A 72,089-nucleotide genomic window follows, 5' to 3' on the forward strand; every position below is an offset into this window, starting at 1 on the left:
GCGTCCATTCGGGGTCGTCCGGGAGTGAATCGGAGCTGAAACGAATGGAACTCGGTTTCCGAATAATCCTCGTAGGGGGTAGTACACGAGGTCTGGAGCAAAAATTGAGGCGGCCCAGTTTTTTCGATTTCTTTTCATAATTTGTCCCTATGGATTTATGAAATTGCATTCGCGTCCATTCGGGGTCGTCCGGGAGTGAATCGGAGCTGAAACGAATGGAACTCGGTTTCCGAATAATCCTCGTAGGGGGTAGTACACGAGGTCTGGAGCAAAAATTGAGGCGGCCCGTTTTTTCGATTTCTTTTCATAATTTGTCCCTATGGATTTATGAAATTGCATTCGCGTCCATTCGGGGTCGTCCGGGAGTGAATCGGAGCTGAAACGAATGGAACTCGGTTTCCGAATAATCCTCGTAGGGGGTAGTACACGAGGTCTGGAGCAAAAATTGAGGCGGCCCATTTTTTTCGATTTCTTTTCATAATTTGTCCCTATGGATTTATGAAATTGCATTCGCGTCCATTCGGGGTCGTCCGGGAGTGAATCGGAGCTGAAACGAATGGAACTCGGTTTCCGAATAATCCTCGTAGGGGGTAGTACACGAGGTCTGGAGCAAAAATTGAGGCGGCCCGTTTTTTCGATTTCTTTTCATAATTTGTCCCTATGGATTTATGAAATTGCATTCGCGTCCATTCGGGGTCGTCCGGGAGTGAATCGGAGCTGAAACGAATGGAACTCGGTTTCCGAATAATCCTCGTAGGGGGTAGTACACGAGGTCTGGAGCAAAAATTGAGGCGGCCCGTTTTTTCGATTTCTTTTCATAATTTGTCCCTATGGATTTATGAAATTGCATTCGCGTCCATTCGGGGTCGTCCGGGAGTGAATCGGAGCTGAAACGAATGGAACTCGGTTTCCGAATAATCCTCGTAGGGGGTAGTACACGAGGTCTGGAGCAAAAATTGAGGCGGCCCGTTTTTTCGATTTCTTTTCATAATTTGTCCCTATGGATTTATGAAATTGCATTCGCGTCCATTCGGGGTCGTCCGGGAGTGAATCGGAGCTGAAACGAATGGAACTCGGTTTCCGAATAATCCTCGTAGGGGGTAGTACACGAGGTCTGGAGCAAAAATTGAGGCGGCCCGTTTTTTCGATTTCTTTTCATAATTTGTCCCTATGGATTTATGAAATTGCATTCGCGTCCATTCGGGGTCGTCCGGGAGTGAATCGGAGCTGAAACGAATGGAACTCGGTTTCCGAATAATCCTCGTAGGGGGTAGTACACGAGGTCTGGAGCAAAAATTGAGGCGGCCCGTTTTTTCGATTTCTTTTCATAATTTGTCCCTATGGATTTATGAAATTGCATTCGCGTCCATTCGGGGTCGTCCGGGAGTGAATCGGAGCTGAAACGAATGGAACTCGGTTTCCGAATAATCCTCGTAGGGGGTAGTACACGAGGTCTGGAGCAAAAATTGAGGCGGCCCGTTTTTTCGATTTCTTTTCATAATTTGTCCCTATGGATTTATGAAATTGCATTCGCGTCCATTCGGGGTCGTCCGGGAGTGAATCGGAGCTGAAACGAATGGAACTCGGTTTCCGAATAATCCTCGTAGGGGGTAGTACACGAGGTCTGGAGCAAAAATTGAGGCGGCCCGTTTTTTCGATTTCTTTTCATAATTTGTCCCTATGGATTTATGAAATTGCATTCGCGTCCATTCGGGGTCGTCCGGGAGTGAATCGGAGCTGAAACGAATGGAACTCGGTTTCCGAATAATCCTCGTAGGGGGTAGTACACGAGGTCTGGAGCAAAAATTGAGGCGGCCCATTTTTTCGATTTCTTTTCATAATTTGTCCCTATGGATTTATGAAATTGCATTCGCGTCCATTCGGGGTCGTCCGGGAGTGAATCGGAGCTGAAACGAATGGAACTCGGTTTCCGAATAATCCTCGTAGGGGGTAGTACACGAGGTCTGGAGCAAAAATTGAGGCGGCCCGTTTTTTCGATTTCTTTTCATAATTTGTCCCTATGGATTTATGAAATTGCATTCGCGTCCATTCGGGTCGTCCGGGAGTGAATCGGAGCTGAAACGAATGGAACTCGGTTTCCGAATAATCCTCGTAGGGGGTAGTACACGAGGTCTGGAGCAAAAATTGAGGCGGCCCGTTTTTTCGATTTCTTTTCATAATTTGTCCCTATGGATTTATGAAATTGCATTCGCGTCCATTCGGGGTCGTCCGGGAGTGAATCGGAGCTGAAACGAATGGAACTCGGTTTCCGAATAATCCTCGTAGGGGGTAGTACACGAGGTCTGGAGCAAAAATTGAGGCGGCCCGTTTTTTCGATTTCTTTTCATAATTTGTCCCTATGGATTTATGAAATTGCATTCGCGTCCATTCGGGGTCGTCCGGGAGTGAATCGGAGCTGAAACGAATGGAACTCGGTTTCCGAATAATCCTCGTAGGGGGTAGTACACGAGGTCTGGAGCAAAAATTGAGGCGGCCCATTTTTTTCGATTTCTTTTCATAATTTGTCCCTATGGATTTATGAAATTGCATTCGCGTCCATTCGGGGTCGTCCGGGAGTGAATCGGAGCTGAAACGAATGGAACTCGGTTTCCGAATAATCCTCGTAGGGGGTAGTACACGAGGTCTGGAGCAAAAATTGAGGCGGCCCGTTTTTTCGATTTCTTTTCATAATTTGTCCCTATGGATTTATGAAATTGCATTCGCGTCCATTCGGGGTCGTCCGGGAGTGAATCGGAGCTGAAACGAATGGAACTCGGTTTCCGAATAATCCTCGTAGGGGGTAGTACACGAGGTCTGGAGCAAAAATTGAGGCGGCCCGTTTTTTCGATTTCTTTTCATAATTTGTCCCTATGGATTTATGAAATTGCATTCGCGTCCATTCGGGGTCGTCCGGGAGTGAATCGGAGCTGAAACGAATGGAACTCGGTTTCCGAATAATCCTCGTAGGGGGTAGTACACGAGGTCTGGAGCAAAAATTGAGGCGGCCCGTTTTTTCGATTTCTTTTCATAATTTGTCCCTATGGATTTATGAAATTGCATTCGCGTCCATTCGGGGTCGTCCGGGAGTGAATCGGAGCTGAAACGAATGGAACTCGGTTTCCGAATAATCCTCGTAGGGGGTAGTACACGAGGTCTGGAGCAAAAATTGAGGCGGCCCGTTTTTTCGATTTCTTTTCATAATTTGTCCCTATGGATTTATGAAATTGCATTCGCGTCCATTCGGGGTCGTCCGGGAGTGAATCGGAGCTGAAACGAATGGAACTCGGTTTCCGAATAATCCTCGTAGGGGGTAGTACACGAGGTCTGGAGCAAAAATTGAGGCGGCCCGTTTTTTCGATTTCTTTTCATAATTTGTCCCTATGGATTTATGAAATTGCATTCGCGTCCATTCGGGGTCGTCCGGGAGTGAATCGGAGCTGAAACGAATGGAACTCGGTTTCCGAATAATCCTCGTAGGGGGTAGTACACGAGGTCTGGAGCAAAAATTGAGGCGGCCCGTTTTTTCGATTTCTTTTCATAATTTGTCCCTATGGATTTATGAAATTGCATTCGCGTCCATTCGGGGTCGTCCGGGAGTGAATCGGAGCTGAAACGAATGGAACTCGGTTTCCGAATAATCCTCGTAGGGGGTAGTACACGAGGTCTGGAGCAAAAATTGAGGCGGCCCGTTTTTTCGATTTCTTTTCATAATTTGTCCCTATGGATTTATGAAATTGCATTCGCGTCCATTCGGGGTCGTCCGGGAGTGAATCGGAGCTGAAACGAATGGAACTCGGTTTCCGAATAATCCTCGTAGGGGGTAGTACACGAGGTCTGGAGCAAAAATTGAGGCGGCCCTTTTTTTCGATTTCTTTTCATAATTTGTCCCTATGGATTTATGAAATTGCATTCGCGTCCATTCGGGGTCGTCCGGGAGTGAATCGGAGCTGAAACGAATGGAACTCGGTTTCCGAATAATCCTCGTAGGGGGTAGTACACGAGGTCTGGAGCAAAAATTGAGGCGGCCCGTTTTTTCGATTTTTTTCATAATTTGTCCCTATGGATTTATGAAATTGCATTCGCGTCCATTCGGGGTCGTCCGGGAGTGAATCGGAGCTGAAACGAATGGAACTCGGTTTCCGAATAATCCTCGTAGGGGGTAGTACACGAGGTCTGGAGCAAAAATTGAGGCGGCCCGTTTTTTCGATTTCTTTTCATAATTTGTCCCTATGGATTTATGAAATTGCATTCGCGTCCATTCGGGGTCGTCCGGGAGTGAATCGGAGCTGAAACGAATGGAACTCGGTTTCCGAATAATCCTCGTAGGGGGTAGTACACGAGGTCTGGAGCAAAAATTGAGGCGGCCCGTTTTTTCGATTTCTTTTCATAATTTGTCCCTATGGATTTATGAAATTGCATTCGCGTCCATTCGGGGTCGTCCGGGAGTGAATCGGAGCTGAAACGAATGGAACTCGGTTTCCGAATAATCCTCGTAGGGGGTAGTACACGAGGTCTGGAGCAAAAATTGAGGCGGCCCGTTTTTTCGATTTCTTTTCATAATTTGTCCCTATGGATTTATGAAATTGCATTCGCGTCCATTCGGGGTCGTCCGGGAGTGAATCGGAGCTGAAACGAATGGAACTCGGTTTCCGAATAATCCTCGTAGGGGGTAGTACACGAGGTCTGGAGCAAAAATTGAGGCGGCCCGTTTTTTCGATTTCTTTTCATAATTTGTCCCTATGGATTTATGAAATTGCATTCGCGTCCATTCGGGGTCGTCCGGGAGTGAATCGGAGCTGAAACGAATGGAACTCGGTTTCCGAATAATCCTCGTAGGGGGTAGTACACGAGGTCTGGAGCAAAAATTGAGGCGGCCCGTTTTTTCGATTTCTTTTCATAATTTGTCCCTATGGATTTATGAAATTGCATTCGCGTCCATTCGGGGTCGTCCGGGAGTGAATCGGAGCTGAAACGAATGGAACTCGGTTTCCGAATAATCCTCGTAGGGGGTAGTACACGAGGTCTGGAGCAAAAATTGAGGCGGCCCGTTTTTTCGATTTCTTTTCATAATTTGTCCCTATGGATTTATGAAATTGCATTCGCGTCCATTCGGGGTCGTCCGGGAGTGAATCGGAGCTGAAACGAATGGAACTCGGTTTCCGAATAATCCTCGTAGGGGGTAGTACACGAGGTCTGGAGCAAAAATTGAGGCGGCCCATTTTTTCGATTTCTTTTCATAATTTGTCCCTATGGATTTATGAAATTGCATTCGCGTCCATTCGGGGTCGTCCGGGAGTGAATCGGAGCTGAAACGAATGGAACTCGGTTTCCGAATAATCCTCGTAGGGGGTAGTACACGAGGTCTGGAGCAAAAATTGAGGCGGCCCGTTTTTTCGATTTCTTTTCATAATTTGTCCCTATGGATTTATGAAATTGCATTCGCGTCCATTCGGGGTCGTCCGGGAGTGAATCGGAGCTGAAACGAATGGAACTCGGTTTCCGAATAATCCTCGTAGGGGGTAGTACACGAGGTCTGGAGCAAAAATTGAGGCGGCCCGTTTTTTCGATTTCTTTCATAATTTGTCCCTATGGATTTATGAAATTGCATTCGCGTCCATTCGGGGTCGTCCGGGAGTGAATCGGAGCTGAAACGAATGGAACTCGGTTTCCGAATAATCCTCGTAGGGGGTAGTACACGAGGTCTGGAGCAAAAATTGAGGCGGCCCAGTTTTTTCGATTTCTTTTCATAATTTGTCCCTATGGATTTATGAAATTGCATTCGCGTCCATTCGGGGTCGTCCGGGAGTGAATCGGAGCTGAAACGAATGGAACTCGGTTTCCGAATAATCCTCGTAGGGGGTAGTACACGAGGTCTGGAGCAAAAATTGAGGCGGCCCGTTTTTTCGATTTCTTTTCATAATTTGTCCCTATGGATTTATGAAATTGCATTCGCGTCCATTCGGGGTCGTCCGGGAGTGAATCGGAGCTGAAACGAATGGAACTCGGTTTCCGAATAATCCTCGTAGGGGGTAGTACACGAGGTCTGGAGCAAAAATTGAGGCGGCCCAGTTTTTTCGATTTCTTTTCATAATTTGTCCCTATGGATTTATGAAATTGCATTCGCGTCCATTCGGGGTCGTCCGGGAGTGAATCGGAGCTGAAACGAATGGAACTCGGTTTCCGAATAATCCTCGTAGGGGGTAGTACACGAGGTCTGGAGCAAAAATTGAGGCGGCCCGTTTTTTCGATTTCTTTTCATAATTTGTCCCTATGGATTTATGAAATTGCATTCGCGTCCATTCGGGGTCGTCCGGGAGTGAATCGGAGCTGAAACGAATGGAACTCGGTTTCCGAATAATCCTCGTAGGGGTAGTACACGAGGTCTGGAGCAAAAATTGAGGCGGCCCGTTTTTTCGATTTCTTTTCATAATTTGTCCCTATGGATTTATGAAATTGCATTCGCGTCCATTCGGGGTCGTCCGGGAGTGAATCGGAGCTGAAACGAATGGAACTCGGTTTCCGAATAATCCTCGTAGGGGGTAGTACACGAGGTCTGGAGCAAAAATTGAGGCGGCCCGTTTTTTCGATTTCTTTTCATAATTTGTCCCTATGGATTTATGAAATTGCATTCGCGTCCATTCGGGGTCGTCCGGGAGTGAATCGGAGCTGAAACGAATGGAACTCGGTTTCCGAATAATCCTCGTAGGGGTAGTACACGAGGTCTGGAGCAAAAATTGAGGCGGCCCAGTTTTTTCGATTTCTTTTCATAATTTGTCCCTATGGATTTATGAAATTGCATTCGCGTCCATTCGGGGTCGTCCGGGAGTGAATCGGAGCTGAAACGAATGGAACTCGGTTTCCGAATAATCCTCGTAGGGGGTAGTACACGAGGTCTGGAGCAAAAATTGAGGCGGCCCTGTTTTTTCGATTTCTTTTCATAATTTGTCCCTATGGATTTATGAAATTGCATTCGCGTCCATTCGGGTCGTCCGGGAGTGAATCGGAGCTGAAACGAATGGAACTCGGTTTCCGAATAATCCTCGTAGGGGGTAGTACACGAGGTCTGGAGCAAAAATTGAGGCGGCCCATTTTTTCGATTTCTTTTCATAATTTGTCCCTATGGATTTATGAAATTGCATTCGCGTCCATTCGGGGTCGTCCGGGAGTGAATCGGAGCTGAAACGAATGGAACTCGGTTTCCGAATAATCCTCGTAGGGGGTAGTACACGAGGTCTGGAGCAAAAATTGAGGCGGCCCGTTTTTTTCGATTTCTTTTCATAATTTGTCCCTATGGATTTATGAAATTGCATTCGCGTCCATTCGGGGTCGTCCGGGAGTGAATCGGAGCTGAAACGAATGGAACTCGGTTTCCGAATAATCCTCGTAGGGGGTAGTACACGAGGTCTGGAGCAAAAATTGAGGCGGCCCAGTTTTTTCGATTTCTTTTCATAATTTGTCCCTATGGATTTATGAAATTGCATTCGCGTCCATTCGGGGTCGTCCGGGAGTGAATCGGAGCTGAAACGAATGGAACTCGGTTTCCGAATAATCCTCGTAGGGGGTAGTACACGAGGTCTGGAGCAAAAATTGAGGCGGCCCATTTTTTCGATTTCTTTTCATAATTTGTCCCTATGGATTTATGAAATTGCATTCGCGTCCATTCGGGGTCGTCCGGGAGTGAATCGGAGCTGAAACGAATGGAACTCGGTTTCCGAATAATCCTCGTAGGGGGTAGTACACGAGGTCTGGAGCAAAAATTGAGGCGGCCCGTTTTTTCGATTTCTTTTCATAATTTGTCCCTATGGATTTATGAAATTGCATTCGCGTCCATTCGGGGTCGTCCGGGAGTGAATCGGAGCTGAAACGAATGGAACTCGGTTTCCGAATAATCCTCGTAGGGGTAGTACACGAGGTCTGGAGCAAAAATTGAGGCGGCCCATTTTTTTGATTTCTTTTCATAATTTGTCCCTATGGATTTATGAATTGCATTCGCGTCCATTCGTGGTCGTCCGGGAGTGAATCGGAGCTGAAACGAATGGAACTCGGTTTCCGAATAATCCTCGTAGGGGGTAGTACACGAGGTCTGGAGCAAAAATTGAGGCGGCCCAGTTTTTTCGATTTCTTTTCATAATTTGTCCCTATGGATTTATGAAATTGCATTCGCGTCCATTCGGGGTCGTCCGGGAGTGAATCGGAGCTGAAACGAATGGAACTCGGTTTCCGAATAATCCTCGTAGGGGGTAGTACACGAGGTCTGGAGCAAAAATTGAGGCGGCCCGTTTTTTCGATTTCTTTTCATAATTTGTCCCTATGGATTTATGCAATTGCATTCGCGTCCATTCGGGGTCGTCCGGGAGTGAATCGGAGCTGAAACGAATGGAACTCGGTTTCCGAATAATCCTCGTAGGGGGTAGTACACGAGGTCTGGAGCAAAAATTGAGGCGGCCCGTTTTTTCGATTTCTTTTCATAATTTGTCCCTATGGATTTATGAAATTGCATTCGCGTCCATTCGGGGTCGTCCGGGAGTGAATCGGAGCTGAAACGAATGGAACTCGGTTTCCGAATAATTGAGGCGGCCCGTTTTTTCGATTTCTTTTCATAATTTGTCCCTATGGATTTATGAAATTGCATTCGCGTCCATTCGGGTCATCCGGGAGTGAATCGGAGATGAAACGAATGGAACTCCATTTCCGAATAATCCTTGTAGGGGGTAGTACACGAGGTATGGAGCGAAAATTGAGGCGGCCCGTTTTTTTGATTTCTTTTCATAATTTGTCCCTATGGATTTATGAAATTGCATTCGCGTCCATTCGGGGTCATCCGGGAGTGAATCGGAGGTAAAAGGAATGAAACTCGGTTTCCGAATAATCCTCGTAGGGGGTAGTGCACGAGGTTTGGAGCAAAAATTGAGGCGGCCCATTTTTTGGATTTTTTTTCATAATTTGTCCCAATGGATTTATGAAATTGCATTCGCATCCATTCGGGGTCGTTCGGGAGTGAATCGGAGCTGAAACGAATGGAACTCAGTTTCCGAATAATCCTCGTAGGGGGTAGTACACGAGGTATGGAGCAAAAATTGAGGCGGCCCATTTTTTCGATTTCCTTTCATAATTTGTCCCTATGGATTTATGAAATTGCATTTGCGCCCATTCGGGTCGTCCGGGAGTGAATCGGAGCTGAAACGAATGGAACTCGGTTTCCGAATAATCCTCGTAGGGGGTAGTACACGAGGTATGGAGCAAAAATTGAGGCGGCCCGTTTTTTCGATTTCTTTTCATAATTTGTCCCTATGGATTTATGAAATTGCATTCGCGTCCATTTGGGGTCATCCAGGAGTGAATCGGAGCTGAAACGAATGGAACTCGGTTTTCGAATAAACCTCGTAGGGGTAGTACACGAGGTCTGGAGCAAAAATTGAGGCGGCCCATTTTTTTCAATTTCTTTTCATAATTTGTCCCTATGGATTTATGCATTTGCATTCGCGTCCATTCGGGGTCGTCCGGGAGTGAATCTGAGCTGAAACGAATGGAACTCCTTTTCCGAATAATCCTCGTAGGGGGTAGTACACGAGGTATGGAGCAAAAATTGAGGCGGCCCATTTTTTTGATTTCTTTTCATAATTTGTCCCCATGGATTTATGAAATTGAATTCGCGTCCATTTGGGGTCATCGAGGAGTGAATCGGAGCTGAAACGAATGGAACTTGATTTTCGAATAAACCTCGTAAGGGGTAGTACACGAGGTCTAGAGCAAAAATTGAGGCGGCCCATTTTTTTCAATTTCTTTTCATAATTTGTCCCTATGGATTTATGCATTTGCATTCGCGTCCATTCGGGGTCGTCTGGGAGTGAATCTGAGCTGAAACGAATGGAACTCCTTTTTCGAATAATCCTCGTAGGGGGTAGTACACGAGGTATGGAGCAAAAATTGAGACGACCTGTTTTTTGGATTTCTTTTCATAATTTGTCCCTATGGATTTATGAAATTGCATTCGTGTCCATTCGGAGTCGTCCGGGAGCCAATTGGAGCTGAAACGAATGGAACTCGATTTCCGAATAATCCTCGTAGGGTAGTACACGAGGTTTGGAGCAAAATTTAAGGCGGCCCATTTTTGGATATCTTTTCATAATTTGTCCCTATGGATTTATGAAATTGCATTCGCGTCCATTCCGGGTCATCCGGGAGTGAATCGGAGATGAAACGAATGGAACTCCATTTCCGAATAATCCTTGTAGGGGGTAGTACACGAGGTATGGAGCGAAAATTGAGGCGGCCCGTTTTTTCGATTTCTTTTCATAATTTGTCCCTATGGATTTATGAAATTGCATTCGCGTCCATTCGGGGTCAGTCCGGGAGTGAATCGGAGCTGAAAAGGAATGGAACTCGGTTTCCGAATAATCCTCGTAGGGGGTAGTACACGAGTTCTGGACCAAAAATTGAGGCGGCCCATTTTTTTGATTTCTTTTCATAATTCGTCCCTATGGATTTATGAAATTGCATTCGCGTCCATTTGGGGTCGTTCGGGAGTGAATCGGAGCTGAAACGAATGGAACTCGGTTTCCGAATAATCCTCGTAGGGGGTAGTACACGAGGTATGGAGCAAAAATTGAGGCGGCCCATTTTTTCGATTTCCTTTCATAATTTGTCCCTATGGATTTATGAAATTGCATTCGCGTCCATTCGGGTCGTCCGGGAGTGAATCGGAGCTGAAACGAATGGAACTCGGTTTCCGAATAATCCTCGTAGGGGGTAGTACACGAGGTCTGGAGCAAAAATTGAGGCGGCCCGTTTTTTCGATTTCTTTTCATAATTTGTCCCTATGGATTTATGAAATTGCATTCGCGTCCATTCGGGGTCGTCCGGAGTGAATCGGAGCTGAAACGAATGGAACTCGGTTTTCGAATAATCCTCGTAAGGGGTAGTACACGAGGTCTGGAGCAAAAATTGAGGCGGCCCATTTTTTTCGAATTTCTTTTCATAATTTGTCCCTATGGATTTATGAATTGCATTCGCGTCCATTCGGGGTCGTCCGGGAGTGAATCGGAGCTGAAACGAATGGAACTCGTTTTCCGAATAATCCTCGTAGGGGGTAGTACACGAGGTCTGGAGCAAAAATTGAGGCGGCCCATTTTTTCGATTTCTTTTCATAATTTGTCCCCATGGATTTATGAAATTGAATTCGCGTCCATTTGGGGTCATCGAGGAGTGAATCGGAGCTGAAACGAATGGAACTTGATTTTCGAATAAACCTCGTAAGGGGTAGTACACGAGGTCTAGAGCAAAAATTGAGGCGGCCCATTTTTTTCAATTTCTTTTCATAATTTGTCCCTATGGATTTATGCATTTGTATTCGCGTCCATTCGGGGTCGTCTGGGAGTGAATCTGAGCTGAAACGAATGGAACTCCTTTTCCGAATAATCCTCGTAGGGGGTAGTACACGAGGTATGGAGCAAAAATTGAGACGACCTGTTTTTTGGATTTCTTTTCATAATTTGTCCCTATGGATTTATGAAATTGCATTCGTGTCCATTCGGAGTCGTCCGGGAGCCAATTGGAGCTGAAACGAATGGAACTCGATTTCCGAATAATCCTCGTAGGGTAGTACACGAGGTTTGGAGCAAAATTTAAGGCGGCCCATTTTTGGATATCTTTTCATAATTTGTCCCTATGGATTTATGAAATTGCATTCGCGTCCATTCGGGGTCATCCGGGAGTGAATCGGAGCTGAAACGAATGGAACTCGGTTTCCGAATAATCCTCGTAGGGGGTAGTACACGAGGTATGGAGCAAAAATTGAGGCGGCCCGTTTTTTCGATTTCTTTTCATAATTTGTCCCTATGGATTTATGAAATTGCATTCGCGTCCATTCGGGGTCGTCCGGGAGTGAATCGGAGCTGAAACGAATGGAACTCGGTTTCCGAATAATCCTCGTAGGGGGTAGTACACGAGGTCTGGAGCAAAAATTGAGGCGGCCCATTTTTTCGATTTCTTTTCATAATTTGTCCCTATGGATTTATGAAATTGCATTCGCGTCCATTCGGGGTCGTCCGGGAGTGAATCGGAGCTGAAACGAATGGAACTCGGTTTCCGAATAATCCTCGTAGGGGGTAGTACACGAGGTCTGGAGCAAAAATTGAGGCGGCCCGTTTTTTCGATTTCCTTTCATAATTTGTCCCTATGGATTTATGAAATTGCATTTGCGCCCATTCGGGTCGTCCGGGAGTGAATCGGAGCTGAAACGAATGGAACTCGGTTTCCGAATAATCTTCGTAGGGGGTAGTGCACGAGGTATGGAGCAAAAATTGAGGCGGCCCGTTTTTTCGATTTCTTTTCATAATTTGTCCCTATGGATTTATGAAATTGCATTCGCGTCCATCTGGGGTCATCCAGGAGTGAATCGGAGCTGAAACGAATGGAACTCGGTTTTCGAATAAACCTCGTAAGGGGTAGTACACGAGGTCTGGAGCAAAAATTGAGGCGGCCCATTTTTTTCAATTTCTTTTCATAATTTGTCCCTATGGATTTATGCATTTGCATTCGCGTCCATTCGGGGTCGTCCGGGAGTGAATCTGAGCTGAAACGAATGGAACTCCTTTTCCGAATAATCCTAGTAGGGGGTAGTACACGAGGTATGGAGCAAAAATTAAGGCGGCCCATTTTTTTCGATTTCTTTTCATAATTTGTCCCTATGGATTTATGCATTTGCATTCGCGTCCATTCGGGGTCGTCCGGGAGTGAATCTGAGCTGAAACGAATGGAACTCCTTTTCCGAATAATCCTCGTAGGGGGTAGTACACGAGGTATGGAGCAAAAATTGAGGCGGCCCATTTTTTTTATTTCTTTTCATAATTTATCCCCATGGATTTATGAAATTGCATTCGCGTCCATTTGGGGTCATCCAGGAGTGAATCGGAGCTGAAACGAATGGAACTCGGTTTTCGAATAAACCTCGTAAGGGGTAGTACACGAGGTCTGGAGCAAAAATTGAGGCGGCCCATTTTTTTCAATTTCTTTTCATAATTTGTCCCTATGGATTTATGCATTTGCATTCGCGTACATTCGGGGTCGTCCGGGAGTGAATCTGAGCTGAAATGAATGGAACTCCTTTTCCGAATAATCCTAGTAGGGGGTAGTACACGAGGTATGGAGCAAAAATTAAGGCGGCCCGTTTTTTCAATTTCTTTTCATAATTTGTCCCCATGGATTTATGAAATTGCATTCGCGTCCATTTGGGGTCATCCAGGAGTGAATCGGAGCTGAAACGAATGGAACTCGGTTTTTGAATAAACCTCGTCAGGGGTAGTACACGAGGTCTGGAGCAAAAATTGAGGCGGCCCATTTTTTTCGATTGATGTTCATAATTTGTCCCTATGGATTTATGCATTTGCATTCGCGTCCATTCGGGGTCGTCCGGGAGTGAATCTGAGCTGAAACGAATGGAACTCCTTTTCCGAATAATCCTCGTAGGGGGTAGTACACGAGGTATGCAGCAAAAATTGAGGCGGCCCATTTTTTTGATTTCTATTCATAATTTGACCCCATGGATTTATGAAATTGCATTCGCGTCCATTTGGGGTCATCCAGGAGTGAATCGGAGCTGAAACGAATGGAACTCGGTTTTTGAATATACCTCGTAAGGGGTAGTACACGAGGTCTGGAGCAAAAATTGAGGCGGCCCATTTTTTTCAATTTCTTTTCATAATTTGTCCCTATGGATTTATGCATTTGCATTCGCGTCCATTCGGGGTCGTCCGGGAGTGAATCTGAGCTGAAACGAATGGAACTCCTTTTCCGAATAATCCTAGTAGGGGGTAGTACACGAGGTATGGAGCAAAAATTAAGGCGGCCCATTTTTTCAATTTCTTTTCATAATTTGTCCCCATGGATTTATGAAATTGTATTCGCGTCCATTTGGGGTCATCCAGGAGTGAATCGGAGCTGAAACGAATGGAACTCGGTTTTCGAATAAACCTCGTAAGGGGTAGTACACGAGGTCTGGAGCAAAAATTGAGGCGGCCCATTTTTTTCGATTTATGTTCATAATTTATCCCTATGGATTTATGCATTTGCATTCGCGTCCATTCGGGGTCGTCCGGGAGTGAATCTGAGCTGAAACGAATGGAACTCCTTTTCCGAATAATCCTCGTAGGGGGTAGTACACGAGGTATGGAGCAAAAATTGAGGCGGCCCATTTTTTTTATTTCTATTCATAATTTGTCCCCATGGATTTATGAAATTGCATTCGCGTCCATTTGGGGTCATCCAGGAGTGAATCGGAGCTGAAACGAATGGAACTCGGTTTTCGAATAAACCTCGTAAGGGGTAGTACACGAGGTCTGGAGCAAAAATTGAGGCGGCCCATTTTTTTCGATTTCTTTTCATAATTTGTCCCTATGGATTTATGCATTTGCATTCGCGTCCATTCGGGGTCGTCCGGGAGTGAATCTGAGCTGAAACGAATGGAACTCCTTTTCCGAATAATCCTCGTAGGGGGTAGTACACGAGGTATGGAGCAAAAATTGAGGCGGCCCATTTTTTCGATTTCTTTTCATAATTTATCCCCATGGATTTATGAAATTGCATTCGCGTCCATTTGGGGTCATCCAGGAGTGAATCGGAGCTGAAACGAATGGAACTCGGTTTTCGAATAAACCTCGTAAGGGGTAGTACACGAGGTCTGGAGCAAAAATTGAGGCGGCCCATTTTTTTCGATTTCTTTTCATAATTTGTCCCTATGGATTTATGCATTTGCATTCGCGTCCATTCGGGGTTGTTCGGGAGTGAATCGGAGCTGAAACGAATGGAACTCGGTTTACGAATAATCCTCGTAGGGGGTAGTACACGAGATCTGGAGCAAAAATTGAGGTGGCCCGTTTTTTCGATTTCTTTTCATAATTTTTCCCTATGGATTTATGAAATTGCATTCGCGTCCATTTGGGGTCATCCGGGAGTGAATCGGAGCTGAAACGAATGGAACTCGGTTTCCGAATAACCCACCAGTGATGGACAATATAGATTTGATCAATATCAAGGTAGCTGAACTGAATAAAAATTGGGAGGAGTTTGACAAGAAGATTGAGCAAAAATTTGGTCAAATAGAGATACTAGACAAGATCTTTCATCACTTATCTCAAGTCAAGCAAATCTCAGTGAATGAAATGAGTCTGGGTAATATGGAAAAGTGTCAACCATCATGTATAAAGTCTCCAAAAGCCAACTTGGTTTTGAAGCCCAAAATAAATTATCCAAAGTCATCTGACAAGAACCCCTTGGATCTTATATTTGAGACTCCAAGGCCAGATGAAAAGAAGCTGTTTGCAAGGTCCATTGCATTCTTCAAGGATCCAACCGACTCTATACTAAAGAGAAGAATTGTTAAGATCTACAGGAATGAGAAAGAAATATGTGTGGTGGCTGGACATCCTCAGTTTGCAGAAGCTGAAAAGGAAGAAAAAGAAAGAATTAAATAAGAAAAGAAGCAAGTTGCTTTAGATGCTAAAAAGCTCAAACAGAAGAAAAAGAAAGCTGCTATAATAGCCAAGCTCCAAGCTGTGAAAACTGCAACTGAGATTTCTGAAAAGCAACCTGTGATAGCTGAAGCTCAGGATCAGAAAATGCACAAGGAACCTCAACAGACAAAGAAGCCAAGATACAAAGTCAGGGTCAAAAGAAGATTGGACTTCAGTGATGATGAGATGGAAGATTATATTCCCAACCAGTCTACATCTACAACTCAAACATCCAAGCCCTTAGTGGTGCAGAAGGAATTTAAGGTGGATCCTACAAGGAATTATCATGATGAGCCAATAGTTCTCAAAGATGAGCCTGTATACTGGGATAGTTTGCCTCTTCCTGAGCTCAATTTACCAATCTTCAACAAGTTAAAGAAGAAAAAGATAAGAGTAATCAAGAAGGTCAAGCATGTGAGACTCAAAACCAAAACCTTAACCAAAACTCAACCAACTGTCAACAAGGGAAATCTTCTATATAACAGTGACATCAAGGAATTTTCAGATATAAATTTCTACATGGATGAGCTAGAAGAAGTAAGAGCAATTGATGCTCACAGAAATCTCCTTGAAAGACTGGTGTTCAAATACAAGGGTGGGAAAGAGATCATATGGCCCCTTTACAGGATTCTTCAAGAGAGTTGTTCTATTTTGATAAAGATCTTCTCATCTTTCAAGAAAATTTTGGATTTAATATAACTGCCAAGAGAATGATTTTAAAGAAGATAGAAGAACTAAGGAGCAGAAAAGCCTCAGATACACTCCCAAGGACTCTATCAATTTCCTTCACATGAAATAGAGTGCACTTGGGGAAACAGCTCTAACGTTGTTGGTAGCCATTGAAAAAGTTTGAGTTTGAGTGTGTAAGTGTTTAAAGGAAGAAAGAGTTTGAAACAGTTAAGAATGGTGAAGATTTGCAGAAATTAAGTCAATTGAGATCTCGAAAGCGTAAAGAGGGTTATGTCGAGATGTCTGGGTATTTATAGGCTAGAGATGTGACTTGTCGAGAAGTGAGGAATAAACGGTTGATATTTTCTTGTCGAGAAGTCACATGACTAAAAGAACTCATGTCGAGCTGTCACTATCCAGATTCTTAATGAAAACTAGATAGTGACTTATCGAGATGTTGTACAAATACCCAGTTTGTCCTAATTGGACTGAATTATTCCAATTTATATTGAGTAAATCAACATAAAAGTAGAATGGATTTTTTATCAAAAGTATTTTACTAAAACAATTTATTAAATTAAATTATTCCAATTCTGAGTTATCGAGAAGTCTAAAATTTGAACTTGTAGAGAACTCCATATAGATAAGTATATCGAGATCTCTATAATAGTTATCGAGAAGTCATAAAGAGGCTTATCGAGAAGTCATGGAAAAGACTTGTCGAGAATTCATTAAGACTTTATCGAGAACTCAGTTCTCTACATACTTTTGTTCTTTCTGAATTTTATCTTATATTAATTTCACATATGGAAAATGTGAATTAATATTTAGACAGCTTTACTTAGAATTATAAAAATTCCAAGTTAAATTTGAATTTTGAAAAATAAATATACATAGAATCCTGAAATATCTATAAATCATATTTCAATTAATTTCTAATTAAATCAAATTAATTTTGATTTATCACAAATTAATCTGATGTACCTCATTAGCTGAGTTCTTGTCTTTAGGATGAAGAATTTAACATACCAATTTTACTAACATGTCTAGTGAAAGTTGCTTCATCCAAAGGTTTAGTGAAAATATCAACTAATTGTTTTTTGTTGGAACAAAAATAAGCTCAATAGTACCATTTCCAACATATTCTATAATAAAATGGTACCTTACATCAATGTGCTTAGTTCTAGAATGATTAACTGGATTAACAACAATAGATATGGCATTAGTATTGTCACACATAATTGGAATCTTATATAACAGTAGGCCATAGTCCATTAATTAATTTCTAATCCAAAGCACTTAAGCACAACAACTTCTAACAACTATGTATTCAGCCTCAGATGTGGAAGTTGGCACATATTATTGTTTCTTACTATACCATGATACAAGTTTTGACCAAGGAACTTACAGCTTCCACTGGTGCTTTTTCTATCTATCCTGCATCCAGCAAAATCTGCATGTGTGTATCCAACAACTTCAAAACAAGTTTCCTTAGGATATCACAATCCCAAGTTTGTTGTTTCCTTCAAATATCTGAAAATTCTCTTGACATCCATCAAATGTGATTTTTTAGGATTTGCTTAAAATCTATCACGCAGACATGTTACAAATATGATATTTGGTCTACTAGCAGTTAAGTATAACAAAGATCCAAACATTACTCTATAACCTGAAATGTCGACACTTTTTCCTTTCTTATCTTCATCCAACTTGGTAACTGTAAACATATGCGTTGATGCAGGTGAGAAGCCCACCATTCCAAATATCTTCAACAGATCTTTGACATACTTGATTTGACTGATAAAGATGCCATCACTTCTTTGACTAACTTGAAGGCCAAAGAAGTAACTTAGCTCTCCCATCATGCTCATTTTGTATTCACTCTGCATGAGTCTTGAGAATATTTGATACAGCTTTTCATTAGTAGAACCAAAGATGATATTATCCACATAAATTTGAACTAGGATTATTCCATCACCATGTTGCTTGTAGAATAGAGTCTTATCAAATGTCCCTCTAGTGAATCCATGTTTGAGTAAAAATTCTGACAGTGTGTCATACCATGCTGTAGGTGCATGCTTCAATCCATAGAGAGCCTTTAACAGTTTATACACAAACTTTAGAAATTCTGGATCTTCAAAGTCAGGTCGTTGTTGTACATAGACTTCTTTTTCCAATTCACCATTGATGAATGCACTTTTCACATCCATTTGATACACCTTGAAATTAGAATGTGCAGCAAATGCAAGAAAGATTCTTATTACTTCAAGTCTTGCAACTGGAGCAAAAGTTTCATCATAGTCAATTTCTTTTTCTTGTGAGTAGCCTTTGGCAACCAGTCTTGCTTTGTTCCTTGTCACAATTCCATTTTCATCTATTTTGTTTATATACACCCACTTTGTTCCAATGATACTTCTGTTCTTTGGTGTAGGAACCAATTCCTAAACTTCATTTCTGTAAAACGGATTTACCTCTTCTTGCATAGCAGTAGTTATCCAGTCAAGATCAATTAGAGTTTCCTCAGTTTTCTAAGACTCAATTTGAGACAGGAAAGCATGCATGCAAGCATTCATTTGTAGTGGCACTTCTAGTCCTTACTCCGGTATTGGGATCACCAATTATAACATCTCTTATATGAATTCTATCCCATTTTCTGGTGTGATCTTGTTGACTAGAATTGTCCATATTTTTTTCACTATTGGCATGACTTGCAAGACCGTCATCTCTTTCTCCCCCTGAGTTTATGCCATCAAACTCAGATATGTTTCTATCTTGAGATGAATTATCATTTTCTCAGTTTACTGGTTCACTTGACTCTTCCTCCATCAAAATCACTATCAATATTAAGAATTTTAAACTTCAAGGCTTCAGCTTCATCTTCATCTTTATCAAGACTTTCGAAGCATGAACACTTGTCATCATTAAAGGTCACAGCTGTGCTTTCCATTATTTTCTTCTTCTCCAACACATAGAGTCTGTAGACAGTCCTTTTCAACGAATATCCCAGAAAAATAGCTTCAAATACTTTACATTCAAATTTTCTAACATATTCAGAGTTGACTTTGAGCACAAAACTTTTGCTTCCAAACACATGCAGATTCTTTACAGTAGGCTTTCTTTTAGAAAAAATTGAGTAGAGGTAACTTTCCAAAGTTTTTTTGACTAGATATCTGTTTCGAGTGTAGCATGTAGTGTTAACAACTTCTTCCCAAAAACTGGTTGGCAGATTCACATCTTGCAAAATTGTTTTGCAGCCTCAACTAGAGTTTTATTCTTTCTTTCAACCACACCATTCTGTTGAGGTGTTCTTACAGCTGAGAACTCTTGAACAATGCCCTTATATTTGTAGATATCACTTGAAATTGTATTTCTGAATTATGTACCATTATCATTTTTCAATCTTTTGACAGAATTTTGATCTTCAGCCCACTTCTCAATTATCTTTATGTGTTCAATAATGATGTGTGGAGTTTCATCTTTTAAATGCATAAATTCCACCCAAGTGTATCTTGAGTAGTCATCCACCATCACCAATGCATATTTGTTTCTAGATAAAGACATAAAATTGACTTGTCCAAACATGTCCATGTGAATAAGCTGTAATGGAACACTTATTGAATTCACAGTTTTGCACTTGTGATCGGACCTCTTCATTTCCCCTTTTTGACAAGCTTCATAAACTTCATTTTGAGCAAATTCCAGAGTTGGCATGTCTCTCACTAATTCCTTTTTCACCAAGGTGTTAATTATTTTATAATTCAGGTGAGAGAGTTTCTTGTGCCAGAGTTTGCTTTGCTCACTGTATGCCTTGGTGTAGAAAAAACAAATTCCATCATTGTTTCCTGAATTTTAATATGCAATAAACAGGCTTCCTTTCCTTACTTCTTTTAGAGCAACTTCACCAGTTTTCTTGCTAGTGATTGAACAATCTTCTTTTTCAAATACTACTTTAAAAACCTTGTCTATAAATTGGCTGACACTGAGAAGAATCACCTCAACACTAGCAACCAGTGCTACATCATCAATGACAATATTACCAGAAATCAACTTGCCATATCTCATTGTGAATCCTTTTCTATTGTCTCCAAAGGTCACCAATGGGTCAGCCATCTCCTCAAACTGTGATAACAGGGCTTTCTCACATGTCATGTTCCTTGAGCATCCACCATCAATGATCTATACAACTTTATTCTTCTTGCCCTGTACATAATGAGTTTTGTTAGGAATATGTTGTGAACTTGATGATAAGTTGAACAAAACACCTTAGTAGATTTAACTTAGTATTTTTGTAGCTCTCAACGGATGTTCTATAATAGTCCCGATGGATGAACTTTATAGTCCCGACAGACGACCACTGAACATCCATCGAGAGTGTAGCTTATGTAATAATAAGTCTTGTAGCACATGTTTGTAAACAAAAATGTATTTAGTTGAGTAGATGTTGTAGGATTCTTTAAGTCATGTTGACTACTAGATTGATATGCAGAATAGGGTGGCTAATTGTAAATATAAGATGTCTTGTAATTCTGTATAAGTGAAATAGAGTCAAGTGGCAGAAAGGCTCCCGACAGATGATCTACAAAGGCTCCCGACATATAATCAACAAGGAATCTGACGGATGACCAACATAATCCAGACGGATGATCATATTCAAAAGAGCAGTTGCAGTGATAATACAGTCACATGCGTCGGGTGTTTGGAAATGGAATGTGGCAGCCTAATTGCAGGATTTAGAGAACAAAGAAGCATTACTATTTCCATGAAATTATGAAGATATTCAAAGATGTTGGATAGTGTAATGAAGCAGCATGAAATTAGACTGGAAACAGTTTTTGTTTTACTTGTTTGTTTTTTTATCATGTAACTTGGTAGTATATAAACCAAGTGTAGCAAGTAGAAGAAAAACTAAAAAAGCAAGCATTATTTTCAGAGAAACAAAAAAAAGTTGTATCTGTTAGGCATCTCTTTGTAATTCTGCAAGTTCACTTGTAAGAAACTGTGTGCTATTCAAGCATCACAGAGTTCTCATCTTAATATACATATCTCTGGTGGACAAGTTCAAATCCACCAGAAAATTTTAAAGCCTTGTGTTTTATTTCTTTGTGTTTGATTTTCATATCTTTATCATTCCGTAATATAAAAAAATCTACAGAGTTATATTATTAAGTAAGAACAGTTATAAAATCAGAAAAAGAACCAGAATTACATTAAACCCCCGTTCTGTAATTCTTGTTGCATTGTTTGGGAATAACAAGTTTTAAGTGTGTTTAGCTACCCAAGCAGTGTTGGACATTTTTTTCTTTTTCACAGAATTTGCAGAAGTAGAACTTGAACATTCAAATGAAAAAACATTCTCAGTTTGATCAACATTTTTATTTTTAATCACAGATCTAAAGTTGACTTCTTTAAGATCTTTCCTTAAATTCTGGCAACTGGTTATAACTTTCATATTTCAAGGAATGCAGTCAAATTTATCACAGAAAGAATATGGATCTTCATCCTGTGCCTCATTATACTTGCATGCTCCATATTTTGGCTCATTAACAGCCTTTTTTACAAAGGTGAGTTAGATGATTTATTGAGCCACATTTCTGACATTGCTTTCTTGGAGCATCTGCAACATAGGCATAATTGTTGCTTTTGTTTATACCTATTTTTCCATTCCTGTCCTTCTTCTTCTTTCCAGTGTTTTCAGTCTTGATCTCCTTTATTGGTGTCTTAGCAACTTGGCTTACTACAGGCTTCTTCTCACATTCAGTGATAGGAGTGGTTTCTCCATCTTTCTTCTCTTTATCTTCATCTGCAATTTCTTGCTTGATGACCGACTCCACTTCACTGAAATTGACTTCACAAGCTTTAAACAAATGTGCATTTATATTCTTCAGCATCACATGAACATCTTGGTTCACACTGTCTTTTTCTTTTTCAGCTTCAACTTTCTTGTGAGAATTCAAGGCCTCATAGTCCAAACCAATAGTTATGTTAGCACATAGTTTGTTTTTCTCATGATATTGACCAATCAACTGAGATGTATTCTTGAATGATTTGAGCTTCAAATCATTTTTATCAATTCTTTCTCTCAACACTTCTTCCACTTCTCCAGCACACTTAAACTTGTTCTTGAGGTACTCATTTTCTCGCTTAACTGTTTCAAGACCAACAAGCTATTCTAGCTCCTATTTCTCGACCTTAAGTTTTTCATTAATTTTTGACAGCCATCAGTAGCTGCCATCATGCTTGTGTGAATGTGAAACATTTATACACTAATTTTCTCAAAAATTTATTTATATTGAGTGGTATTTAAATCAATTGTATTTAGGATTGGTACCTCTGATTTAAATGCAGATGATTCTACTTGCTCCAAAGCCATGAGATCATATTTTCCTTATTCTTCATAGTCATCCTCATCATATGTATCATCCCAACTTTTTCCCTCTATAATGTAAGCTTTTCCCTGTTGTATTCTCAAGAATGCTTCATACTTTGCTTCCAGTTCCAAATAAGCCTTGTCTTTCTTCACCTTCTTTGGCTTCTTGCACTCTGTGGCAAAGTGACCAAGTTCATCACAGTTGTAGCACCTTATCTTTGATATGTCCACAGATCCTGACTTCTAGACACCTTTTTCAGCTGCATTGAACTGAGTTTTTTCTTTCCAGGTGTTGTTGTTGGATGTTTGGACCTTTCTCTTCCAGTACTTAGGCCTTTTAACTCTGATATTTGAAAATTTTCTTGCATATAAGCCATTGACTGGTCCATTTCATCCAGTTCATCAAGAGTGTAAAACTCATCCTCTTCCAGCTCTAAAATGACTTGCTTTTGTGGCTCCTAGTTTTTTTGCTCAACAGCTTGAACAACTTGAGTCTGGGGTTTCAGTTCATCTTCAGACATTTTGTTGTCATTTGCTACCAAGGCACTTGACACATCCACAACATGCCCTTAACTAGATTTCAATGACTTTCTCTACAACATTTCCAGAAACTTTAGGTTAACCTCTTCAGCTTCATAATATTTTCCATGAAGTTGCAAATCATTTATCAGTTTGTTGAAATTTTCAAAAACTTCAGTTATGCCTTCCTTTGATTTATCCATAAAACCCTCATACTGTGAAACCAAGATCCTTCTTTGATTAGATCTGACCTCTTATGTTCCTTCACATAATATCTATATTTTCTCCCATATTTGTTTAGCTGACTTACACTTAATAATGTTATTGTACATTACATTATCAAGAGACTCAACTAGTATGAGTTGTAAACCATTGTCCAGTGTAACCTTCTCTTTCTCTGGTTTTGTGTAGGTAGATGGATCTTTAGGTGCAAAGTGTGCATGAATGACCATGTCTCCATCTGTTGCTTCAGGAACCCTTTTCATAGGAATAAAGGGTCCATGCCTGAGAATCTCAATGTACACTGGATTGCCCATCCTTATGAACAACATCATTTTCTTTTTTCATAAGGTGTAGTTTATCTTGTCAAATATATGTATCTTGATACTGCTTATTTTCTATGCACTCATTCTTTCAAGATTTTTATCTGTTTGCTTTCAGATTTTGCTTTGATACCACTTGTTAGATTTTGAGTGCAGTGATATATAACACATGAGGGGAGGATATTTCTTTGTATTTTAATTAACTTTGAAGGTATTTGGCTTAATTGAACAAAGCATATATGAATTTATAGTGATAAAATGTTTAACAACAATCACACAAATAAAATATTAAAAACTCACTTGATTGTATTAATCAAATTTGTTTTGCTACAAATCTGTGTTCTTATTTATAGGAACTCAACTACAAATTTTGAGAGAGAATTCAAGATAATTTTCCAGATCTGTTTGACTCATCTAAACTAAGGACATGTGCATGCTTTATAGACCAACATCACGGGTTTACAAAATTTGCACTAAAATGTACTCACGATTTCTAAAGTTATCTAATCTATTTCCATTTCCAGTGTTAGCAAATATGTGCAGAATATTGTAGGTCTGTGATGTAATATCCGGGATATATCGTGTAATTATTTTTACTGATAAATAATTATTATATATGTTCAGTATCTATTCTGTGAATTATTTGTTAAGTGTTATATGTGTTGGGATGTTTAAAAATAATATTAATTGAGTATTTTAATTTTTATATGTCCAAAATAAAATATAGATAATTGTCATATCTTCCTATTTATTTTTATGTTAATTTATGATTTTATAGGAAATATATGGATTTTATAAAATCTTTTTTCGAGTATTTAAAAACTATTTTATACAATCGGGAACCAACCGACGTCATCCGTTTTTACGTTTTTATAACCCGAAACTCTTCTAAAACTCCTTTTTAACCTAATTGCAATATTCCGAGCATTTTCCATGTTTCGACTTTTCGATCCGGAGTACGGTTTGTCTTGTGCGGGTCCCGACGTAACATTTTCGATACATTATTCGTTTCGGTAAATCAATAAAACTCGTATTTTTGATAAACGGGATCTTTTTATTAAACTATCCCAATTATCACCTCGTAATACGTGTCCCGAATAGGTCAACCTTTGAAACTGCTGCTGAATCCATGGGCAGGCAAGAGACAACCTGGCGAACTGAAACATCTTAGTAGCCAGAGGAAAAGAAAGCAAAAGCGATTCCCGTAGTAGCGGCGAGCGAAATGGGAGCAGCCTAAATCGTGAAAACGGGGTTGTGGGAGAGCAATACAAGCGTCGTGCTGCTAGGCGAAGCGGTGGAGTACTGCACCCTAGATGGCGAGAGTCCAGTAGCCGAAAGCATCACTTATTTATATTTGAATTTCTTGGTATTTAAATTATGAATTTTTGTTCGAGAGATTGTTTGTATGATTTGATGATTGTATATGGTAGAGCTTGTTTTCCTGATCATTTTGGTATATTATACTCTTGATTTGGAGTTCAATAACATGTTTAATTTTAGGTTTGATTCTCGGAATTTAGAAATTAGGGTTTATATTACTTTGAATGTTTTCAATTCGATTTGGGGGAATCTTTGTTAGGGTTTTCAGTCGATCTTGATGGGTACTTTGTGTTCCTTATCAAATTTGCAATCGAACAACGTATTTACATATCACAAACGATTTCTGATAAGCACGAAGTTGTCTTTTAAAGTTTTCGCCGGTTTTTATGAACTTTTAGCCGGATTTTGAATTCCAGGCATCGTTTGAATTGATGGTGAGTTAATTTTAGTTCCTGGAGTGAAATAGAATGAAAACCCCATGAGAACCAAGTCCAGCAGCCCTGTTTTTGTTGTAATCGAGCATCGCCGGATTATTTTCCGGCCACTGGATTCTGCAGTTCGTCCGGCGGGTTCTTCAGTTGTTGGGTGACCCGTTCGGGTCGATTTTGACCCGGGGATTGACCTGGTTTCGATCCATTTCTGTTCTAAAAATTTTCTGAAATTCTGTTCTTGCACTTTAACTCCTGAAGTTTCCAGAACTTTACAAATTCTGGATTCCTGTTTTAAATCCTTTTAAATTTCGGATTTCTTTTTATAAATTATTTTCAAAATTGATTTGATTTCAAAAAAATCCGAAAATGATTATTTTAATTCCAAAAATTATTATTTTAAAAATTATTTTTAATTCAAAAAATAAATCTAAATTAATTAGTTAATTACTTTTAGTTAATAATTAATTGATTAATTGGTCAATTAATTCAAAATTTAATTGATTAATTGATTTAATTAATTATTAATTGATTTTAATTAATTATTTAATTAGATTTAATTATTTAAAAATGATTTAAAAATTCTGAAAAATAGTTTCGAGCTTTAAAATATTATTTTAAATTGTTTTCAAGGCTCGATAATTATTATAAAATTATTTTGAAGCCAAATTTGGCCAACCGAACCCTGTTTATTACTTTAAATTTGATCCAACGACCCGTTTTAATTCCGAAAAATTATTTTAAATACCCAAAAGCCTGTTTATGGCCCGGGACTTCCTTATAAATGAAATTTCATTGATTGTTTGACGTGCTATGTGCTATATGTGACTTATTTGTTTGATTGTCGGTCTATGTGATCAGTGCTTACTTGTTTTAGTATAACTTTTAATCCGTAGATGAAACCTTAAGACGTTCATGTGACGATTAGAATAATTTGAGATGAATATTGATAGATACTTATGATGCCTAGCAGAGTAAGCAAGGCGTAGGAAAGGGAAGCAGGTGATCAGAAAATGGAATCGGCATGTAGAAAATACAGCAAGTGATCAGAAAATAGAATCGAGGCATAGGAAAAGTAGACGAGTGGTTGTTGAAAAGAGTCATTTGACGAGTACAAGTGAAATTGGAATCGATTGTGATAAGGCAAGTACTTCTAAACCTTTTTCGAGATATAATGCAAATATTTTTAAACTTTCTCGTAACATATTGTTAAGTGTTCAAAATAGCTCTGTTTTATATTGTAAATACATTGAATCCTTCAGCCTTGAACCTGAGCCACATCATTTGATCTTTGAGCCGTAAGCCTAATTCTTTGTGAACCATTTCTTGTTGATTTCCAAATACTAAACCACGCAAATATGACACTACTCTCCAAATATACAACCACCAAACACCAAACACTGGAATAGAATTGTTTGAACATCCAGAAACTTTTATACTCAACCATACCTTGTGACATCAAAGAACTAAACCTTGTAAACCATTGTTCATCTAATACCCGATTCTCCTACAGGCTGAAGACCATTTCTTATACATACTTCGATACCCCTTGTGATACTCATGAAATGCATCATGCCTTTATACAAATGTTTCATCATTGTTGATTACGATCTTGTTTTATTGAATTATATTGTTTATCATATTGAACTGCTTTAGAATTGGATATTATTTTATATAGGGACCAGATTCGTGGTCAGACCATATCAATGGTCAAGTTAGGCCAATGTGTTCCTTGGATCCACTAATTAGAGCAGTGTTGTGTGCTTTGCTCAGGGTTAGTGCATGACTGATCAGCAGCCTAACTTTGGTTTTAAAACTTAAAATGAATATCCAATTCTAATGATTGTTTAGCAATAAATTTGATTCCTCTGAACTATTTTGTTGATCATTGATTAACCTCAATTATTGTCATTATGACTTGCTGAGCTAGTTAGCTCACTCTTGCGAATCTTTTTATGTATTCTATAGTTAAGAAGGATACGGCTGATAGTGAGGTTTTCCCAGTTCAATGTACGAGTTAGGATTCCAGATTATGTTGGATCGAGCTAGCAGGAGCTTATTGTAGTATTGAGATAGTAAGATTGTAAGAATAATTTCATTATCAGTTGTAAGTTAGATTAGTTGGGATTTGGTACGTTGTAATAAAAGTTAAGGTTATGGCTTGTTTTCATACTTTAACCTGTTGCGATCCGTGATTATGTAAAGCAGGGTCATTGCAAATAATATTTAATATACAGGTTTATATATTATGTATATGTTGTGGACCCCAAACTTCTGACCCGGGTTTGGAGGGCGCCACATGTGACCCTCCTTTGTCTAGTGAATCGTGGACATTCATATTGAATTCTTCAAGCTGCATTTGTATTCTTTCCAATTCAGTGATATAATTGTTTGTTGACTGATAATCTTGAATATTAACTTTGTCTGCATTCTGAATTATGAGATAGTTTGTCGAGATCTCTTTTGTTCTGTAGAGATGTCACATATCGATAAGTATAATGACTTATCAATATCTTGAGTTCTCTACATGTGTCTTTGACTTGTCGAGATCTTCAGTTCTCTACATTTAGAATGACTTGTCGATATCTTCAGTTCTCTATATAGGCTTTTGACTTGTCGATATCTTTATTTCATTACATGAAGATTTGGCTCGTCGATATCTCTAGATCTCTACATGAAGAAATGACTTGTCGATATCTCTAGTTCTCTATATAGACATTTTAACTTGTCGATATCTGAGATCTCTACATGCATATTGACTTGTCGATATCTCTTGGGACTTGTCGATATCTCTTGGACTTCTCGATAAGTCATTTTGGACTTCTTGACATATTTGTTGATATTCCTTGGTTTCTTACTTATCGATATCTGGCTTAGAACATTTTTCATTGAATGATATTATTTAAATCCAAGCTGATACACTACTCTATGAGGCATGATCATGATTTGATCTTCTTTCAAAGGTTTATTCCTTATCTTGAAGGTTGTTCACAAAAAATCCTCCAGTCTAACCTGCTTAGCATTTTTACAAACTCAAGGAATACAATTACAAAATATAAATTTAGAATATCATACAACTTATCCGCTGGGTTGTCAACATGTCTTAGTCTTGTTATGTACATGCATGTCTTGCACAACATTAATCCCACAAAAACAAATTTTATCCATTATCTCCAACCCTCATGTCTCCTCTACCCGTTATTTACTACCTGCAAACACTTATTTTCTCGCATCCAAGTATTTTCAAAACGAAACTTCTTCTCTTTCATTTGGTACACCTGTTTATTAAATTGCAAATATAATGGAAGATGATCAGATGTAGATACTTCGATCACCCTCTCATTCACTAACGAAAATCACTGGAATCACACTTCATTATCTAGTCATATGTCCGGCCTTTCTTGTACCCAATTATGTTTCCCCCTCAATTTATCCCATGTGAATTTCTCGACTATAAAACCCATGTGCATCAAACCACAATCATACATTATCTTTGTAAACCCTTGTAGTAACTATTAGGATGCTCCATCCTTCCCCTTTTCTCCATTGTAAATATCTTGTCGTTAAAATCTCTAATTTTAAACCATGGAAGATTCGACGTTGCAACTAATTCCCTTAATAGATTCCACCATCACACCTCATTTCACTTTCTTGGCAGCCATAAAAGCCTGTATATCTCCACATACCCAGCTGGTGATCCTCGAAATATATATAATGTTCACCACTCTCCTTGATTACACACCCACCATCATTTTTCCACAGTGAGGCTAAACCCCCGATTTGCCCTCGAACTTCGACGATATAGCAATCCATAAAAATTTAATAAAGTATATGAATCAACTATTTTATTCATTTTTGCTAAACTTTGATATAAATTTCGGACAAAATAATGATATTAGGCTTCCATTGTTGGATAATTTCTCAAATAAAATAAATTATACGAGGTTTACCCAACCCATAACAGTTCCATGCTAACAGACTTATTGGTTTAGGCGAACTTGTAAAACATGACTCGCCTCTAGCAAGTTTTTTGGCCTAAGATTTCTCATATTTGTAAATAATTCCTCCAACACATTGTTGATCGCATCCGTAACATTATTCATCGTATTATTCTCTGTATCCAGCCTATTACGTTTCATATTTATGATAAATGTTATATTTTCAACCACTAGTCTACCAATCAAATCTTCTCCCGAGTTTATTGGGTTGTTACAATGCATATCCCTTTGATTTCTCTTAACATAACAAACAGTTCACTCATCTCCTGCAATATAGCTCAGCTTTTCATCAATCTCCATGAATCTCTGTACAATCTGTTGTTCATAATGTACGGTGGTCAACGATGCGCGCCCCGGTCGACGATCATGTTTGTCCCTCATCCGCTTCGTTTCTCAACCAGTATGCTCACACATTTTGATTTGAAGCATTCTTTAGAGGTGCTCGTATCCATGTTCCATAGGCTAGATCAATCACTTTATTTGGATTTGTATAAACAACTCCATACTCCATGTCCGAGTGTACTAGTAAATCACAAATAAAACATAAGGTAGATAATCTCTCGTATTTGAAATCAATCCATCCCTAATCCCCTCATTCCTTTTTAATCTCCTCTGCAAGTGCTTTCACACATTCATTGTTATTCTGATACAAACATACAACCTTCATTCTCCAGTAGTATTCATTAGATCCGTCTTTACAAATACACCTATATAGTCCCCAGTGTTCTGCAAGATCTTTTCTGACACCATCACATTCGACATGTTGTATATTTATACCCAAATGTCCATTTTATTGAGTTGTAGTAATTGTGAATCATCGTTTGCTTCCGGATTCTAATGCAGTAAAGTATTTTGCTCAAAAATCAATGGTCCTCCCTCCACCACCTTTTACAAATTCAACTTGTGATAAAATATAGACGAGTATCTTGTACCCCCTATATCTCGTATCTCCATTCTTTTTTTAGACCTATATAGTGAAGTTAAGATATTTTACGTGGCTTGAAAATTGATGTTCATATCAATTCAGAATCATCTAATCAATATAAATGCATCCTTATTCTTTCCCACCTCTCCCTCGCCTATTACTCCTCCTTCATCCTCTTCATCCAACGCGAGCCTTAAATAGTCAATCTCTGCATGGTTTCCGGTAGGGGAGAGTATGGGCCAGTTCGGCTCGATTTTTGGACAAAACCGGAACTGCAATCATATATTTTCGATTTTTAAAATAAAAAATTGTAACCGCCGGTTCGGATTCAATTTCGGTTTCGGTTTAAAATTTTCGAGTTCGGTTATAATCGGCTCGGTTTCGGTTACAAAACCGACAAATTTGAAAATAAAAAATAATATACAAATGAACAATATAATAAAATGATACCGGTTTCTATTTGAAATATAAAAATAATGGGAAACTAGTAAAAATTTTGTCAAGTACCAAGTTTAGTTAATAGTAATTAATTAAAAAGACAACGTAAAAAACATAGTTTGCTTTTTAAGAAATAATTGTTAAGATTAAGCTCATAATTTTTTATGCTCAGGTGATGTCAAAGAGAGGAGGATGTTGAAAATCTAGCCCTTAAAATTTAAAGAATACTCATCTAACACATTTAAAGAAACTCATCTAAGACAGTAACATTATAACAATGAGTGAACCCATGCAAAATGTAGACTACAGAAATCAATCTGCAAATCAGTTTGCATATTGCAGACTATAGTGACAAATAGTGACTAACAAACATGTTTAGGTGACTTAAATTAATTTATCTGTAACCTGTTAGTGAAAACTGCTATAATGCAGTTTTAATTTTTTAAAAATTCATAAATAATATATACTAATAATATATGTAAAATATATTATTTATTTAATAATATTAATAACCAGTTTGATTTTTATCGGTTCGATTGGAACGTATAACCGGAACCAAACCATTTAAGTCGCTTCTGTTTTTTATTATTCGGTTTCGGTTTCAGATCGATTTTATTAGGATCGGTTTTGTCCGGTTACTCTCGGTTTCGATTTTAATTCGGTTTTTTTCTCAGTCCTAATTTCTGATATTAAAATAATAATAAAAAATTAAAACTTATTATAACTTTACATTTGTTACATGAACAAGACATATCTCGGAAGTCTGCAAGATGTTAAGATGGGTTATTAGGAATACTAGCATAAATCTCGTGCGATGCCCGGGTTTCCATTAATATTTTAAATTTTTATTTATCAAGTTATATTATATTTTTAAAATATTTATATAAACATATAATGATTATAAATTTATAATAAAAATAATAGAATAACATGTTGTCGTAATTTAGTAGAATAAATAAACTATTTCTAGTAGTTTAACAGATATGTAACACTATTATTTATATCTTTTAATAATAGGATAAGTTGTATTCGTATTTTAGTAGAATAAGTATGCTATATTTAGTAGTAGTTTAATAATTTAGTAGTTTATTAGATATATAACACTATTTATCTATTTTTGTAATAATCAAAATTAGGGAATTATCGTTGAACCACACCGTTGAACCAAATTATCTCTATTCCGGCTATTCTAATATACTAGTATAAATCCCGTGCGATGTACGGGTTCCCATTAATATTTTATATTTTTAAAATATTTATATAATTATATAATGATTATAAATTTATAATAAAAATAATAGAATAACATGTGGTCGTAATTTAGCAGAATAAATAGACTATTTCTGTTAGTTTAACAATTTAGTAGTTTAGCAGATATATAACACTGTTATTTATATTTTTTAATAATAGGATAAGTTGTATTCGTAATTTAGTAGGATAAGTATACTATATTTAGTAGTAGTTTAATAATTTAGTAGTTTATTAGATATATAATACTATTTATCTATTTTTGTAATAATCAAAATTAGGGATTTATTGTTGAACAAAACCCTTGAACCAAATTATCTCTATTCCGGCTATTATAATATAGTATAGATACTAGCATAAATCCCGTGCAATGTACGGTTCCCATTAATATTTTAAATTTTTATTTATCCAGTTATATTATATTTTTAAAATATTTATATAAATATATAATGATTATAAATTTATAATAAAAATAATAGAATAACGTGTTGTCGTAATTTAGTAGAATAAATAGACTATTTCTAGTAGTTTAACAATTTAGTAGTTTAGCAGATATATAATACTATTATTTATATCTTTTAATAATATGATAAGTTGTATTCGTAGTTTAGTTTGATAAGTATACTATATTTAGTATAGTTTAATAATTGAGTAGTTTATCAGATATATAACACTATTTATCTATTTTTGTAATAATCAAAATTAGGGAATTATCGTTGAATCAAACCGTTGAACTAAATTATCTCTATTCCGGCTATTATTCCGGCTATTATAGTATAGTATATATATATATATATATATATTTAAAACTATTATCAATTCGTTCTATCATAGAAAATTAATCATTCGATTCAAATTATTTCCTTCTTCATATTCTTTATTCGTCTTTTTTTTGTTCGCCTAAATATACATCTCAATCTCTGTTATAGAAATCGGCCGATTTTTAAAAAATCGCCGATAAATCGTTCAAAAATCGGTCAAAAATATTTGTCCGATTTGACCGATTTCCGATAAATCGCCGATTAATCATCCGATTTTTTAAAAATCGTCCGATAAATCGTAAATCGATAACTCAATCGAATAGTTCCGATTTCCGAAATCTGTAACACTGATGTCAATATAAGTCATTATTTGCGAAAATACCACTAAAGATGTTATACAGAAAACTTTCAAGATATTGTATTACCAATTTACATCTCGCCCAAATTAATCCGGCCATTAATGGCTGAAAAAACCACCGATCCACCACCACAGCCGCTGATCCCAAACCTCCCAAACGACATCTCTCTCCAATGCATAGCTCGAATCCCAAGACCCCACCACCCCTATCTCTCTCTCATCTCCAAATCTTTCCATTCCACTCTCCACTCCCCCGAATTCTTCGCAACTCGCTGTCTCCTCAACTCAACTCAGCAATCTCTTTACCTCAACATCCGAGTCAACTCGTCTTTCAAATGGTACACTCTCAATCAACAAACCCATCTTGTTAAAACCCCTAATTTTTTAAGCCCTCTTGCTAATATCAAGAAACAGCCCATTGGGTCTTGTTTTGCTGTGTTGGGGTTTAAAATTTATGTGATTGGTGGGTCTGTTAATGAGATTGCGTCGAATGATGTGTGGGTTTTTGATTGTAGGTTTGGGAAATGGGAAATTGGGGCTAAAATGAGGGTGTGTAGAGAATTCGCTGCGGCGGGGGTGGTGAATGGGAGGATTTATGTGATGGGTGGTTGTGTTGGGGATAATTTTGTGAAATCGAGTAATTGGGCGGAAGTTTATGATCCCGGGGTTGGGGTTTGGAAGGCGGTGGAGAGTCCGGTTGAGGTTAGGGATAAGTGGATGCATGCTAGTTGTGTTTTAGATGGGAGAATTTACGCAATGGCGGATAGGGGTGGAGTGGTTTATAATGTGGGGAATGGGGAGTGGAGGAGGAGTGTTCCGAAAAGGCTTGATTTAGGGTGGAGGGGACGGGCTGCGGTTGCGGGTGGGGTTATGTATTGTTATGATTTTTTGGGGAAGATTAGGGGGTATGATGTGGAGAGAGATAGGTGGAAGGAGTTGAGGGGAGTGGAAAGAAGTTTGCCGAAGTTTTTGTGTGGTGCGACGATGGCGAGTTTGAATGGGAATTTGTGTGTGGTATGGGAAAGGAAAGGGGGGAAGAATGAGGTGGAGATTATATGTGCGGAGATTGAGGTTGGGAAGGATGAGGATGGGGGGTTGAGTGGAGTGGTTTTGTGGTCAGATGTGGTACTTCGTGTTCCGTTTGGGTCTTCGGTGGTGCATTGCCTCTCGGTGGATTTGTGAGTTTCGGGATATAGTGCTGTATGTTGTATCAACTTTAGATTTATTGTATGCTTGTACGTTCTACACATGCATGTGTTGTTTGACTAGTTCTTTTTGGTAATTTACTAATTTACTGAATTTCAATAATACTTGGCAAAATGTAGGAAATATGTGATATGTTCACACATTTCTGTAATGTTTATAGCAGCATGTTTGTAGACATGAAAAACACTTATTTATAAACACTCTAGAACATTTGTATTTTGCTTGTAATGTTCTAAATTGTGATAGTGTGCAAACATGGGTAAAGGCTTGATTTGGTTTCTTCCCTGCAATTCCTTTCTACTATTGCTTACACAAGAGATGTTCATGTTATAACTATGGTGATTTCACATTTCAGTTGGTGTGTGCATATGAAAGCATGCAATCTTTGCAATGTTTAGTGAAAGTATCCCCTTCTTAAAGAGTTAGATGCATGATGCATGATGCATGAGGCATGATAGAGATGAAGCGGCCTTCTCATTACTAATTTTGAGGGACCTAGTCTGATAAACTCCGGAACGTGTTTATTTTACCAAAGTTGTATGCTTCAGTAATATAGCTTAGAATCTATAATTGCTAACCAACTGATGAACAATCTGTTCTAATTGTTCCTGTGCTTATTGAGCTTGTAAAGCTTACTGCAATTACCAAATACTTTGAATGGATCATAGACTGGTATCTTACAGCTTATTGAGCTTATGTTTTCAGCATCTTTCTGATAGTCCCTAGTAATAGACATGGAACTTGGACACGAACTACATACAGATATAGGTAATGCATGATATTGTACTATGCTGTTAACTGATTTAATAGGACTGCTAGTCCTAACTACATACAAATATAGACTACTAGTCCGTACTTATATATGACTCCTCAGTGGCTAATTCTTCTATCGGACTGACCTTAACCATTACTTGGATATACAAGCATCAAGTCATCCAGATACCTTCGTAATCATATATTGAGACACCTTGCTTGGACTCATATAGGTGATTTAAAAGAACTCACCCAAAGGCAACCCTTGCTTGGACTCTGAGATAGATAAAAATGATAAATCTATCTAAAATGTCAAGATTTGTTGAATCTTGGTTTTAATCTTTTGCAAAGTATGTCTTTTACAAAATTTAGACCAAATTGTAAATTTGTTGGGAACTGATAGATGATCTTAGTACTTATGTACACTATATAAGAGCAATAAGAGCAAGTCCAATGCAATGCTAAAAGTGGTGTCATTTCTATAATTTGAAACCAAATGTCAAAAATTTCAACTCCAAAGGAGTTTATATTTGGATGCAAATATGCATAATGCATCCTTGGTTCTAAATTTGAAACAACGGATGCATTGATGCATCTAGCCACATCATCAAAATACTACAAATGAGATGCATATGTTGTACTTTAAATGAAATTTAGGGGTAAGTAACAAAATTTAGGTAATTTAGGAAATATTTGGTTTCAAAATGCATCTAACATTGGATGAAGTTTTGTTTTAGCACCAAAAGACACTTTTTGATGCTAAATTATAGCTATTTTGATTTTACTCTTTTGACTGGTATGATGTTGGTGCAATGCCAACCGGAATTTGAATTGTATTTTTTGAGTTGCAAAACCAGCATCATTGTTGTTTTTGAGTGACTTGGAACAAGAATTCTACCGTTAAAGCGTAAATTCTGCACAAGACTGAAAATGACACTCTATTCGAGTTGATCAGAGTCCTGGTAGATCTAAAACTTTGTTGTGTTGGTACGCAAACAAACAGGAACTATTAGTTTTTCTGGGATTTGATTTCATATGGTTAGGCATCATATAAGCTTGTTCAGAACTCGATACAAGCATTGCTGATTAGAGTCCAAACAGTGCCGAAAGCACAAAATTTGTGTCAAAAACATGTCTATGATGTAATATAGGCTTGTTAAGAATTTCTAATGAGAGCTAGACAGCTAGTTAGCATTGTTCTTGAGCAGTAATACGGCAGGAAAACGTTGTGTGAAGAAAGAACAAAAGAAACCAGAAATTTAATCTGAAAATGTAGTAAAGGAGAATACGACACAAGAAGATATTTTGTTAGCTGTTGATAAATAGAAGATGTACTATGCAGAATATTAGATGTTATATAAAAGTGGTGGATGCACAAGGAAAAATAGTTGAAAACGCAGGAGACATTTAGCCTTATTTCTGATGTACAAGTTAACATTTGTTGCCAAAAGTCTTCTTTCTTGACTATTTTCTGATTTATATTCTTGGAGGAGCAAAAATCTCTCCCATTAAATCTAAAGCTATATAGGTTGCACATTGCGCACACACGTCTTAACTTGTCTGCACAAGGTAGTGAACCCATTAGCGATTCAGGCAACACAATGCACAAAACAGCAATAATTATGCTTATGGAAATATGCACAGTGCTTTGCTGTGGCAATGACACACAGCTGCATATGCACACCAAGACCCGCGTACAATTCAGATTTCACATCTCGCGCAGCTTCTATGTCACTCGTTAATTATATAGTGGACTATTCTGGTCTGTCTCGAGTAAATTGGAGTGCTTTAAATGAGAAAAATTATATAGCTATATGGCACTTTAGCCCCAATATTTTCTATAAAAAAATACTACAATTTATGTAACGCATTACAATCTTGCAGAGCAAATCAATTCGTGAAGGATGTCAACATAATGCACATACATGATTCAGTAGGAGCATCAATTCCAAAACAAACTAGTAGGTGTTCAGATTTTGTTTGTATTATTAAAAAATGAAAAGCAAGAACTTTTAAGTTCGTTCGGAGTACAAATGGCATTCTCAGATTTGCGAAACACAAATAAATCATACAAAGCTCTAAGAAAAAAAAAGTGCATTAAACTTTATATTTTTTTACATTTCAGCACTTGGATGGGAGCATTTTGTGTATAAGAATTGAATACTGGCACCTATTTTACACAGCTTTGCAGGTACAACAGATTTTGATCACCTCTAATAGGAAGTGTGTACAAGGAGCATGGCCAAAAAAAAGCTTTACTTCTTCAAAAAATATTCTATTTGCACTAGTGCCTGCCAATATTTACAGTTAGAAAAAACAAAAATTTAGTTAGCCAAGCCAGAATAGGCGAATTGTTACCTGCAGCAATTGTGATAACAAAACCACACGAATAGTGCCGAAATTCATGACAAGAAAATAAAAAGAGAGAGACCTCAGTTGCAATTGCAGTTGGTGTGACATTACATACGTCTTTGTACCCTAGTTTTGCAGCAATATCTGACAACCAATGGAGTCAACTTCTTGTCAAATTAAAAGTAGAAATTCACTCAATTCATTTAACTATAGCCTTCTAATAGTATGATATCTTTTACAGTTCAAATGAGCACGTGTAGAACTAAAAACTAAGAAATCAATTAAATTCAGTTATAAATTTTGCGAAAGCGGGGTTTAAGAAAGCATCACTAACTAATTCAGTTATAAATTTTGCGAAAGCGGAGTTCAAGAAAGCATCACTAACTGAGAAATCATTATTCATAAAAGTTCATCAATTATATCATTTATGAAGTTTTTTATGCTGGGAGTTGAAATGTAAAACAAGACTTTCTCATGGGACATGAGGCATACTAAGCATTTAGTCTCCAGTATATTTGTGTAGATCAGAAAGACATATGAAAAGGCCAAAACAAGAAAGTAATCAATTAAATGACAGAAAAAGAAGTTGTTAAGGTCTGCAGTTTAGAATCATACCCTCTAAGGAAACCCTAGCACTTGCATTGCTGTAGGCTTCGCTCCTGTCCTCCCAGAGAGTACATAATCGCTTGTAAGTCTGCCACAAAAAGATGGGTCACAAAAACTGGCATAGATGACTTAATGTAAAAAGTATTAGACATGCTCCCTTTTGTTCCACAGGCCTATGATTTTTGAGGTAATATTGTTAGACTTGCATGAAGGTGTTTTTAATCACAAAATGTCAATTTCATATCCCTTTTAAAAGATAATATGAAGACAGTTCCCTTCAAAAGTAAAGATGTAACTTTATTATCTCCAGTAATTATGATAAAAAATATATTGATGCGACCAATATAACAAGTGATGTGAACCTTTGTGTAAGCGTCACCAGATTCACAATGCAATAGGGGCCTAGAACCAGTTCCCACAGCTACAATCCTTCGAGCTAAAGCTTCCAAAGGTACATCCAACCAAACACTGATTCCTTTTTGCATATGTCTCCTGACAAGACAAAAGATATTGCTGAGCTGACATTAACATATAACTATAATCATACTGAGAATTCAACCGGGGAAAAGGTGAATGAGAAAATTGTGTACCAGTTGATGGGCCTAACAACCGCACCCCCACCAGTGGAAACAACCAGCCTTTGCATTGAGGATAGCTTCTGTAATACCTCAGTCTAACAAAGTACATTCAATGAGTTAAAATCCTACGGGAGCAAAATCACATGCACATACTAATCACACATTAAATGCAACGGAAATTTTTTAAAGTGTTGCACAAAATCTTCTGGTAATGCCTTGCAGAGTTGCAGTCACTGTGTCCACCTTATAGAGCTAAGTAAATATCAGGTGTAACCAATTAATTATTTAAAGATCTTCCAAAAATGTGGTCAATAACAGTGAAGGAGCTAGATTTGAGCTCTACTGAGGAGCAGAAAAATAATACTCCCTTTGTCCCAACCATTTCTTTACAGTTTCCTTTTTGGGATGCCCCATCCAATTCTTTACATTTCAAAACTTACCAAAAATAGTCAATGGGTCCCACCACTTTCCCACTTTTCCTCTCTTTTCACACTACTTTTACTCCACTATCTCCCTTTTATACATTAAAAATCAACGGGTCCCACCACTTCATCCACTTTTCTTTCTCGTTTTCACTACTTTATACATATTACTTAACCTCCGTGCCCAAACCAAACGTAAAAAATTGACCGGGACGGAATGATTAATATGCAAGCGCACACGCGCACGCGCACAAAATGTTTACAACCAAAAGTACGGAACAATAATCTTAAAATTATAACCATTACTGTGACACGGAAGTTTTTATTACTTTGAAGAAACTCTATCAAATGTCTTGATCTATTCTATGGAATGCTCGTGATGAATCATTGATTCATTGGTAATTACCAACACTATTTCCCATATAAAATAGTGTGTCTACAAAGTTAAACTCGCACTTTTACTTGTGTATTGTTCAGTTAGGGTGTCGGTCAAAAATTCAGATCAAGTGATAGATATATAGTTTTATACACATTTCATTAAAGATGTCATATTAAGCCATACACCTCTTAAAGCATGACTACATCAACCTGTTTCAACAGTAGTTTCTTAGTCCATATATATATATATAGCTGTTCCAAGATAATTTCTGAATCCAAAAGATAAAATTTAAATCAAAAATAAATTGCAATGATTCCTAACTAACCTCATTATCTCTAAAGAAGCTTTCTCCATGTAATTTAAAAATGTCAGAAACAGCGGTTTCTCCAACGGACTGCTCTATTAATCTATCACTGAAGCATCAACAGAGTAACAGACTGTAGTCATCAGTATCTGAATTAGGATGCATGTAATGTGTGAAATAGATAACAAGGAAAAATGGCAGTTGTCAATGTATGCTGGTATTCTACGAACGAAGGGATTGAATATATATATATAAAAGATTTCCTGGGACGAGAGAACCTTTGGTTTACACTTACATTCTTTTAAAAGTTTAGATTACCATATTCACATTAAAAATGATCTAATAAAAAATATAACTTAGTACATGCAAAGAAAAAAAAACTTGTACAAACCTGTCAAGAAATGAATAGCCAAGAACTTCCGATAAGATCTTACCAACAGTTGTTTTTCCAGACCCCATCATTCCTGAAAGAAGATAGCAGATAATGAAAAAATGATTTTTGCATCTGTTATTCCTAGTAGTAAAAACAGTAAGGAGACTGACCAACAAGATAAATACACCTTCCGTTTAGATATGGTTCGATCTCTTCTGACTTGTTCTGCAGTTTAGTAACTATCAGTCAGATGAATAATTATAAATTGTTGATCAGCGTAGGTTGTGCAACACTGGTTAGCATGTTACAGGTAATCTACAAAGCAAATTTGTAATCAAGTGATCTTTAAACATTACATAACCACTGATATACTGGACCAGAGAGGTAAATATAGCAAAATATTAGACAAATACTGCTTACCTTTCTCTTTCTAAAGGATGTGAGCACTGTTAACAGACAGGGTCGACATGAATAGTTATAGTAGTTTACCTTTAAAATTATGGCTTCGTCAAAAGAAGCAGGACAAGTTCCAGACTCCAATACTGAAACTGCAAAATACGAGAACTAGATAAGATCTAGTGGATTCGAGGACATTATACTAGGCAGTTAATTTTTGCACATTTAACATGTGGACTGGATAGCTGTTTGGAGATTATGGATTTACAAATTGCAGAAGTCTGACTAAAGTGTGTCCCTTTGATATGTTGTTATATATGTGATTCAATATTTTATATCCTTATAAGGCCATGTTTGTTTTATGGGATTATAATCCCGGGATAATAATCCGGGGATAATTAATCCCATCAAAATTAGTCGTATGGATTAAATAATCCTATCCTAAGTTTGTTTGGAAGGATTAAGTGTAGGATTGGAATATAATCCTTTAAAATTTTATCCTATGTTTGTTTTGAGGGATAATACTTGGGATTGGATATAGTCTTTTAAATTTTTCAATCCTATGTTTGTTTCACATGGGATAACAATGAGAGGATTATAATCCTATAAAAAATGACTTGTAGGAGGTGATAAAACAATACCTCCTCCCACCAAGCATTAGAGGGGATTATGGTCCTATCCTCTACTCCAACAAAACAAACATGGGATAGGATAACTTCAAGGATTATAATCCTTGGATAACTCTTCACTAATTTTTTACAAAACAAACATGGGATTGAAAAATTTAAAGGATTATAATCTTATCCCCTACTTAATACCGTTAAACAAACATGGCCTAATGGTAAGGTATGTTCTCTAAACAAAGTGCAAGCCATGATGTATGTGTATAGGTATCAGTGGTACTTGTTTGTTATTAAATAAGAGTGTAAAGATGTTATAAAATAAATTATTGCGTGGAACTTGATATACTTTGTATATGCATTATGCACCACTTTCAGACAATTAAAGGCTCATTACAGTACTTTCTCAGCAGATAATATAGATGTAATTTGTCTTCTCTATTCCCAGAAGATTAAAAAAAATTGCCTATCATCTATAGTTTGACATGCATGGCACTCTAAGGGATAGGAGACATGGAGCTAAACACCTAGCAGTCGAATTTCATAGTGAGACACAGTAATCTCATCAAGTCCTTGATATTTTCATATAATTAAGATTTTAAATGCATTTAGGCAGTAAGCCACTAAAATACAAGAGACTCGGTCTACGTTGTTATTAAGGAGTGGCTGCTACTAGATGTGCAAAAAAGACACCTCAATTTTCCAACCAATAGATGGATTTTAGAAACATGCTAGATCCCAACATACACATAGCCATGTTTGTTTCATGGGATTATAATCCCGGGATAATAATTCGGGGATAACTAATCCCATCATCATTAATCCTACGGATTAAATAATCCTATACTATGTTTGTTTGGAAGGATTAAGTATATGATTAGACTATAATCCTTTAAAATTTTAACCTATATTTTGAGGGATGGTCATTGGATCCTTTAAATTTTCCAATCCTATGTTTGTTTCACATGGGATTACAATGAGGGGATTATAATCTTTTAAAAAATGACTTGTTTGAGGGGATAAAATAGTACCTCCTCCAACCAGGTATTAGAGGAGATTATAATCATATCCTCTACTCCAACAAAATAAACATGGGATGGGATAATTTAAAAGATTATAATCCTTGGAATACCCTTCACCAAATTTTCACAAAACAAACATAGGATTGAAAAATTTAAAGGACTATAATCCTATTCCATACTTAATAACATGAAACAAACATGGTATGTACTAGTCATCTTTCTAAATACCGTTTTACTGGTTCTAACATTTACTGAGTTTGTAAATTTGCATTACGCATCTCACTTTTTTTTAAAGGAGTAAACTAAGTAGTTTACTGATTAACTATCATGACATCTGATGAGAGAACTTGAAATTTATAATGTAAAGGCATATAATTTATGTGAAGAGTCAATAAATTTATAACCTACAATTATGAAATTAAATAATCGAACGGAGAAGAAATTCATACAACTACACGACCTTCATAATTTTGTGGAGAACAGGAAAGCTTCTATGCAACTGACCTATGATAAGTCGCAGATTTTCTAGGATGCAAAGAACAAGAGATAAGAACTGGAAACCTCTCTTCCTTGCATCTCGGAGGGAATTGCAATGAAAATTCTTTTTTCCTTACTGTCCTCTCAGAAGCAACGGGTACTGAGAACTGCAGGCATTGTGAAGCCTTAGCTACCATCCTCAGTTATTACGTCTCCTATACAACTTCAAGTTTATACAAAAAAATATCATTGTGAATTTTCTTTGGCGCTTTTTGTATAAACTTGAAGTTGTATAGGAGACGTAATAACTGAGGATGGCAGCTAAGGCTTCACAATGCCTGCAGTTCTTAGTACCCGTTGCTTCTGAGAGGACAGTAAGGAAAAAAGAATTTTCATTGCAATTCCCTCCGAGATGCAAGGAAGAGAGGTTTCCAGTTCTTATCTCTTGTTCTTTGCATCCTAGAAAATCTGCGACTTATCATAGGTCAGTTGCACAAAAGCTTTCCTGTTCTCCACAGAATTATGAAGGTCGTGTAGTTGTATTAATTTCTTCTCTGTTCGATTATTTAATTTCATAATTGTAGGTTATAAATTTATTGACTTTTCACATAAATTATATGCCTTTACATTATAAATTTCAAGTTCTCTCATCAGATGTCATGATAGTTAATCAGTAAACTACTTAGTTTACTCCTTTAAAAAAAAGTGATAATGCAAATTTACAAACTCAGTAAATGTTAGAACCGGTAAACAGTAAAGTGGTATTTAGAAAGACGACTAGTACATACCATGTTTGTTTCATGTTATTAAGTATGGGATAAGATTATAGTTCTTTAAATTTTCCAATCCAATGTTTGTTTTGTGAAAATTTGGTGAAGGGTATTCCAAGGATTATAATCCTTTAAATTATCCCATCCCATGTTTATTTTGTTGGAGCAGAGGATAGGATTATAATCTCCTCTAATACCTGGTTGGAGGAGGTATTTTTTTATCCCCTCAAACAAGTCATTTTTTAAAAGATTATAATCCCCTCATTGTAATCCCATGTGAAACAAACATAGGATTGGAAAATTTAAAGGATCCAATGACCATCCCTCAAAACATAGGATAAAATTTTAAAGGATTATAGTCTAATCCTATACTTAATCCTTCCAAACAAACAAAGTATAGGATTATTTAATCCGTAGGATTAATGATGATGAGATTAGTTATCCCCGAATTATTATCCCGGGATTATAATCCCATGAAACAAACATGGCTATGTGTATGTTGGGATCTAGCATGTTTCTAAAATCCATCTATTGGTTGGAAAATTGAGGTGTCTTTTTGCACATCTAGTAGCAGCCACTCCTTAATAACAACGTAGACCGAGTCTCTTGTATTTTAGTGGCTTACTGTCTAAATGCCTTTAAAATCTTAATTATATGAAAATATTAAGGACTTGATGAGATTACTGTTTCTCACTATGAAATTCGACTGCTAGGTGTTTAGCTCCATGTCAAACTATAGATGATAGGCAATTTTTTTTTAATCTTCTGGGAATAGAGAAGACAAATTACATCTATATTATCTGCTGAGAAAGTACTGTAATGAGCCTTTAATTGTCTGAAAGTGGTGCATAATGCATATACAAAGTAAATCAAGTTCCACGCAATAATTTATTTTATAACATCTTTACACTCTTATTTAATAACAAACAAGTATCACTGATACCTATACACACACATCATGGCTTGCACTTTGTTTAGAGAACATACCTTACCCTTAGGCCATGTTTGTTTAACGGTATTAAGTAGGGGATAGGATTATAATCCTTTAAATTTTCCAATCCCATGTTTGTTTTGTAAAAAATTAGTGAAGAGTTATCCAAGGATTATAATCCTTTAAGTTATCCTATCCCATGTTTGTTTTTTTGGAGTAGAGGATAGGACCATAATCCCCTCTAATGCTTGGGGGAGGAGTTATTGTTTTATCACCTCCTACAAGTCATTTTTTAAAGGATTATAATCCTCTCATTGTTATCCCATGTGAAACAAACATAGGATTGGAAAATTTAAAAGACTATATCCAATCCCAAGTATTATCCCTCAAAACAAACATAGGATAAAATTTTAAAGGATTATATTCCAATCCTACACTTAATCCTTCCAAACAAACTTAGGATAGGATTATTTAATCCATACGACTAATTTTGATGGGATTAATTATCCCTGGATTATTATCCCGGGATTATAATACCATGAAACAAACATGGCCGCGTATTTTACTCAGCTTGATAACTGGATGCTAACCTCATGGTAAAATGAAACCACAGTTTAATGATACGAAATTTATAGAATACTACATACTTATAATTTCGGTCTATTAAATTCAAGTAAGAAACAGCAAAAGGGAGAGCCTACCAATATTAAAACCATTGTATTCCATAACTGAATCATCAGGTCGGGCATTTTCTTTGTTCTCAAACTCCATTGTGTATGACATTCCAGAGCATCCACCTTGTTTAACACCAATTCTCAAGCATAAATCTTCTTTCCGTTCAGCCTTCATCTTATTCAAGTGCTTTAATGCATCATCTGTTATTAATATTGCTGGTGCAATGCCACCAGATGTTGATGGCGCTGAAAGATGCAACAAACTACTACATGAGATTGATATACTAAAAGTCAAATTGCCGTACTCCAACCACAATCTTCTGAATCACTTGTTACCAGAACCTGAGATAATTACTATACCTTCAGGACCTACAAATTCTAGACATGGTAAATATATACTTTATAACAGCATGAATCCAGTACAGGGTGACAAATGACTCCATATACTGTCATAACATTATATGCCTAAGATTTTCTAGCATAACGAGCATTGGAGCATGGAAGCGACTTGTTAATTTCTATTTTGATAAAACTTGAAATTTTCTGCATCATCTGTAAGAGCAAAGTCAATGGTGTTGTAAAAATAGGTGTAGCTATTGCTATAATTTTGAACCAAAAAGTAATTTTTGGTGCTAAAGTAACACCATGTCTATTTATGAGTATAAACTTTGTTCACTTTTTACTTATTCTTTATTTTCCTCTCTTTCTTGACTCTTGTGATGCGGAAAGTATAGCACAATGCTATATTTTGGCTATATTTAGCACAAATTATAAAACTGTGCTACTTAAGCACAAAGTTTACCCCGTCATTGGATTGCCAAATTTCACTTTTTGTATCATATTATAGATATAGCGCACCATTGGACATGCTCGAAGGTATTAAATCTTAAAAGTCACTATATTTAGAGCTATTTATATGCAAGTACAGGAATAACTGATAATATATAAATTACACTATACTCATTAAGCTATATTAAGGAAATTTGTGGATCATAATCTCCCCCCACCCTCTCCCCGCAATCCCAAACTCCCCTTCCCATTACTGTGTATAATCTAAAGCATCAAAATAAATGTAACATACAAAAAAAAAACTAGATTTGAGTATAGGGATGATAAATGTAAATAAACTAATATGCTCCAATTTATACCAAACTTGAACATTAGAAGACACCCCACAAACAAATTTGAACATTAGAAGACATCCCACAAGCAAAATTGATCAGTCTTTACTCCGCAAGTCATCTCATTAAAATTAAAAATATCGCCATCGGGGTGTGAGTGAGTAAGTAGTCCCACAATGAACTACAAATTAATAGTCCATCAGATTGTTTTACGAAACTAGGTACGAACAAACAACAACAAATAGTAAATAATACCAGAGATCACAATCCCACAAACAAACATAGCCAAAATATTATCTCATGTTCCAAAACTCAATCGCTTTTAATTAAACAAACACACATAACTCCTATATTCAATTTCATTTTAAACACTTTCAAGAATTAAAAGTGATCAACAAGTCATCATATAAACACTAGTATATATATAATAAAAGGCACAAATTAAAAACAAAACAAATTCATATATATATATAAATAATTTTAGAAATAATAAAGTCAATTCGATATTGAAATTACCTTGAGTAGATACAGATTGAATAGATAAGCTGTATTTTCTGCGATTAAGAGGTAATGATCGGTAAGAAATCAACTGTAACTTGTGAGGAAGAGCAGTAACTTTATTGGGTAGAGGGGTGTAATTAAGCGACGGAGAGCTCAAGATCCAGGAAAACGACGCCATTTGTAGGTTTTGCTTTGATTCTTGGTGGAGAGAAGGGAGGGAGAGAATTTATATTTAATTTCCAGATTTCGTTATTACTTTTGCTTGCTTGCAGTTTCAAACTTTGTTTGCAATAACAAACCAGTCCAATTCGTAGCTACATTTACTTTTACGGCTACAATATAAGGGTCTTTTCCCGCCGTCAATAATGTGCGTGTTAATTTTTATATAATATATTATATTAGAAGTGTCGGATTTATATTTTAAAAACTCAAATTTAAGGATTCTGAAATAGTGTATTTAAATATGACTTATATAACATCCGATTGTTATGGATAAGTATCAATAATATAAATCTAAAATTATAAAATTCAACTACAATACATAACTATATAAATGCATAAGTGAATATTTAGTCATATATATAAGACTAAAAATGGTTATAGGCATTCTTGCTCATTCATCAAATAACTAATAATGGAGTGTAAAGAGATCCACTTAAAAGTAAAGTGAATAAGTTGAATAAAATCCTAGCTAAATATGGAATTTCTTGATTGTAAAATAAAAATAACATCGGAGTGTAAAAACTATTTTGACACCAAAAAATACTTTTCGATATCAAATTATAGTATTGACTATGTCCATATTACATCTAGAATTGGACTTACTCTTACCCTTTCAAAAATGACTTACTAGTTGCAGTTTGATGGTCTCAATTATTATGATTTTATACAAAAATAACTTTTTTATAATTGTTATAATTTTAGTGACTTATTTATTATTTTTTTAATAGATCATTACATTATGTCAAATACTTTTAACGGACGTTAATAAATTTATTTTTTATTTTTCATTATCACACTTTGATGACTTAACTATTAATTATTTGTAAAAAATGACTCTTATATATATTGACATTTTATTAATCAAATTATTATTTAAAATTAATTGAACTAGATACCACTTTTAAAGTACCAACTGATTTTAAGATATTCTATTGTAAAATTATTATGATTTTTAAGCACTGCTACCAGAAGAATAAGAGAAACTAATGTAACGCCTAAAAAATTCTAAATAAATTATGATTTTTCTTTACCTTATTTTAATTATTTAGATTATATAGTGTTTGATAGTTAAATGTTAGGGGGAGCGAGTGTAAATAACAGTTAAATTATAAAATTTATTATTTTAAGAAAAATATTGGTATGGTTATTTTCCTTCGATTATATTTATTTAGTACTTCTACTTTTGATAGGCTATAATAAGCATGCAACTAATGTCGTCGGATGAATCTAAGTCATAATTTACAAGTTATTAGTTTCCCATTGAGGGTTCTAGATTTGAACTCTGGGAGGATAAATAATAATCCAAATAATTTATCATAAAGATCAAAGTTTTTTTCTAATTTCTGTGAAGACATTTTCTTATGACACATTAGGTAAATCCAAATCATTGTCAACAAGTTGTCGATCTGCACCTATGCCAGACCCACTATCTACAGATGCATCTAGGGGATTTAAGCATGGGGAGGTAGATAGTTACCACTGATATATGATTTTTGGATCAGTATCCTCTCCTAACACCTATAAAGGCAATTGATCCATTAAAAAATCTTGAACAATCGAATTTGACCTTAAATTGATCGAAACTCTTATTTCCGTCAACTTTCCATTTGTGTGTTTAACCTCACCTTGTGCATCAATATTGTTTGTGTTTGAGGTGGTGTCACTGCATTGGATATCCTGATCGACATGCGAATTTCAATAGACGCATCATGTTGAGAGAATGAATCTAGTAACTGTTTTGTGCATTTTCAGCCATTACATCTTTTTGAGAAGATTTATGGGGGGCTAGCAGTTGCCTCAATTTTAAAACTACTCAACTTTGTAGGAAACATAACTGTTGGGTTGACCTCAGAAACTTCCTTATGTGGCGCACTAAAGCACTTTCTCCCTCACGCTCATTCATACTTCATTTTAGGGGTAAGAAAGTGTTGGTTGGTTCTGTTTCTGTATTCGTCTTTACAGTCTGGGACAAAAGTTGTGGGTTTTCAACCTCATGACTATCAATGAAAGAAGGTCATTGGAGACTGAACCTGCATCACAAAACATATGACAATGTAGAGATAAAATGCATTTAAAATCTATAATGAATGAAAATTATGTATTTTATATTTTGAAAGAAATGATGTACAATAGTGATTTCATAAAGATTTTCATGAAATAAATAATCACCAACAAGACTTCAAGCCTATAAACATATTAAGCCTATAAAGATTTTACCTTTATTCTTCATTGAGGCATGGACATATTAATAAACTTCTTTCAGTGACTTGTACACAAACTTCAAGCCTTCTTCTAATCTTTTGATTCTTTGTATTTGCATTGTCTTCATTTCTTCCTGATTTCTTGTGTAGATGTAGTATTATTTACCTGTCATGTTCTAGTGTTGAGTTATCACGTATACCGTTCATACAGCTACGTAGTCTCACCAACAAAAGAAAATCTTGAGTTCGGTGAGGAGTTCGGGGACTGGAGTAGGGGTGAGTGGACTCCGTTTTTACAGTCAACCACCGCGAACCATGATAAAATCGGTTGTGTCGCACTTTATATCTTTACCGCTATATCTTTTTGCACTCGGCTTACTTGTTCACAAGTAACGAATTTTTAAATGGTAAAGAAAATTTGAAAACACCAAACTCTAAAATTTAAAAAGGTTATAAGTTATTCAACCCCCTTTTAGTTTATTAACCCCTATTTTGGTACTAACAAAATAAAATACCGGAGTGAAACTCTGATACTTTTTTAAAAACTAATATCGGTATTTTTTTGTTAAGAAATAAACTAAATTTACATTGAACTTTTAAGTTGTATGAAGAACGTTATATGAACATTATTAAATTTTTATCTTAATGTGATTTAAATGTGTTAGACATAAATGATATTAAAATACAATACGAAGTGGGGATGTATTATTTTCTTTTAATTTATTTTATTGTAAATATTTCGTCGAACCTACTTAAAATATAATTTTTTTTATCAGGAACCTACTTTAAAAAAATCTTATATTTTTAAAAATATATTACTCGCCAAATATTAGTGCATAAAAATCATCTATAATAAAAAATCTCAAATTTAGTCCGGCATTTTAAAAATATAATTAAGTTTAATTATTTGTAAACAATAATTTAATTGATAAAAATGTCAATATATGTAAGAGTCTTTTTTATGCATAAAAAATAATCGTCGATCCATAAAAGTGCAAAAACAAAATTAAAAAGTGAATTCATTAATGCCAGTTGGAACTTTTTAACGAAATGCAATCATTTGTTATAAAATTAATAGTTTAGTCACTAAAATGACAATATTTTTATGCATAATAATAATAATTGAGGTAATTCAACTATAAGTTTTCCGAAATTTATACTATATATAGACGAAATATTAAAAATTTGGTAGTCGGTCGGTCGGTCGGTCGGTCGGTCGGTCGGTACTTGCGAAAATTACTTAACTGCCTTTATTAACTAATTTAATATTAAACTAATCAAAATTGAAACCGACTTCTACTCCTCCTATTAATTTATTCGATTTATAGCATGGCTAATCTCCCTACGAGAACTATAAGTACTTTCATTCCGTAAAACCTATATAATCTAAAGACCAGTAGAAATTAACATCTAGAAACAAATCTTTAATTCCAAACACGCCTTTATTGGTACTATTATGTAATACCCTCGATATTTACAATAAATAAATAATACTTGAATCCCGTACAAAAACTACCTTTTTAAATTTTATTTCAGTGATAATCGAGAAAAATTTATTTATTCTAACTAAAATAGATCATTAAAACCTATTTAACTAGTATGGTCTATAACCAAAGTAAACATCTTCGTTATCGTATTAAAATCAAACCCCGTAAAAAATATTGTTTTAAACTTATTTTAATGATAAATAAGAAAATTTTAACAATTCTAATTAAACTACCTTATTATAACCTATTTAATTGATTTGGACTAAAACAAAAGTTAATATTTGTACTATTTTATTAAATCAATATATACTATATGAACGGTATAATAGACTACACGGGGTAGAAATAATTGATGTATATTATGACTCTAGTCAAAAAGGACCAAAACATAATTAAAATCACACCAAAGATAATCAGTTGGTCGGTATAATCAAGAAATTATATAATTTGAACATAATAAATTAATTTTTATTTTGATCCTAATACGTATATAAAGCAATTATATTTTTCAAATAAAACTCATTACTTTTTTAATTTTTTCAATTAAAATACCTTTTTTTGAAAAATATCACGACGATTCAATTTAATAAAATAAAATAAATTATTATATTTACTAATAAAAAACCTCTTAAAAATAGTATATGACTAAACATAATTCATATACTATTGATTTGAACTAAAACTTAAATTTTATTTAAAACAAAATCATTTTTTGTAAAAAACCATACAAAAATCAATAAAACTATATCGTTCAATCTTTAACATTGTCTTTTTTAAATACCTTTATCATGAAATCATACCGTTTAAAATTTTTAAATAACAAATTTAAGGAGTCAATTTAAATAATTAAAAACAAAATTGAATTATAAAAAAATGCCCGTGCATAGCACGAGTTTTAAACTAGTCTATTTATACTATTATATTAAAGATGAAACAATGAATGTTTGGTTGGTAGTCGGTCTGGTCACCGTATTTATAGTAATATTGAAAATAAAACACTCTCATAAATAGATAAATATTCATTAAAGAATTATAATATGTCTAATGATTTTTGTTAAAATAAAATAATATATAAAATTCACCCGGACGGGCTAAACAAAATTATACTATTGATCCAATTCTAAATTAAATTAAAAAAAATATATAGTTAGTTGGATTTGAAGAATCAAGTTAAAATAAAATAATAAATATTATTGATCTTGCTAAAAATATTATATTATTGGACCAGACCATAACAAAATAAAAATTTAAAAGAAAATTCTCGGAATCGATATAATGTCATCAAACTAAAACAAAATAATACATATTATCCATTCGGTCTATAATAAAACAATAATCACCCATGCTAAAATAAAATAAACAAAATAGTAAGTATAATTAGTTGCATTTGGTTGATATAACAAGCCTCCAAGATATGACAATTAAAATTTTACCATTGATTCGAGTTTAAACATTTTAAACTAACATAAATCTGAATATAATTAGTTGGATTTGGTTGGTTATTGATCTCAGCTAAAATTTACCTTTTAATTAAATATAATCATCTTTCGTTAACACACCTATAAATATCAATAAAAATATAAATACAATCATTACATTATTTTTTAAAACTGTAGTATCACTAACTTATACACCTATGTATATATTAATAAGTATTATCAAATCATATTATAAAAATTTCTAATAAACTGTGAAGCACGGGTGCGGGGATTCGTGGTGCGAGGATACGGAAATTCGACAAATTTTAAAAAATGGGGATCGGGTGCCGGTGATGCGGCAATTTAAAATTAAAATAATATATATATTATATATGTAATTAATTAAGAAATTCATTACCATCAATTTTCACTATTAAATCTGTTAATTTTTTTTATAAAAGAATTAAAATTTGTTCTTATAGATAAGAATTAACCATTTAAAATTGAGAAGATAAAGTTAAAAATCAAATCCAAAATGCAAAATCAAAGTACAGGTCCTCACATATACTTACATATACAAAACGAAGTCGTTTAGATCTACTAAGTTTGAACACCTCAGACAGACATGCAATACTTACATAATGATAGGATATATCGATTACCAAACAAGTAGCCTAGCAACAAATCGATTGAATAATAACCAATCTTCCAAAATCTGCTGCTATAGAACCGGAATCGAGGTACCAAACCTTCTCGTCTCTCTCTCTCTCTAGTTTGAATCAAAGCTGGTTTTCATTGTTTTATCATGACTGAAAAATGACCAAAATTATCCCAACCACACCCCCTCTCCAGCAATAACCCGAATCCCGAGCAAGTAATACGCGGATACGCCGGGTGGCGCACCCCGTGCGTATGACGCCGCACCCCTGCAACACCCGGTGCGCAGTGCAATACCTAAGTACCGCACCCCTGCTTTCTAGTTAATAAATAAATTTGATAACTTAAAATTTTTACTTTAAATTAAATTCAAAAAATTATGTAATATTTAAAATAATCTGCACGGTTTTAGGCTAGTACATGGTACATGTAGTTATTATTATATTACAAATTGGTACTAACATTTAAATTATTGTATGTTCTCTAAGCACAAGCTGCAGTACACCTCAAAACTCTAATTACTCTAGCATGAACAACGTCCTCCTTGTTCCTCTATTTCTGAAACAGCTGTTGGGATGCTTTGAAAATAACTGTACACAAAAATTTCAACAAACATATCACATAGCTGATCAGGATTGAATCTTTAGACATAACATGAAACTCTCTCATTGAAAACACTTGCTTTGGAAACATAAAAGGTAAGACCTTACAAATCAAAATGAAGGGAAAATTACACTGCGGGTATACAATAAAAAAAAGTTATGAAATGGTTCCATTTCCATGAGCAGTCCAAACATGCAGATTGCGGTCTTAACATATTGCATGTTAACAATAAAACATAAACATTCGTCTGAAACCCAAATTAGATTCAAGCTCCCTTATTGTAGACTAGCATCAACTAATATTCTACAAATACTTACATGTCTTGGTCATGGTGCTCGGAGGCAAGTGCAGCTCGTGCAGCGCAAAAGAATGCAGCATCTACATTGTACCCCTCTTTCGCAGACGTCTCAAAGTATGGTATATTTCCTCTGGAAGCACACCAGTCCCTGGCTACCTTTTCCGAAACCTGCACCGATGTTGAGTTTAATTTCGAGCATACGCTGCTACCAAACTTCAGATATATGACTCCTAAATTATTAAGACGGTCCTGTTATTAATGCTGTGAATTTTTTCTAACAAGTCATAGTAAAAAGTAAACTCTCACCCCTCGACTGCTCCCACAATTCATGTCCATTTTGTTCCCTAGCAACACAAATGGAAATAACTCGGGATCGTTTGGATCTGCCTGTATTGTAGTTAATGAAAAATTATTCTGCTATTCTTATATCAAACAATTAATAGCATTGTCATCAGATGAAACAATAATACAAAAACAACTAAGAACCAGTCTAAGGAAATCGCGATGCCAAGTTTGAAGAGTTTCAAATGTTTTGTATATGTTAAAATCATAAACAAGGATGCAGCAATCTGCCCCTCTATAAAACGAGACACCGAGGCTGTGGAACCGTTCTTGCCCTGCCGTATCCCATATCCAATTAAACAGTTCAAATATTAAACATGTCATAGCCCATCATAAAGACTTGGCTAATATGCCTGTTTAACTATATACTAAATTATATTAGTAATTTCGCACTTGGTTGATTTATGCGTAGATCACTCACCTGCAGAGTAACCAATTTATCCTCAATTTGCAGTTCTTTAGTGACAAAATCAGCTCCTATTGTTGCTTTGTATTGTTGATTGAACTTGTTGTACACATATCTGGGAACGGAAGTTAATAATCCAAGTGGAGGAAGGGACGCTAAACACACCTATTACACTTAGTTTTGCCTTGTATAGTCTACAAAATCACGACTACAATAAAAATACAAAGTTGTAGATGTGAAGTCAAATAAGTTACTCCCTCCGTCCCAACCAATTCTTTACGTTTGGTTTGGGCACGGAGGTCAAGAAATATGTATAAATTAGTGTAAAAGAGAAAGAAAAGTGGGTGAAGTGGAGAGACCCGTTGATTTTTAATGTATAAAAGAGAGATAGTGGAGTAAAAATAATGTAAAAAGGAAGAAAAAGTGAGAAAGTGATGGGACCCATTGACTATTTGTGGTAAGTTTTGAAATGTAAAGAATTGGATGGGACATCCCAATAGAAAAGCGTAAAGAAATGGTTGGGATAGAGGAAGTACAAAATATACCAAAAAGTTATGTCAAATGTACAAGACTCCTGCATTAGTAAGATCTAATGAAAGTTTAATGAATGCAATATATGCATGATGTGACATAACATATCACCAAGTAAATGCCAAATTAATTGCGTCAAGCACATTAACACTAATAATTAACAAACATGATAACAGCATACAAATCTAACAAATGCATAAACATGGATACTGATTCATCAAGGAGGTCTTTCCCACTCTGAAATGCATTACAAGAAAGCAACAGTCAAGAAGTTGCTAATAAAAATTAATTTCAATTTATAAGGATTAAAACATACCCGCTATCTCCGAGAACAATGACTTTGAGCAAACTTCTCTGTGGCATCAACATGATCCAATAATAGTTTAAATGTTTGATATATGTATCTTCTGCTGGCTCCTCTTGTAGCTCTGTGTCCTTATTATGGTCATATAAAATTGGTGTGATACTGACAGATATACCTGATACTTTATCTGTCACATAGTACCGGTTTCTTGTGAATCCAACCATATTATGAAGCGTGAAAGTGCAAATTGCAATAATTATCCTGTGATTTCATTACATCATGAAATGGGACAGTACTTTAAAAAGGTTCTGATTCAACGGAAGATGCTAAATCAAGTTTGTTAATACTGTCAAACTCATCAATAATATTTATATATTACTATCTCTTTTTCAATTATATTTTTAACCCTGTTTTCGTCAAAATTTATTTCAACAATTAGCATTTAAAATTGTCAAATTATTATATACAAGTATAATTTAAAATAGGTTGAAAGGTATATGTGTTTACATGACATATGACATTGTTTACATCATGGGAAGATGACAAATAGTACTAAAAGTTGGTTATGGTTACTTTAGTTTGCATGTATCTTCAATGGAGACAATTTTTGAGGTTGTCAAACATGCCCACCTCATTATAAATAATAATTTTTTTATCTATTCTTCATTTATATCATATTTAGCAGTCCAAATTTAATAATTGACATTTCATGTGAGGTGTTAACATGATACCCAAACAAATAATATAAAAGGCTATATATAATACAATGAAAATTAATAATTTAAAAAATGTAAGTATTGGGATTTTTTCATTTAAAGAAGTGCCAGTGTCAAAAATTGACAATTTCTCTTCACACCCCTTAGGCTCCCTTGTGATTCTAATAGAAAGATATCCAATAGTGTCATGCTATACAGAATTCGACACCCTTCTTATCATCCTTATTAAAGTTGTTTTAAGATTTTAATAAATAGCCGATAAAAATGTCATGTCACTTCATATCATTATATCACATGACATTTTGACACCTCATTAGAGATGCTCCCAAGTAGTGGTGGCCATTCATGCGGTCCGTGTGGTCCGGGCTGATTACGGGTCGAGCACGTTAATTTTGGACACTGAACCGGCACGCTAGAGAAACGAGTTGGGCCAGGCTGTGTTAGAGTATGAAAAAAGAAAACAGTATTTGGCACTATGACTCGTGAGCTCAAGGACTTGTGCGAGCGTGCGGACCGAGTCGCGCGGGTTGAACGGGTTGCTTGATTGTTTTCCGATTTTTGGCTACAATTTTAGTTATTTATTACAAATATTTGTTTAATTCATTTTTACCAAATTACTTTTATTTTAAATAAATTTTTAATTATTAGTAACTTTCATTTTTTATTTACTAAATTACTTAATTTCTAATTTTATTATTACAATATAATATAAGTATGTGTATGCTCCCATGTAGATGTCTTGTTAACTTCAAAAATAAAATAACAATTTTCATATTAATATATCTAAACAGTACGAAGGAATTAAAAGAAACAGCAAACTAACTATCATTTCATATGAAACCCGCGAGCCAGTTGGGTTGTGCGGGTCGGTCCGTGCAGTTCCATTTGGCCGTACCGTTCATGTGCGGGCTAGTCCGAATCCGAATATCAACTTTCTAATTCGTAACCGACACTCCTGTTTCAACGAGCTGGCGGATTTGAACCGGTCCGATTCGGACTGAATAAAATCAGATTTTCATACGAGCTGATCCCAAATCTGAGGTTCAAACCCGCATAAATAGTCACCTCTACTCCTAAGTAACATTATCCACTTGCCGCGTATCATATGAAGTTGGCTTGTTCACGGTACCTTTTATAAATAGGACTTCAAGCATACTTTTTCTTTACAAAATATTTTCAAGAAGAATACAATTATAATCAGCACAACGGAGAATCAGGCCTACATATACGAACACATAAATTTTCAATGATGAGACTTCGTGTCCATTTGGATTTGGCTTTCTTATATATGGAAATAAAAATTAATTTTCAGAAAAAAATTACATATAAATATATTTTTTTTGAAAAAATGTAATTCATTTTCAAATTTAAATGAAAAATTTGATATTAATTTTCTATGATAAATAAATTTATCAAAAAATATGTTAATATGAAACTTTGCAAAATAATAAATTGCCTATTACTTATATCTATATTATTATATTAAAGGCGAAACAATAAAAATTTGGTTGTTGATCATTCATCACTCAATCTAGAGCCGTTAAGATCAAATTGACGAGAACCGTTAAATTTAATTTAAAAAATTAATATTATTTAAGTGATATAATGTTCGAATTCTACTAGCAATGTATTAAAATTATAATTTACAATAAAAAGTCATGTATCGAAAATTAAGTTAAACGGGGCCATAATTTCAACACCTCAACAACTCGAAACCATATCACAAACTAGCTTCCTAATCCTATCCGCAAACCAAACCTCCCTAGTAAGCTCCTTTTACCCTTTAATTTACATATAAAATATTTTATATATAGAAAGATATCGATGTATATTTTTTTAAATAATATTTTTGTAAACGGTTCGTGTTAAACCGATCAACCCAATCCAAAACAATACTATTTTATCTGATCCAAATCAAATTTTTTAGAAACGAATATAATTTAATTGAAAAACGATAAACCCAATTTGAATGAGTTGGATATGTGTTTCGATTTTTTTAACCGAATCAACCCAACCCGATTAGAAAATATATATACGTTAATTTGTTACCCCTTTACTAAGTTTACACGCATCTTTGGACTTTGGCCCATCAGAATTAATATTACAATACACAACCCATTTATATCCGATCCTAATTTTGTAGACTACCTTTATAACTTAAACTCAAAACCGCCCGTAAGGGTTTGACTCAGTTGGTTAAAAAAATGATAATTATTTTTTTGGTCAAATGTTTGAATCTCACGGGAGTGGAATTTATGATTTGCATGCTATTGCGTGAGTCCGGGGGTTACCCATTGCACACCGAAGGGTAGCGGATGCAGATTCTCTATAATAAAAAAATTAAACTCCAAACCTTAATCTAGTTATCTCTCTACTAAATAAAAATTTAAACTTTAATACAAAAAATTAAAATTTAAAAGTAAATTGTAAAAGAGAAAATCGGACATGAGATTATTCTCGGATAAATTACCCGAGGTTAGGATATTTTATACAGTAATATTTTAAGGGTAAATTTGTAAATATAAATACGACCTCCCTGTATTAACAAAAATACCCGTATTCTACGTCTCCCAAGACCATCATGAGGGCCAACAATCCTATTATAGAAATATATTTATTTCACTTTAAAATGCGTGTCAAAATATTAAAAAAAGTTGAATAAAACTGAATGGGAATGCGAGTACAAACATGTCTGTAAAGAATAATTTTATTGTTGCCAGGAGCTAGTTTAAAAAAGATTAATCCGACATCGCTGTCCCTTTCTTTAACATTTTATCTCATTTCTTAGAACAAATGATGAGAGGGGTGTTGACCGGACCATCAACATCGCAGCAATTTGAATCGTAAAATGTGATTTAAATTTTTTTGTTGTGCAGGTGACGGGTTAGAATTTTTGCAAATCATGAGTTAGAATTTTCGCAAACCGCGTGATGCGATATGAGTTATGATTTTATGTTTAAATAGTGTGGTCCAAATTGTTAAGTAAACAGTTAAATTCAAAATCTTAAAATGTTAGAGTAAGGATCCAATATTATCTTATATTCTTAATATTTTCTCTCTAAAATCTCAAAATGCCAGAGAAAGTTGTCTGAGTTCGTAAAAGTGGTGATAATTATCATCCTGGTCACGGATTTGAATCTCACAGGAAAAAAATTATGATTATGCCTCCTGAACCGGAGCTTGTCGCTTAAGTGCGGTTTATCTTGGTTCACATGGTTTCCAGCTATTGCGTGAACCCGTGGGGTTTATCCAGTGCGCACCCGAAGGATAGCGGCTGCGGGTTCTCTACGATAAAAAAACATATCTTTCACTCTTAAGATTCCTTCTCAATCATACGATGATTTTCGTACCAATTGATCTGATACCATGCATAATCAATACTAATATAAATATTTAAATCAAATAAATGGGGGTGGAATGACTCGAACCCGAGTCCACTCATAAACAGAACTCTGATATCATGTTAAATAAACAGTCACTTCAAAATCTTAAGATGTCAAAGACCCAACGGAATCTTATACTCTTAACACAAACCGCATTGCGTAGTATATAATACTATAATATAAAATCTATTTATTATATTTATATTATAATTGATGCATATAAATTATATAATTTTATTTACCCACTATTTTAGTAACATGATAATTAATTTACAAAAAATAAAAAGAAGTACGGTGTTAGGATAAGAATATTTGAAATGATGTATTAACTATCAATTTTATAATTTATTATAAGTTTTAGGTTGATATTTAAATCGCGCGAATAACATAAACCGCACATCACCAAATTACATTTATGGGCCGTGATTTATGCAATTTTTCAGTATAAGTACAATCATAATTTAAAAGTTTGATAAATTTAATCAAAGTGCATGTACGACGGATCAATTCTTGATTGTAGGGAAAAAACCTAACGCTGCGCGCCATCCATAGATAAGACATGCTGCATGTCCTTCCGTTATGCCCGCTTTCGGTTATGGGCCCTAAACAGGTCCACATGGGTACCTTGAAGAGATGAGCTCTCACATATGAGCTAGAATTGAGGATTCATGGGAATTGGGCCAACACATGCGAGCTGGGCTCGTGACGTGCGATGTAACACCCCCAAATCCGGGGTCGGGGATCCGGGTTGTCACGAGATCTATTTCCCTTAATAACACCCAATCTTAATACACAATCAACTACTCTGTACTGTGACCCCACAATGAACACACACACCACAAGTTATAGTCTCAGAGATGAATATCCACAAATAATCACAAGTCGTTTTATTCCACAATTATATGTCAATACACATTAAAAGGTTTTCTGGATAAATTTACATTTCTTTGCAATTATTACAATTCATAATATACATAAGTCTGGTACATTATTAGTTTAAAACTTAGCCTATTGGTAATTTCTACCTCAGCTACAGCGGCCTCAACGCTTCCAGAAAGCTGCGGAACGTTTCCTATCCGCTTGCGAATTGGGAGCTTGGTCCTGTTCATCTTATCTATATGATGTTGTGTGATGAAAGAAGAAAGCAAGGGTGAGCAGCAAGCCCACCAAAATAATATGTATAATGATTAACAATATATGAGCCTACTCATAATACTCATGAAAGTCTTGGTCAAAAGAAATGAACCAAGTTTGATATCTTACCGCGACGAAGTCGCAAAATATTCAGTATATATACATATATACTTTTCAAAATCTTTGAAATCCTCTGCCATGTATAATATACACAGAGTTCCAGTTTATAATTGTATAAAACTATCGTTGCAAGGTGATCTCATATATCTAATCCTGTCTCAACGTTTTTGTGGAAATCTTTGTCATGCATAAGATAATCATTAACCAGATATAAGTTGAAAAGATGAAGTTACAAGATACTTCAATATACTTATATCTTTCCAAAAACTACTTGAACTACCACCGTTCAAGTTATAATTAGTTCAAAAGTTCATCACATAGATGAGACTATAAGATAATACTTGAATAGATTCAATCTTTGAAATATTATTGAATGAAATGAAGTTATGATATACTTCATTAAGTCCTGATATAGATATACACCTATATATATATATATACGTTTCCTGAAAACCTCTGTCATGTAAAGTATGAACAGAATTGCAATATCCAAAAAATTTGGAAAGGAAAGAATTTTGGCATAAACCTGATATCTTGCTGATCAGGCAAAGATACCAATAAGTAACCTTTTCTACTAGTAGATGGACGAATTCCCCACTGGTCATCACCCTGGTCGTAATAGGACCTTATGCTGGACTGCCACTCAGCCACTTATGCATTTGATGGACTCCCACTGAGCCACTTACACTATCATGGACGCCCACTGAGCCCATGTTGCTTATGCCGACTCAATAGATGGACTTACTTCCCGAACGTTGGGTAAGTAATCAATTCATTTACCAAAACTGCAACCTTGTTGCGAATATAAAACACACCATAGAGCCAGATCCCTTAGATTTTTGAGCGAGTATTCAAGTCCCCTTAAAATGGAAGATCTTGAATTTGAAAACAAGTTTTGGGATCCGCTCTACCCTTTTAAATTCATTTTGAAGACTCGAAAATATTTTTAAGAATGTTTGGAGTAATGCTGATTTATAAAATAAATCAGTCCCAATATGAAAGAAATATCTGAATATTATTATTTAAATAATATTCCCATAAAGAATAATTGAGGTAGAAGTTGGAAAACTTATACTTGAAATGAATAGCAAATAATCAAACATATACTTATACGAAAGTAATATCTTTATTTGAATAATCAAAAATAAGTTTGATTATCGACACCTTATTCTTTAATACAATAAAGAATATTATTAAGTAATAAGCGGAGTCATAATACCTCGAATGAATATTCAAATAATATTCAAATAATAAAATAAACTGAGTCATAAGCCCTCAAATGAATACTCAAATTAATATTCAATTAAGTAAAATAAAGGTATCGAATAAACCTTATTCGATCAATAGTTTTAAAAACTATATCCATATATATATAAATATATATATATAATATACTCGGGAACATCGACTCCCGGTTTAGAAATATGTTCACCTTTTATCCCCTATACTAAGGGTATACGCCACTACTTGCTTATTTCTAGCATAGGTATTATGCAACTATAAGCATTGAAATCAACAGATAGATAACCAGATTACGAAACAGACATGCATATATACCATATCAGCATGCTCCAATATATCGCAAAATTTGCTAATAACAATCATGCACTATCACAAGATAATGCATATACATATATTTACATCACAACAATAGTATAACGGGTAGAAAACTTGCCTGAGCGACTGGGGATTACGAATGGCTCGGGACGAGTCTGGTAACCTATAAACAACAAGTAAGTTGGAATTAAACCAAAGTCACTTATAAATCTATACTCTAACCAACTCAGACTCTAATGATCGTTTTGCGCTTACTGATTCTCTTAAGTCACTCGAGTACCCTCGGCTCCACCATTTTTAATAATTTAACCTTTACGAGTTTTAAGGCGATTCCTTCGCGAGTGTCTTACTAACTGCCTAACACACTTACCATAAATGTTTCATACATTAATTAACCCTTTTTGGTCTTTAACCTATGTTTCAAAGTAAGGCGAGGGGAAAAGTTTCGTTCGCGAAACGCCGTTACTTGAAACGGTCGTTTCTCCTAAACCGTGCATCGGAATCGAACGAACTACATATCAAAACGAAGCTCGTAACATGAGCTATCTAGACATGGCAATGGTCATAATGTAGCAGGGGGTTCTCGGGTCCTAATGTTATGCACAAAAATAGTCTAAAGAAAATCAGACGTTACGACGGCTATGTTTACGCGATTTCCCAATATTAAACCATTCAAAACCAACCACAATTCAACCTCAAATCAAACACACAACCAACATCCATTCTTATCTCATCATAAAAGCCCCAATCAATTCAATTCCAACATTTATACTTATGCCTAAGCTTATCTTTAACTATACTTAAGTTCTTTTAATCAAAACAACAAGATTTACCATTCCATTTCAATACCAAACTCTAAATCACAAACATTAAGCTACAATATCACCCTACTAATCAAAATCATCTTATAATACATAGGAATCTAGGGTTTGGAGATGATATACCTTCCTTGAAGTGGTGGGAGGAGCTAGGAAGCCTTAAGAAGCTTTGAGAAGTCTTAGGAATGCTTGGATTTTCAAGGAAATCAAGAAAAATTTCAAGTTAAAAACTTGAAAACACTATTCATTGTCTTCTTCACTGATTAAATGAAGAAGACTGAGAAAGAATTGATGGCTTAAACTCATGATATAGCCCTAACTAAGCATAAAGATGATTAGGGAATTAACTCACCAATTTAGGAAGCTTGGATCTTGAGTTTTGAATTTCTTGCCCTTTAAAATGTTAAAAAGCCGAGAGCAAAAGATGAACAATGCCTTGGTTTCTTTTTGATTTTGATGAAAAATGATTTGCTTGGCTTGGTTGGTTTGTTTTTGTGTTTGTTTTAGTAAATTACCTAGTTGCCCTTGATTTTGTGTGGTTAAAAAGCCACCACATCTCCTTCCTTCCCATGTCATGCCCATGTCATGTGGTGATGTCATCTTTCCCTCCTTGTCCTCTTCTCATTGGTTGGGTGACATCACTCTCTCTAATCCCTTTGATTAACTTCCTAATTGTTTGCCTAATGACCGCTGATCTGTTATACGGTTCGCTTAACTTTCGTTTTCGTTTATCGTTTGAGGGATCATACCCGGGATCTTATTACTTAGGTTCCCTTAACCTTTCTCAATACATTATATTCCTTTTTATGATCCTCTATTATAATCCTTTAATTTAAATCCTTTTTATCCTGTTACTTTATACTCAATTCTTTCCGTATCTATTGGATTTTCGAGAAAAATCAAAGTGTTCGGATTTGGATTCTGACGATCTTTACATATACTTATATCCCATATAAAGTACTAATAAAATCTCAGAATATCCATATCAGAACCCCTACATAGTGTGACATGAAAAATTTTCTCATTAAGCAAAAACACTATTCATAAGGGTTTCAAAATTTCCCAAAAATTGGGGTTATTACAGTCTCCCCTCCTTAAAAGGATTCTGTCCCGGAATCAGATAGAAAATGAATAGGGATACTTTCTTAGCATTACACTTTCTAACTCTCAAGTAAATTTTCCCACATTGTGGTTCTTCCATCAAACTCTGAATAGTTTGATAACCCTTCTCCTAGGCACTTGTTCCTTTTTCAATCTATAACCCTTCTTGGTTGCTCCATATAGGTTACGTCTGGTTGCATGTATATGCGCTCATATGCCCCTATTTATCTGGCATCCGAATTACACTTCCTTAACATTGATACGTGAAACACGTTATGACTTGCTACATGTTCTGGGGTAAGGCTAGCTCATATGCTAACTTCCCAACACTTCTTAATATATCCAAGGGTCCGACAAATTGTGGACTTAACTTTCCTTTCTTTCCGAATCTCATCAATCCTTTCCAAGGGTTTCCAAGGGGATACCTTTAACAACACTAGGTCCCCTACTTCCTATTCTTTGTCCTTTCGTGTCAAATCAACATACTTCTTATGTCCATCTTGGGCTACTACCAGCCGTCCTCTGATTAGATCTATTATATCCTTGGTCCTTTGGACTACTGCGGGTCCGAGCATCTTGCGCTCTACAACTTCATCCTAATCATAAGGGAGATCGACATTGTCTTCCCTCAAGGATCTCATAAGGCGACATCTCGATAATGACATATGATCTATTGTCGTAAGAAAACTCAATCCGTGTTAAGTGATCATTCCAATTTCTTTCAAGTCTATTGCACAGACTCTCATTATAGCTTTTAACATTAGAGCTTTTGCTTCTCAATACCCATTCTTTTCCAGTTCGTAATCGCTACTGCCCTCCGTTCCTAATATTATACTGGTTACACTTTTGCTCATTAGCGTTCTATAACCTTTTAATAACCACGTCAACCTTAGTATCACGAATGTGTTTCCATTCCGAATACCACCAAAATTTTACTACTCCTTTTTCAGCTGTTTCTATTATCGAAAGCTTCATCCTTCATATAGAAGTAAAAGAATTTATTGAGAGATCACTTATGATCATGAACACTTGTTATATCACATAGTTAGTACAGAAGGTGGCCAGCCTTTAGTACTTGACAAGCAATTTAACAATAGATGGTATCCTACTAGGCTTCTATCACACAGATAGATAGTCATTCGGCAATACCTCCCCTTCTGGAAGGGTTGTTCTTCTCAGCTTACATGAAATGAAAAGGAGAGAAAAGAATGAATTGAAGAGAATTGTATATATATAAAAATATACTGCCACAAAATATCTGGCTTGGAACCTACCTCTGAACTATAGAGGTTTGTCATAGGAGAACAAAACATATATGTATTTATATCAACATCAAGTATTATAGCATCGTATTTCACATGCCTAAATATTTTTGCTATTCCATCCATCATTCTATGGACCCATGCTCTTCCTCGAGCTTATACACAATCACCTTTGAAACTCCTTCGATACCGAAAATCGAACCTGGGATCTCATTCTAGACATCATCGTTACTTGAATTCTATGCTTGCACCGTAACCTTCCTCGTATAATTATACGACTCTCTATTGATAAGAAAGAATAAATATTCAATAGGTAGATACTCTACTTAATTAGTCTATCAATGATAACTTATACACTACCATGACCTGATTAGTGGTACTCAATCTCAACATCCATTCCAATACAACTCTCACGGTTGTAATCAGCTCATTACTCGCAGAATCATTGCTGCATTACTATGGTCCACCACTGACCTACTGTCGTCATTCATGTTCCATGAAATCTTAATATCTAACCATACGGAGTCCATACATGTCGTATCAAATTCTCCTAAGGAGGTAACATGATCACCGTTCATGATTCATGAAGAACACTCCTGAACTTGACGTACTTTCATGACATGAAGTAGATAAAATTGCAGAAGAGTTTCAATCAAAGCAACGATAGCAGGTTAATACCATTCTAAATCATATGCCTTAAATAGAAGACTTAACTCAAAGGTTCGTCTAGTCCTTTTTGAAACATGGTCCTGGCTTATCTCAAGATAGTATCTTCTGATATAGATAGCCCGCTCATGGCGATTACACGAATTAAACCTTTACCAACTACTATTACGGTTGGGTATTGCACAGTCATCAGAAGGAATGTCAATCTTCCAAACCATAATACAACCTTTACGGCTTCAACCATCATCACTGTATTCCTTTGGCACAAGTGCCTATAATTATCCTCTTACCTTTAAAGTGTCGGCCACCTCTTTGGCCTTTCCTGATAGTAAAATTTCCTTACAGTCAATGTCATTTTAACCACCTTCAAATAAATTTTCTACCTCATTTCAATCACAGCTTATGTGAAGATGTTTTCCTTAAAATCTGATGAGTAAAAAAAAATCACCATTTTTTTTTCATAAGTTATTGCCTCAGTCTTTAGAGGTTAATCACTGTCACGACTGACTCTCAATTATACTTAGAACATCTTTTATCTTAAGTCCTAATTGCCCTGAACAATTTCGACCATTACTGGTTCGATCCATACTTTCTCGTGGTTTAACACGTGCCCCACTTGGCATCATTATAATTACGTCATATTTCCTTTATCAATATTTCTATTCTTGAGAATTTTGAATATTACCTTTCTTTCTTGTAAAACCACTTAGGTTATTTTTGAATCGTTCCTCCTGTATTCCCTAGATACAGGGCATATCAAGATACCGTTTATTAATACCAGAATCATTGTCTATATACTTCTTAAAAATTTCTCCACTGATTCTTAAAGGTTGTTATTACCTTAATCCTTTCCAATTCATACTGTCAAAACTCATACTATCCCTATTAAGGGTGAAATGCCAACCTTTATGCATTCCCCTAGGATTCATTTTAAGTTACTGATGTTTTATCCTTAATTCCACCTTTAAAAAGGTATCTACATCCATCCATGGATAAATCAAGTCATATATCCTTGACAGATTATCTTATTCATCATTCCCACCTCGATAGTCTATACCTAATTTCATAATAGCATCCTTATTCAAATTGAGGTCAATCCATATGGCCTCCAAAAGATAACAATGGTCATCCGCTTTTCTTGCCTAATTTGGTAACGATAACAAGGATGGCCTGGAAGATATTGGTCATGTTCAACGTGAACTTCTTCTTAATAATTCCTTATTTACTTTTGTTGTTTATCTCAACAGTCATCTCAATGTTGGGATATCTTTCATACCTGGCGTCCCCCTTTCTGGGTATCGAGCCACCGGTCTTACACTTCACCTTTTTGAAGGTCACTTCCTTCATCCAATTTTCTTAATTTCTTACTTTCTTGTGTCCTCAGTCTATCCGCGTCTCATTATTTATCCTTCGAATTATCTCAAGGTTTCCTCGAATCTTCCCAACTTACAGGGGATAAAATATATGTATCTCTTATGCCCTCAACCATCAATTTTAACTCATGGTGAATCACCCTCATCCTGATGATTACATACTCTTCTATTTCTATTTCTACGAGTCTTTAGGGTTTCCTCATACCCAACTCCCTTATCATTCCTCAAACTCTATTGCCGTTATATTCCTTACCACTTCAATTTCTTTTTATTTTCCTTTCTCTTATCATTATTTCATGAACCAACACAACATAAGCATTGATTTCAAACATCCCGTCATTCTGGATTCGTGTCTTCAGAACGAATCTTGACAACTTTTACATCTTAGATTCATAATTCATCATACTCGTCTGCCTTTGTTCTGGCTCTAAAGCTTTTACACTATCTCCTTATCTTTGGGAATTACTTTCCCGAAAACAATTGACTGAACTTAAATCAGTTTATTATAATCTCTTGCTCCGTGCCTTCCTTGGTCTTTCACCAGCGGGTGGTCTCTTTCTTAGGAGGGTAAGTGACAAAACAGTCTTTTATGGTTCGTCAACCATTCAGAATCTCAAATGATTCCTCTATTTCCTTTAGCCAGGCTCTTGCCTCGACTAGGTCAACCTGTTCCTTGGAACTCTGAGAGCTTAGAGACTTAAAGGTCCTGAAAGAATTTCCTATCGCATTATTTCCTCAAGGTGGTGGTTGGGGATAATAGTCTAAGTTCTGTCTAGACAGGTCCATAAATTGCCGTATAGGAGTACCGTCTCAGGTCTCCTTTCCTTACTCGACTTTCTGTTTCCTTAGTATGAAATGTTTCAACCTTCTCCCATAATCGGGGTTATCTTATACATTAAAAACCTTGTTTTCCACTCTATTATGTTATGGGTTCTTTCTTTCTTGATGGCAACCTCCCTGACTATCACATTCTGGGTTTGCCCTAAATCCTATTCCTCAAACTATGGCTCTCATCTAAGTTCTCATCCTTAAGCTCTTGAACTTTCGGAACCCAAATTCTATAGGAATACCTCATTATTCCCTTATCATCTTTCTCGGTATTAATCTCATATTTATTTGTTGGCTCTCTGCCTTCATTCATCACCTTTTTCTGGCACAATATGCTCTTTTCCAATAATTCGGTCTCTATTGCAATCTCAAACAGCTTTTCGGTATCGGCTCCGGTTACCTTCACTACTATTTCCATTTTCTCAAAATCTCTTATCAATTCTCCCAAAGACATTATCATCTTGAGTCTCTCCTTTTTACTAAGGCATCAGCCACCACATTGGCTTTCCCCGAATGATACAGAATCTCCCAATCATAATTCTTGATTAGCTCTAACCGCCTCCTCGGGCGTATGTTGAGCTCTTTCTACGTAAAAAAATGTACTAGAGCTCCTATAGTTTGTGAATCTCACACTTCTCTCCATACAAGTAGTGCCTCAAATCTTTAGGGCAAAACTATTGCCACGAGCCCAAGCTCATGGGTGGGGATATCGAATTTTAAATTCCCTTAATTATCTTGACGCAGACGCGATTATCTTGTTGTGCTATATAAGAAGCACCCTAATTCCTTATGCGAAGCGTCACTTACAAATCAAAAAATCTCCTTTTTCCTTCCGGCAACGCCAACATAGGGGCCGTCACCAACCTTTGCTTCAGTTCTTAAAAGCTGTTCTCGCATTTCTCTGTCTATTCGAACTTCTCAGTCTTATGAGTAAGCCGCGTTAAAGGGGCTACTACCTTTACAAACTTGAACGAACCTCCGGTAGTGACCGACCAATCCTACCTCTGGTAGTCGACCTAACCATGGTCATCAATTCATCAGTGGTCCTTTATTCATTCTTGTCAGGATCCTCCATGGGATCCTCCTCAGCAACTATCCCTTCCAGGACAACATCTTCAACCGCTACATCCTCAATATCAACATCATTCGGTCCTGCATTAGGACACTCTATCGGATCCACAATCCAATCTCCAATTAGTAATAAACATCATCGCGCTGTTGCTCCTCAACCTCAGGGTTCGGAGTCCCGCTACCATCGACGATAACGAACTACGCTTCTATCACGATATTTATAAGGGTTCCCATAAGGGTTTTAACTGTCAGTGCTACGTTAGGTAGCCCGACTATGAACTTGGCAAGAGTTCTTATTATCTTAGTGAACTTATTATCTTAACGTCACATCATCTCTGAGGTTTATAACGCTTAGCTCTGATACCACTTCTGTAACACCCCCAAATCCGGGGTCGGGGATCCGGGTTGTCACGAGATCCATTTTCCTTAATAACACCCAATCTTAATACACAATCAACTACTCCGTACTGTGACCCCACAATGAACACACACCACAAGTTATAGTCTCAGAGATGAATATCCATAAATAATCACAAGTCGTTTTATTCCACAATTATATGTCAATACACCTTAAAAGGTTTTCTGGATAAATTTACATTTCTTTGCCATTATTACAATTCATAATATACATAAGTCTGGTACATTATTAGTTGAAAACTTAGCCTATTGGTAATTTCTACCTCAGCTACAGCGGCCTCAACGCTTTTTGAAAGCTGCAGAACGTTTCCTATCCACTTGCGAATTGGGAGCTTGGTCCTGTTCATCTTATCTATCTGATGTTGTGTGATGAAAGAAGAAAGCAAGGGTGAGCAGCAAGCCCACCAAAATAATATGTATAATGATTAACAATATATGAGCCTACTCATAATACTCATGAAAGTCTTGGTCAAAAGAAATGAACCAAGTTTGATATCTTACCGCGACGAAGTCGCAAAATATTCAGTATATATACATATATACTTTTCAAAATCTTTGAAATCCTCTGCCATGTATAATATACACAGAGTTCCAGTTTATAATTGTATAAAACTATCGTTGCAAGGTGATCTCATATATCTAATCCTGTCTCAACGTTTTTGTGGAAATCTTTGTCATGCATAAGATAATCATTAACCAGATATAAGTTGAAAAGATGAAGTTACAAGATACTTCAATATACTTATATCTTTCCAAAAACTACTTGAACTACCACCGTTCAAGTTATAATTAGTTCAAAAGTTCATCACATAGATGAGACTACAAGATAATACTTGAATAGATTCAATCTTTGAAATATTATTGAATGAAATGAAGTTATGATATACTTCATTAAGTCCTGATATAGATATACACCTATATATACATACGTTTCCTGAAAACCTCTGTCATGTAAAGTATGAACAGAATTGCAATATCCAATAAATTTTGAAAGGAAAGAATTTTGGCATAAACCTGATATCTTGCTGATCAGGCAAAGATACCAATAAGTAACCTTTTCTACTAGTAGATGGACGAATTCCCCACTGGTCATCACCCTGGTCGTAATAGGACCTTATGTTGGACTGCCACTCAGCCACTTATGCATTTGATGGACTCCCACTGAGCCACTTACACTATCATGGACGCCCACTGAGCCCATGTTACTTATGCCGACTCAATAGATGGACTTACTTCCCGAACGTTGGGTAAGTAATCAATTCATTTACCAAAACTGCAACCTTGTTGCGAATATAAAACACACCATAGAGCCGGATCCCTTAGATTTTTGAGCGAGTATTCAAGTCCCCTTAAAATGGAAGATCTTGAATTTGAAAACAAGTTTTGGGATCCGCTCTACCCTTTTAAATTCATTTTGAAGACTCGAAAACATTTTTAAGAATGTTTGGAGTAATGCTGATTTATAAAATAAATCAGTCCCAATATGAAAGAAATATCTGAATATTATTATTTAAATAATGTTCCCATAAAGAATAATTGAGGTAGAAGTTGGAAAACTTATACTTGAAATGAATAGCAAATAATCAAAGATATACTTATACGAAAATAATATCTTTATTTGAATAATCAAAAATAAGTTTGATTATCGACACCTTATTCTTTAATACAATAAAGAATATTATTAAGTAATAAGCGGAGTCATAATACCTCGAATGAATATTCAAATAATATTCAAATAATAAAATAAATTGAGTCATAAGCCCTCGAATGAATACTCAAATTAATATTCAATTAAGTAAAATAAAGGTATCGAATAAACCTTATTCGATCAATAGTTTTAAAAACTATATCCATATATATATAAATATATATATATATATAATATACTCGGGAACATCGACTCCCGGTTTAGAAATATGTTCACCTTTTATCCCCTATACTAAGGGTATACGCCACTACTTGCTTATTTCTAGCATAGGTATTATGCAACTATAAGCATTGAAATCAACAGATAGATAACCAGATTACGAAACAGACATGCATATATACCATATCAGCATGCTCCAATATATCGCAAAATTTGCTAATAACAATCATGCACTATCACAAGATAATGCATATACATATATTTACATCACAACAACAGTATAACGGGTAGAAAACTTGCCTGAGCGACTGGGGGTTACGAATGGCTCGGGACGAGTCTGGTAACCTATAAACAACAAGTAAGTTGGAATTAAACCAAAGTCACTTGTAAATCTATACTCTAACCAACTCAGACTCTAATGATCGTTTTGCGCTTACTGATTCTCTTAAGTCACTCGAGTACCCTCGGCTCCACCATTTTTAATAATTTAACCTTTATGAGTTTTAAGGCGATTCCTTCACGAGTGTCTTACTAACTGCCTAACACACTTACCATAAATGTTTCATACATTAATTAACCCTTTTTGGTCTTTAACCTATGTTTCAAAGTAAGGCGAGGGGAAAAGTTTCGTTCGCGAAACGCCGTTACTTGAAACGGTCGTTTCTCCTAAACCGTGCATCGGAATCGAACGAACTACATATCAAAACGAAGCTCGTAACACGAGCTATCTAGACATGGAA

At 35.9% G+C, this 72,089-nt stretch overlaps 3 protein-coding genes across 8 annotated transcripts; 1 reads left to right on the forward strand and 2 right to left on the reverse strand.

Moving 5' to 3' along the window:
• Positions 1–33,116: 33,116 nt before the first annotated feature.
• Positions 33,117–34,992, forward strand: LOC141661762 (F-box/kelch-repeat protein SKIP6-like). 3 transcript variants are annotated; one of them, XM_074468757.1, is made up of 3 exons: positions 33,117–33,420; positions 33,598–34,260; positions 34,644–34,992. In XM_074468757.1, the coding sequence occupies exons 1-3, from the start codon at positions 33,185–33,187 to the stop codon at positions 34,684–34,686; spliced, it is 942 nt and encodes a 313-aa protein (XP_074324858.1). In that variant the 5' UTR covers positions 33,117–33,184; the 3' UTR covers positions 34,687–34,992. The 3 variants fall into 3 exon arrangements, with proteins under 3 accessions (XP_074324858.1, XP_074324857.1, XP_074324856.1); XM_074468756.1 differs by having other exon boundaries at positions 33,117–34,282; XM_074468755.1 differs by having other exon boundaries at positions 33,117–34,260.
• Positions 34,993–36,967: 1,975 nt separating this feature from the next.
• LOC141661764 (shikimate kinase 3, chloroplastic-like) lies at positions 36,968–46,854 on the reverse strand. Of its 2 annotated transcripts, XM_074468761.1 has the most exons (11): positions 46,583–46,852; positions 44,973–45,191; positions 40,545–40,603; positions 40,226–40,280; positions 40,074–40,146; positions 39,704–39,791; positions 38,590–38,672; positions 38,362–38,491; positions 38,009–38,087; positions 37,473–37,537; positions 36,968–37,332 (listed from the first exon to the last, which is right to left on the reverse strand). In XM_074468761.1, the coding sequence occupies exons 1-11, from the start codon at positions 46,743–46,745 to the stop codon at positions 37,297–37,299; spliced, it is 1,050 nt and encodes a 349-aa protein (XP_074324862.1). In that variant the 5' UTR covers positions 46,746–46,852; the 3' UTR covers positions 36,968–37,296. The 2 variants fall into 2 exon arrangements, with proteins under 2 accessions (XP_074324862.1, XP_074324861.1); XM_074468760.1 differs by lacking the exon at positions 37,473–37,537 and having other exon boundaries at positions 46,583–46,854.
• Positions 46,855–52,461: 5,607 nt separating this feature from the next.
• On the reverse strand, positions 52,462–55,163 carry LOC141724061 (ras-related protein Rab7-like). Of its 3 annotated transcripts, XR_012576462.1 has the most exons (7): positions 55,049–55,163; positions 54,943–54,969; positions 54,217–54,316; positions 53,760–53,840; positions 53,473–53,621; positions 53,015–53,142; positions 52,462–52,849 (listed from the first exon to the last, which is right to left on the reverse strand). XR_012576462.1 is itself a non-coding variant. In XM_074526051.1 (6 exons), exons 1-6 carry the CDS (start codon positions 55,099–55,101, stop codon positions 53,076–53,078), a joined length of 477 nt encoding a protein of 158 aa, XP_074382152.1. In that variant the 5' UTR covers positions 55,102–55,163; the 3' UTR covers positions 52,926–53,075. The 3 variants fall into 3 exon arrangements, 2 of the variants coding, with proteins under 2 accessions (XP_074382152.1, XP_074382154.1); XM_074526051.1 differs by lacking the exon at positions 52,462–52,849 and having other exon boundaries at positions 52,926–53,142; XM_074526053.1 differs by lacking the exons at positions 52,462–52,849; positions 53,760–53,840 and having other exon boundaries at positions 52,926–53,142.
• Between the last annotated feature and the right edge of the window lie 16,926 nt (positions 55,164–72,089).

This window comes from Apium graveolens, chromosome 5 (assembly GCF_009905375.1).
Source record: "Apium graveolens cultivar Ventura chromosome 5, ASM990537v1, whole genome shotgun sequence".
Classification (NCBI taxonomy): Eukaryota; Viridiplantae; Streptophyta; class Magnoliopsida; order Apiales; family Apiaceae; genus Apium; species Apium graveolens.

Coding starts and splice junctions, on each gene's coding strand:
- LOC141661762 (XM_074468755.1), top strand. CDS start 33,185: ATGGCTGAAAAAACCACCGATCCACCACCACAGCCGCTGATCCCAAAC. Junction 34,261..34,643: donor CATTGCCTCTCGGTGGATTT/GTGAGTTTCGGG, acceptor TTCACATTTCAG/TTGGTGTGTGCATATGAAAG.
- LOC141661764 (XM_074468760.1), bottom strand. CDS start 46,745: ATGGCGTCGTTTTCCTGGATCTTGAGCTCTCCGTCGCTTAATTACACC. Junction 45,192..46,582: donor TCAATCTGTATCTACTCAAG/GTAATTTCAATA, acceptor TGCATCTTTCAG/CGCCATCAACATCTGGTGGC. Junction 38,088..38,361: donor CTGGTGACGCTTACACAAAG/GTTCACATCACT, acceptor TTTTTGTGGCAG/ACTTACAAGCGATTATGTAC.
- LOC141724061 (XM_074526051.1), bottom strand. CDS start 55,101: ATGTTGATGCCACAGAGAAGTTTGCTCAAAGTCATTGTTCTCGGAGAT. Junction 53,622..53,759: donor ATTGTGGGAGCAGTCGAGGG/GTGAGAGTTTAC, acceptor ACATCGGTGCAG/GTTTCGGAAAAGGTAGCCAG. Junction 53,143..53,472: donor GAGCACCATGACCAAGACAT/GTAAGTATTTGT, acceptor TTTTGTGTACAG/TTATTTTCAAAGCATCCCAA.